Source organism: Pleurodeles waltl, chromosome 4_1, assembly GCF_031143425.1.
Source record: "Pleurodeles waltl isolate 20211129_DDA chromosome 4_1, aPleWal1.hap1.20221129, whole genome shotgun sequence".
NCBI lineage: Eukaryota > Metazoa > Chordata > Amphibia > Caudata > Salamandridae > Pleurodeles > Pleurodeles waltl.
In genome coordinates, this window is record NC_090442.1 from 849,349,156 (window position 1) to 849,421,244 (window position 72,089).

Sequence of the window (72,089 nt, forward strand, 5' to 3'; positions counted from 1 at the left end):
TGACAACTGAGTGACAAATTTGTATTGCTGAACTATTCCATAATGTCAAGGTTTTGTTGACTTATGTTGATGCTTGTTATGCTCGAGATTTTTCTTGATGAATAATTTGTTTGTGATGATTAATAAAACTTGATTAAATATAAAGTTGAATAAAGATTTATGATTAGAATTGTAACTAATAGGGAATAAAAATGATTAACCTAGTTGAGAGTGATGGTGTTTCTTATTAGATAGGGGTTTTCTTGATGTTTCTTATTGATTGTAGTGCTTATTGATGGTCCATTGGTCTACCACTTAGCTGGGATACTGCATGCGATCCAAAAGGTTAATCGACCTATACACGTCCCCTTGTAAGTTTACTTAATAAGGACCAGGCGCGCTAGCAGAGGCAAGCTCTAAATCAAGCCCTTGGAGAGTTCTTCTCAAGATGGAAGGCACACAAAGTCCAGTCTTTGCCCTCTTATTCTGGGAGAAGCAGCAACTGCAGGATATCTCCACAAAGCACAGTCACAGGCAGGGCAGCTCTTCTTCCTTAGCTCTTCAGCTCTTCTCCAGGCAGAGGTTCCTCTTATTTACAGAAGTGTTTCTACAGTCTGTGGTTTTCGGTGCCCTTCTTATACCCAATTTCTCCTTTGAAATAGGCCTACTTCAACGTAAAGTCTCTTTTGAATGTAAAATCCTGCCTAGCCTAGGCCAGGCCCCAGACACTCACCAGGGTGTTGGAGACTGCATTGTGTGCAGGCAGGCACAGCCCTTTCAGGTGTGAGTGACCACTCCTCCCCTCCCTTCTATCACAGGTGGCTCATCAGGATGTGCAGGCTACACCCCAGGTCCCTTTGTGTCACTGTCTAGTGTGAGGTGCAACCAGCCCAACTGTCAAACTGACCCAGACAGGGAATCTACAAACAGGCAGAGTCACAGAAATGGTATAAGCAAGAAAATGGTCACTTTCTAAAAGTGCCATTTTCAAACACACAATTTTGAAATCACTTTACTAAAAGATGTAGTTTTAAATTGTGAGCTCAGAGACCCCAAACTCCATATGTCCGTCCGCTCCCAAAGGGAATCTACACTTTAATTAGATTTAAAGGTAGCCCCCATGTTAACCTATGAGAGGGACAGGCCTTGAAACAGTGAAAAACAAATGTTACAATATTTCACTGTTAGGACATATAAAACACATTACTATATGTCCTACCTTAACCATACACTGCACTCTGCCCTTGGGGCTACCTAGGGCCTTCCTTCGGGGTGTCTGACATGTAAGAAAAGGGATTCTTTAGGCCTGGCAAGTGGGTACACTTGCCAAGTCGAATTTACAGTTAATACTGCACATACAGACACTGCAGTGGCAGGTCTGAGACATGATTACAGACCTACTAATGTGGGTGGCACAACCAGTGCTGCAGACCCACTAGTAGCATTTGATTTACAGGCCCTGGCACCTGTAGTACACTTTACTAGGGACTTACTAGTAAACCAGATATGCCAATCATGGATATACCAATTACATACACATTTTGTAAAGGAACACTTGCACTTCAGCACTGGTTAGCAGTGGTAAAGTGTCCAGAGTAACAAAAATGGCAAAATCAGAGTCCAGGACACATCAATAACCTGGGGAACGGAGGCAAAAAGTTAAGGGAGATCACGCCAAGGATGAAAAGTCTAACACCTCCTCTTTGATGTTAGTCATTGTCCCTGTTTCCACCATTCCCCCTCCACCTTCTCCTACGCAGTCCCCTTCCCCTCAACCCCAACCTATCCCAAGCACACAGGCAGACGTGCATGCACACAGGACAACACACAAGAGAGGCACATGCAAACACAAGCACCACACATCATCCCACAGGCACTCACACAAACACCATCTAGATGCAGACATACCAACATCCACTGCCTCCACTGTGTCCCCCTCCTCCTCTACCTCCCTCCTAGTTGCGTCTACACTCACACCTGCATGCACTACACCATCCACCTCACAACAGCATCCAGCCCATGCACCTGCACCCAAACACAGCAGACAATCACCTCCTACAATCACTCCCTCTTCCTCCACTCCCAAACCTTCTCCGCCCCAATGTCCCTAAGAATCTTTTTCTCTCTACTTCCCTACCCCTCTTCCCCCCTGTCCGTCACGTCTGGCCAGGGTGTGTAAAACCCAGGCAAGCACCTCAGCCACCCAGTCCACGGGCCAGGTAGTGTCCGCAGCCACTCCTGGTGGGAAAGGATCCCGGGCAGCAGGCAGCCACACGGAAAGGGTGCTTGCCCCAAGTGCTGCCAAGAAGGGACAGATGCCACCCCCAGCTGCTGAAAGGAAGGAAAAGATGCCACCCCCAGCTGCTGAAAGGAAGTGAAAGGTGTCATCCCCAGCTGCTGTAAGGAAGGGCAAGGAGGAATCCCCAACTGTTGCCAGGAAGGGGAAGGAGGAATCCCCATCTGCTGCCAGGAAGGGTATGGGGCCTGCACCAGCAGGCAGAAAGGGCAAGGGGCCTGGTGCTGGGACTCAGTCTGAGCCCTGTCCGAGGCTGCAGGGGATGGGCTGAAACCTCCCCCCACAACTACCACCAGCTCCACCAGCAGCACCGCCAGCAGCAACACCACCAGCAGCACCCGTGGGCAGCTGTCTGAGGCTTCAGGGGATGAGCAGGAGCTTCTCCCCATCACCAGCGGCAACCTCACCATCACTACCACTGAGTAGCCATCACGCCGGTGGACAATGTGTAGTCCTGCGTGCATGGGCTGTTGTGCGGGCTGCCCCTGCAAATCCTGTGGGTATGACACCCACCTGAGAGACTGTGACCTTGCACTCCCCAAGACCAGCATCACAGGGCACGATGCCCCCTCCAGAACCAGTGGAGATGCCATCCACTCACCCCATCCTCCTCAGGATGAAGATCACAGGGCACAATACCCCCTCCAGAACCAGTGGAGATGCCATCCGCTCACCTCTTTTTCCCCAGGATGAAGAGCACAGGGCACGATGCCCCCTCCAGAACCAGTGGGGATGCCATCCACTCACCCCATCCTCCCCAGGATGAAGATCATAGGGCACAATGCCCCCTCCAGAACCAGTGGAGATGCCATCCACTCAACCCATCCTTCCCAGGATCAAGAGCATAAAGCATGATACCCCTCCAGAGCCAGTGGGGAAGTCACCCACTTGAGAGACTCTGGCCTTGCACTCCCCAGGACCAAGAACAGGGCATGTTTCCCCCTCCAGACCCAGTGGGCAAGTCACCCACTTGAGAGACTGTGGCCTTGCACTCCCCAGGACCAAGCACAGGGCATGTTGCCCCCTCCAGAGCCAGTGGACAACTCACCCACTAGAGAGACTGTGGCCTTGCACTCCCCATGACGAAGAGCAATGGGCATGTTGCCCCCTCCAGAGCCAGTGGGCAAGTCACCCACCCAAGAGACTGTGGCCTTGCACTTCCCAGGACCAAGCACAGGGCATGTTGCCCCCTCCTGGACCAGTGGATTTGTTCCATCTTCCGGCTGAGGTGTTCCCCGTCCCCCTGAGGTGCCTGCCTATTTTCGAACTGATGCCTCTGCAGTGTTCTCTCCATGTTGTTGCAGGAGACAAGTGGGGCCTTGGACTTTGTATTGTGGCCCTGTGGCCCACGAACATTGAGGACTGGGCAATGTCCCTTTATTATTAAATATGTATATAGTTTTGGATTTGAATGCACGTATTTCTACTATATGAATCTAAGTACACTCAATTTGATCTATTGGAGTTGTCCTTGCATTATTCCTGAGGGGTATGGTGTAAATATGTTATGTTACTGCATCTGCTTGTGTGTGTGGTGGTGGGGGTGGGGATGGGGGTGTTGGGTGTTGCGTGTGTGTGTGTCACTCTCTTTTTCCTCCCTCCCTCCCCTGTGTGCTAGGCGGCTGTACTCACCGTGGTCGTCTTCGCTGCCGTTGGTGTTTGTGGTGGAGCAGGACATAGAAGATCATTGGGAAGACATGTAGCTCGGGCTCCATGGCAGCGTGGCTCTTCCCAGAGTCTCCAGAGGCGAGTCGTTTCCCTTCTGTGCAGTGTTTCCACCAAGCTTATGATGTCGTTGGTACCGCCACAGAAAAAGTGGCGGATTGATGTGTCATAATACAGTGGGCGGAACATTGACTTCTGCCTGATTGTGGGCAGCTACCTCCGTGGTGCATGTCGATAACGCCCTGGCAGTCGGTGTGTTAAGGTGGCTGTCTGTCTGAGCTGTTTCTGCCATGGTCATAATTTGGCAGTATTTACCGCCAGCCTGTTGGTGGTATTACCGCTGCTTTATCAGCGATCGCCAGGGTTGTAATGAGGGCCATAATTCCATCCGATTTAAACTATATGTTTATTAACAAAGATGACAAATCCAGCAGACGCCCTGTTGGAAAGGGGGGGCAGCATTGTCGCCGGCTCATAATAGTGCCGGCGGCAATACTGCTGCACGCAGGGGGCACCAGCACAGCAGATAGTGCACATTTCGAGTGTGCTGGGCAGGGGGACCCCTGCACTGCCAAAGCCAGGGGCATGGGAGTGCAGGGGTTCCCCTGTGGTCCTCTGCATCTGTTCTCTGCCAGCCTTTTCATGGCAGTGGTACCGCCATGAAAAGGCTGACAGATAACAAGGTTACGATCCGCAGGGTGGCACTGTCCTCAGCACCGCCCTGGCTGATAGTAACCTACACCGCCGTCAGCCCATCGGGATCTGAGATCCTGAGGGGGACGGCAGGAGCCTTGTAATGTTGAGGTCAGACCGTCACAGCTGTGGCGGTCCGACAGCTGCCACAAGACTGGCAGTCTTCGGACCACCAGCCTCGTAATCTGGCCCAAAATTCTTATTTTTCTGAAGTAATAATAGTGCTATGCGAAATTCACCTAATTTTTCGTACAGTAACTGTGCAAAATATTGGAAAGATTAGCAAACGTATTCGAAATACAAACCAACATTTAATTTTATTGTATTTTTTAGCAAGTAGTGTGCCCTTGCATCCATTGTGGAGGCCTGGAACAGGAGAGTAGCAAAGGCCCCTGCAGCCCCCTCGGTGCGGGGGGCCCAACGCCCAGGAGGCCCCCTCAGCACAGTAACCTGGCATGAGAGCTCCTGAGTGAATCTGGAGGGGGCCCCTACATGTACTTTGCAGGGGTGCCCCCCTTGACACCACTGGCTTGGATGCATTTTACACTTAAAAAAGCGCAATTAAAAAAAAAAAAAACACAATAAGTGCCACAAACAACTGCCGCATGTGCTTTATTAGTTTGTATACTTTCTGTGCTATCATGATAGGATATTCCTCACATGGGCTCCAATTACAACATGTGGCGTAATTGTGAGAATTTTGCATAGCAAGAGTGCTGCGAAATACCTAACATTAAGGCCCATATTTATACTTTTTGACGCTAAACTGCGCTAACGCAGTTTAGCGTCAATAAATTTAGCCCGTCTAACGCCATTCTGAAGCGTCATGCGGGCGCCGTATTTATGGAATGGCGTTAGCCGGCGCTAGCAGACCGGCGCTGCCTGGTGTGCATGGAAAAAAACCACGTAGACCAGGCAGCGCCGGCGTAGGGGGAAAATGGCGTTAGGGCGTCTTAAAATGGGGCAAGTCAGGTTGAGGCAAAAAAAAGCGCCTCAACCCGATTTGCGCCATTATTTTCGACGCCCAGACGCCATTTAAATGACTCCTGTCTTAGTAAAGACAGGAGTCATGCCCCCTTGCCCAATGGCCATGCCCAGGGGACTTCTGTCCCCTGGGCATGGTCATTGGGCATAGTGGCATGTAGGGGGGCACAAATAAGGCCCCCCTATGCCACCCAAAAAAAATTAAAAAATATAAAAAATTATACTTACCTGAACTTACCTGAATGTCCCTGGGGTGGGTTCCTCCATCCTTGGGTGTCCTCCTGGGGTGGGCAGGGGTGGCAGGGGGGCTCCCTGGGGGCAGGGGAGGGCACCTGTGGGCTCATTTTGAGCCCACAGGCCCCTTAACGCCTACCCTGACACAGGCGTTAAATAGTGGCGCAAATGCGGGGTTTTTTGACCCGCCACCTCCCGGGCGTGATTTTTGCCCGGGAGTATAAATATGACGCATTTGCGTCGCCGTCATTTTTTTAGATGGGAACGCCTTCCTTGCATCTCATTAACGCAAGGAAAGCGTTCACGTAAAAAAATGACGCTATTTGCCCATACTTTGGCGCTAGACGCGTCTAACGGCAAAGTATAAATATGGCGTTAGTTTTGCGCCGAATTTGCGTCGAAAAAAACGACGCTAATTCGGCGCAAACGGAGTATAAATACGGGCCTAAGTTGGGTTGCTCCAGTGTAAAATTCGCCTGGGCCTAGTACTTCAATGAGCAAAAAACATATATGAAATAGTGTGTTTGAATGTAATGTACAGATTTAAGAATACAATCTATAAAACGTTCACATCCCATTGCAAAGTATTTCGGAACCAGAGGCAAAAGGCAATAGGGACTCTTTCTGAAAGTTCACTTATGTATATGTGCACACTCCTACAGGATCCAGAAATGTTTACTTCTAAACAGCTGAGTTTTGCATTATATGGTAACTTTGCTAAAGCTTTCATATACTGATCTTTTCTCATGCTGGGAAATGAAATCGTTTCTGTGAATGAAAGTTGGAATGCAAGCCAAAAATACCAGATACTCTTTCACACACAAATAGCCTTTCAATTAGTCTGTTTGATTACATTACGAATGAAAAATCATCTCCCTGGATGCTGGCAGACTGAGAACAGAGATAGAAAGATGGTGTGTGAGAGAAATACATAACGTTCACACAACATTTTATGTTTTCCCATGGGAAGGTAAAGAAGTCTAAAATATATATTGCTGCTTTAGATTGGTTTTCCAGTGCAGCTTGTAGAATATTTCATTCAAACATGAAATAAAGTGTGGGAAAATCCTTATGTTATGGCTGTTATGAAACAAGGGATCCAGTGATTTGTGAATAGAAAAATGCTTCGTGGTGATCTTTACATAACGTTCACACAACAGTTTATGTTTTCCCATGGGAGGGTAAAGCAGTCTGAAACATATATTGCTGCTTTAGATTGGTTTTCCAGTGCAGCTTGTAGAACATTTCACTCAGTCATGAAATGAAGCGTGGGAAAATCTTTATGTTATAGGCAGTAGTAAAACAAGGAATCCAATGATTTGTGAATAGAAACATACATCGTGGTGATCTTTACATAAGGGTGGCAAAAGCCAAGGGGTGAAAGAAAGGGTAAAGCAGACATTTTTCCCAAAGGAGCGGGAATGTTTATGCTGGCAAATGGGGTGGGAGGAGGTGTCATTTTCACTCAACAGCAGAGGTATTTGTTGCCCCTCCTAATCTTTTAATCCTTAACCTACTTATCCCAGGGTCGAGAGGATAAAGTTAATTTCTGCGACTAGGTTGGGCGCATGAGTGCAAAGATCACAGCTGTGGGTAGGGCACAGCAGCAGCTCCCCTGGCATGCCAATGACCTCTCTAACCGAAGCGCCAGCTCCGTAAGTGCCAGTGGTTAGGCACTATAGTGACTGCAGAATCCTCTCTCTGCCTCTTCCCTCTCTCACGCAGCCTCTAGTCCCTGAAGTGGTGCTGAGGAAGCCGAGGCTCATATGACGTGAACGTAAGGCAATGGTTCATTTGTGCGCATTCTAGGGAAAAATGGACCCACAAGACAGTCAAATAGCTATCCTGTTTCGTGGATGCCATCTGTTTTCTAATGATTGTAAATTCATCCCAAAAACGTATTTGCTGCTCTCTTCTCAATGCATGCAAAACATTAAGATAGGTCTGTCATAGACCATTTCTCCTTTCCTTCTAAATATTGAGACCTGCAACTGAGACCTGCGGTAATCATGGCCTACATTCCTAGAAATCAAGACCCACTCCCTTCACCCATGTGAATTAGTAATTCCAACTTTAAATCAGAAAATTTGTACAGTTGGTTACTCTAGGCACTTACAAATTCCTGTGGAGAACACTTTACTTTTCTGGCAATACCGAGATTTGGAAAATAGAAAGAAAATGTAAAGACTCCGGAATTTGTAGTTTTGAAGGGTTATTCAGGGGCGTAGCTTTGGGTGGGGGGGGAGCTTTTTTTGAGGTGTTATACCCACTAATAAATGTATTTTCTGAAAAATAGTTGGGTACATGTTCTTCCAGTCTGTTATTGTGAGATTTCTGTCAGATTTCAGTAATTGTTGTATACACACAGATAAAAAGACAGATATAATTTCTCCCTCTGTGTTTTGAAAGTCCTCATAAATATTGGTCATTTTACAAAATATTGGCCCAGATTTATGAAAAGTGACCCACAATTGTGCTAGTGCAGTTGTGCATCAAAAAAAGTAATGCCACCTAACAAAATGTCCTTGCGCCATCCGTGCGTCATATTTAGAAAATGACGCACCATGGTGCAAAGGAAAGGTTAATGTAAAAAACAATGATGCTAACCTTTGCGGCACGTCTTAAGGAAAAACAACACTAATGCGGCAAACCTGGCATTATCATGATTCGGGGCACGTTTTCTGATGCTAATAGTGTTAGTGCCATATGTGCAGCATTAGCATACAAAAAGAACGTAAGCACAAAAAAAAAAAAAACAGGAAGCCAAGATGGAGAATGCAGGCCAGGAGAGGCCCCAGAGAGATCCCAATCAGCCCAGTACAAGCCAGGATGGATGAGGAAAATACCGGGAGAAGGAGAAAAGGAAGCGGAAGTGTCAATTCAGTGAGGAGGAAAATGACATCTTGGGCAGAGAGGTGACGGAGCACCAACACCAGCTCTTTATCTCCTCCAAATTGTCTATAGGCAGGAAGGAGGCCATATGGCAGGCAATAGTAGATTAAGTCAACAGTGTGGCAGAAGTGAAGAGGACTGTCACTGATTGTAAGAAGCACTGGCACGATTGCAAATGCAGAACTAAAAAGAAACTGGCCAGGAACCGAAAGGTAGCATTGCAAACTAGAGGTGGAAGTCCAGCACACCAGGAGGACCTGGATGACCTGTAGGAAAATGTGGCAGCAGTCATTCTGGAGGAACTGGTCACTGGAATCGCAGGACAGTGCAGACTTCCAAGACCTACCACAAATGAATGGTAAGTTGCAGTGGGGAGCAATCTGTAAATTAACAAATTGCAGAAGGGGGAGGCACATAGGACACACTGAATGTGTGCAAAAGGGTTGCAACAGGACACAGTGCCAGAATCAAAAGGCCCTATTGCCACCAGAGAGTTACTTTTATTGATGCTCCAGTGGCATTTTGTGGCTTAACACCACCTTGTAAATATGGCCCCTTCACACACAGCACTTTGCCTAGAAGGGGTGTGAAATTGGTCTTGCTGTGTGCATGCCACAACAACACCCATTGCACTTTGATGTTGCCCCAGATTTACAAGTTTTTAAAAAAACTGAGGCTGTGCCAAAATCTAACACTACCCCAGGAGTTGTATTAGCATTGCACAAGAAGGAGAAATGCTTTCATTCCTCCTCGTGTTTTTGCTCTTGCCATGTGTGCTGCATCCTGCAGCACGCATAGACAGTGCAAATGGTCATAGAAGATTTTTTTTTGTGCAGGAAAGTGCTCCTTCCTGCACAAAAAACAATCTCCCTTGCAGCGCAGCTATCCTTGCTCCTTAACACAAGTTTATCTGTGTTGGCATTCAGCAGCAAAAATAGCGTTGGTGCAGGGGCCAACACAGGGGAGCACCTTATAAGCTTTAAAACGGTGCATCCCTGAGCATTGAAAACGTTCATTTTCCCTGAAAATTGAGACATAATGGCCAAACACTTCAGATGCACTAACACCTTCCCCCTATATGCACCAACCATTTCTCAAACATCCCAGCAATCGTTCACTTTTGCCACTGATCCACCTGCCCATGTGTAACACTGAAGTATGCTTGTTGCACAGTGTGGCCCAACAAGAACTGCCCCACACCTGTATGCACCATTTGGGAATGGGCATAAAAGTGAACATATACAACATATGGGGCATGTCTGTGATCATCATTTTTGCTGCTGTACAAGTAACTTTCATTTCACCATGTAGGAAGGTTGCCTGTGTTGTGGGAATGGTTGGTGTTGTGCACAAAGGGACACCTTCATGCGTAACAACAACTACAAGGGATATCAATGTTGCACTAGGGACCCAATTTTACAAGCCTGTAATGCAACATTAGCATCATATGAATTGTTGCCAATGTAGATCCAAGCTGCCCATTTCCCTTGTGCTACATCAACAAAGTCACACAATGCATGCACTGATCCACTTTGTACATCCTTCCATCATTATATGCCTTTGGCAGATATGCTGTATGCTAGGAAATATTCCTACGCAGGGAGGGAAGAACTAATGGGGCTGATAAAGATTGCACTGTGCTATTTAATAACCTCATGTGTGAGGCATGCCAAAGACAGATGACAAAGTGATGCAAGCATTGTAAGCAATGGACCTCCCTGTGCTTTGCTGCACTAGTGCCGTCGTTAATGGTACCAATGCAGCAAAGCACCAATTTAGGGCCAGATGTAGCAAACTTGGAAATTGCGACTTGCAATTTGCGAGTCGGAGCGACTCGCAAATTGCAAGTCGCAATTTCCAATGCAGAACGGTGTCTCAGACACCGTCTGCGAGTCGGTATGGGGTCGCAGAGACCCACCTCATTAATATTAATGAGGTGGGTCGCAAATTGCGGCCCCATACCGACTATGGGCACTCGCAAACATGGAGGCCTGCTGTAGTCAGCAGACCTCCATGTTCGTGACTGCTTTTAAATAAAGCAGTTTTTTTTTTCTTAAGTGTAGCCCGTTTTCCTTAAAGGAAAACGAGCTGCACTTAAAAAAAAAAACGAAACCTTTAGTTTCGGTATTTTTTCACGGCAGGCAGTGGTCCCTTGGACCACTACCTGCCCTGAAAAAATTGTTTTGGGTCCATTCACAAAGTGGAAGGGGTCCCATGGGGACCCCTTCCAATTTGCGAGTGGGTTACCATCCACTTGAAGTGGATGGTAACTGCGACACCATTTGCGACCGCATATGCTGTCGCAAATGGTATTGCATACCACACCGAATCGCAAATAGGAAGGGAACACCCCTTCCTATTTGCGATTCTGAAATGCATATTGCGAGTCGGTCCCGACTCGCAATATGCATTTCTGCATGGCAAAGAGGCATTTGCGCATCGCAAACGGCGATTTACGCAGTTTGCGACGCGCAAATCCTTTGCTACATCTGGCCCTATGTGACAAAACTCATAAGACTACTGTGGGAATGTCCACCAAGGTGACTAGTAATGTCAATAACGTGCTTGCATGCTGTCAATGGTTGGGGCAAGGGGCCTGCAAAGAAAATAGTGGTGTGGGATCAAAGCACCAAATGCATTGAAAGTTTGCCAGATGTGTGATGCACAATGCAACACACAAAAAAGCACTACAATCTGTAGAATTACAAAGTTTCACACACCCACTTGTCACTCCCTCACCACCCTGAGTTCTTGGACTCGGCTTAACCAAATCCAGGTGCGCTGCCGTTTCAAATGCATCAGTAGCTGGGTGGGACACACAAGGATTGTATGGGACAATCACAAATACACACATAGAATGCAGTATCAGGTGGGAGAGGAGCACATGTAAAATACACCAGGATAAGGTATGCAAGGTGCTTCACCTTGTCATGTTAAGTATGACCTATCACTATCCACCATTGGAGTAGAAGTCAAAAAATGAATATGCTTGGGTAGAGCACTATGATGTCTGTGTCTGGATATACTGGCATATGATTACCCATTTATGAAGAAACACACAATGCAACAGCTCAGCTTGCTCCACTGTTCAGCATCAATTCAAATGTGCAGGGATGTGTACTTGTCACAGATAGCCAATGCATCCCTCTACTAACCTTGTTAATGCCTAAATATCACCAACATTGCCAAACAACTTGCATGGTGTAGGGATGTCCCTCTTGCTGTTCCTAATGCACATCTGCAGGAAGGAACACATCCTGCTAAATCTACTAATAGGAATGCTGGCTGCCACTTACAAAGTTTGACTATGATTGCAGCTCACATTGAAAGTAGTCCACAATAGTATTACTACAATATCTGTCCTTAGGACCACAACTACAATGCCACCCCTGATGTCATGTCCAAAAATGATGCATTCAGACAGCAACAAAGCCTCAAAATGTATCAGGTCCGCCTCCCACCACATATTTGTTGACAGAAAGAAGGAAGTGGGTGGGCTTTCCACATTCGTCCTCCTAGCCACTTAGGCCCAGATTTATGACAAGGTGGCACAGCATGGTGCTGCACCAAAAATAGCAGTGCTGCACTGCACTACTTTTTAAAAGGAGGGATGCACCGTATTTACAGGAATACGGCTCACCCCTGAGTTTCCCCCTGTGCCGGTTCTGAATTAAGCTGCATGCGCCAACGCAGGCATCCTAGCACCATTGTGCAAAGGTGTCTGCATTGAGGAGATAGATTGTTTGTGTGCAGGAAGGGATAAAATTATTCCTCCTCATTTTGACATGCTAACGCCTTCCCTATGGTGTCATTAGTAATTTGCAGCTGCCACAGATTTATCGTTTCCTGTATATATGGGGCTGCATCAAAAGCAATGGAGTTTGTATTGGAATGGCCACTGTGACACCCATTGCATGCCCCTCTGATGCAGAAAACTGTGTCGGAGGGGCCCATATTTACAAGAAAGCACACCACAAAAATTGAAATTACACCTCCTTGTAAATATGGAGCAGTGAATAGCGCAACCGGAGTGTTGCAAAAAGTGATGTTCCGGTGGTGAGAGGGCATTGTAAGTCTAGCCCCTAGAGTCATCCTTCACAACACAACATGACAATGAATCATGTAATGAAAATGTGTGCCAACAGGCAGGTCTACCTTCCACCACAACAACACTCAGTCCAGCAATGCAGCCATCCTTGCAGCTATGCAACAAGGAAACCTGAAATGCACGGATGAGTGTTGTCCTGCATGAAAGGAGAAAATCTTGTTTGCTCACATACACACAATGTGGTTAAATCTCACAGTGAGTGGTGCAGGATGCTGAACACACAACTCAAAGTGGCTTGGAGAATGCATGTGGACAGCTCACTCCCTACCATCACTCAACAACACATGTAGGGTGGCAGATGAGTCAGATACTAACTCAAATATCTGTAAGAACAAATTTCAAGTATTTCTGTTCATCTCCACTTGTGGTGTGAGCACACATCCGGAACAATGCCCATGCCTTGCAAAGTTAAAACAGTCAGGTCAATGAATGAGGTACATATGTCAAAGACCATGATTAAAGAATCAAGGTGGGTGTAACACATTGAGAATTGTGGACTTGCAGATTGTGCAAATGGTGGCTACACAAAATTGATGTTCAGGTGGCACAGTGCACCATTAGGAGTCCACAAATGTGCGCCTTGATGTGGGGGTCTGTACCATGTCACTGAGCCACCAGTAGCAAGTAAATGATGAGCCATGTCAACAGCCACTACAGTAAAATATTAACCTTTCACTACCCAATTGCGGAGGATGTTACCTTACATTCTGCAGACCTGACTGTCCTAGATTTAACAGATGACATGGATGACCAACCACCGACCATCAATGCTGACACTCTCTAGGATGTTCTGGGTTCCTTCCAGACACCACCTCAAGATGCAGGGAGGACACACAGCATTGAAGGGTCTCCAAATGAACATCACCGATCAGTCCTGCCACAGCCCTGGACTCATAGGACCCAGACATTACCTTTCAGAGGACGGCGGTAGGAGTCGACAGGGAGCTGGCACAGCAGGTGCGGGTGGGAATGGAGACCATGGCATGCAGCCTAGAGGGAGTACAGAGGTATGAGGACAACTCTGCTGCCATCAAAGGCACCTGCTCCCTGCTACGTGGACTCCAGCAGTCCCTGGCCGACATAGCTGCTGTCATGAGGCAGAAGCTTGATGAATTGTCCTCTCAAATTGCCAGCAGCATGATTGATAACAGGCTGGTGGCTATACAAACTGCCCTGGAGTCCATACAGCAGGATTTGGCCTCCCTCAGTGAAAACATGGCTGCCTACAACCATGATGTAGTAGCGGTGTTGCGAAACCATCAGTTCCTGCCTGCTGCAGTGATGCCTTATGCATTCCCACAAATGGCAGCTGCCGGCACCTTTGATTTCACATCTCTGTCCCCTGATCTGTTTGTGCGCCTCTCAAATTTGACAACAGCACCACCCATGACACCGGAAGTACCACACACATCAGAGGATGAAAATGTGGAAGGAACATCTTTCACACGAAAAACCACGTGGTAGCTCCAGTCTGTGCCACATGGACAATATCTCTTTGGTTCTTTGCTTTAGATCATGCCAGTGTTGTTACTGCTGGCAATGTGCCCTTTTCACTCTAATACTGTTGACTTATCATGTATGGACTCGCATTGTCTCAATACCAACCTACTGTCAATTTGGGCACTGATGCTCACCTCTCCTACACATGTCTTAACACATGTCCATCACCCTTGAGCTCTGACTGGACATTCAATGGCTTAGGATCTCTCATGAGTTCAGTGAAAAATACATTGTACATAATTAGATACAAAACTTGCACATGTAAATAAATCATCATATTCACATGTGTCCTGCTATTTTTTGAGTGTTCCATCAACATCTATAAATGTATGCATTATGTGAAGCTTTGTCAATGAGTACTGAACCGACATGTGTGGCTTACTGTCAGACACAAAGCATACACTAGGACTCAAACATGATAAAGGTGACAGATAGTATTGTGGACTACAACCACCTTTCTGAGGCTTCAAAGCATGTATTGAACAGAAGTCCATGCAAGTTGACATATGGCATGTGTGGTTCAGAACACAAGTGTCTGGAAATTTCCCTGATGATTGAACCTGTACAACAAATATGTGAGAAACAGAAGAGGCATCTGTAAGACTGTGAGGGGCAGCTGTTAGTGTGCCAGTATCCATTCTCCCAAAAAGGTAGAGTTTAACATGCTAAACTTTTCAAGAATGATTGTTACAGTCCTCAGCAATGGCATTTGATGTTGCATTATTACCTGTCAAGAAATGTGTCTCCATACACAATCGGAGTGTCAGGAACTGTGCTGAAAACTGTCTTGAGTAGCTGATGTCATACTGCATCCAATCACACATGTACATCAATACTAATGCCTAAGGAATTTCTCTAATGTGGCCAATGCAGATATGAGAACACCCAGACAGTCAATCATCATAGAAACCTTATTGTCTAAAACTAACAGGATTTATTGTGACTGAAAAACACAACCTATTAAAAACATAAACTAAACACTAACCTACACTAAGCTAACCTATATTAACTTATCTTACCTTACCCCTGCAGCTATCTATCCTAATCTAAACTTATCTTATACATGTTACTCCACTTAATAAACATTGTCCACCACTCCCATTAACAGACAATAGACAAGTAGGACAACATGAACTAAAGCTGCACATAGAATAACTAAACCTATTGCCTAAACAAATATATATTTGATTGTATTTGTAAATTGTATGTATTTTATTCACATAGAGCCCCATACATAACGCCCCGCCAAAACCACCCAAAAAAACACCCACCCCCAACTATACTATGTCCTTCACCTAACCTAATCTATGCTACCTAACCTATAACTATCCACCAAAAAACTACTAGTTAGGGGAAGGGAAGGAACTACGAAGCTTTCCATTTTGGCATTCATAGATTTTTTTTGCTTTTTCTTTATATATTTCAAAAGTTTGCAGTTGTGGGCATTGTCTTGCTCCAGTTTTGCCAACATGGCCTTTATATCAGCCATGCCCCTTTTCATGTTAGCCTCAAAGATGTAGACTGTGGCAGCTGGTGGTGGCTAATGCTGGCTGCTGTCAATGTTTGTGCTACGGATGTGGAGAGGGTGGGACCTGCTGAGGCACCCCTGACCCTTGGTGCAGAGCTTGATTTTTTTGCTGCTGTTTGCTGCCTGTTTAGGTGGTCCCCATGTGGGAGCACCAGCTGAGACCCCAATGACTTCTCCCTACGATGCCTCTTGGCCATCTTGCAGTAACCTGCTTGCTCTTCCAATATGTGGTGGAAACTCTTGGCTCTCTTCTCAAATGCACACTTCTACGCTAATGTCATTGTGGCTGCTAAAACATGAGGAGACGTGACAAGCAAAACTGCATTGGTTAGAGGAAGAACAGCCATGTGATGTATACAGCATCTTCAACTGACACATGTTGTCCACCAGACATATTATAACAATGTCAAGATCCAAATCAATACAAATCAGCCTATCAGGCATCTATGGCATCATGTTCATGTCACAGGGATAGCATCTATCTAATGTTCCACATTAGGGCCCTGATTTAAGTTGGACCAGCGCCTCCTTGTGCCACATTAGCGTCTTCATTAGTGTGAGTCTGATGTTGCCCAACAAGGTCAGAATCCCAGTGCCACAGTAACATAGTGGCACAATGCATGCATTGCACCACATTGTCACCCCTTGAGCTACATCATGTCTTGGCCAGGCATCATGTATGCAAGGTGGGGTTCATCCGGTAGGGGGGCTTGAAAAATGGCACCAGGGATTCTGAGAGATTCAACAGCCTCATTTATTTTTTCTTCTTTTAACACCTGCTCAGAGCAAGTGTTACAAGGCGGCACACCATTGGTTACAATGGGCCCCTCTGTACAGTTCAGGGTTAGTACAAATATGTTGTAATATACATCAATAGAGTATACAAATTTTACCCTATTGCCCTCTACCCTGTGCCATGGTGTGCCGAATTTCTAATGCACAAGAGTGGTGCTGTACTGAGTGCTGCTTAACTTTTCCTACATTTTAACCTATCTGTGCACATGCCTTAATACATCTCCTAAGTACCAAGTAAACACTCATCATGTACATCTCATACACACGTGATGTGACCATGCTCACTCACAATTATCATGATGGGTAGACCATGTAGATTAATCTGTACACATCTTGTTTGCTATAATCCGTAGACATGTCCCACATCCATCTGGAGAAGAGTTGAAACTCTACGTGTACTTGTTAGACTTGTCATCATTGGCATGGTCTCCCCTAACTTTTTGCCTCTACTTCCCAGGTTGCTTCTATGCGCTGGGCTCTGTTTTTGCATTTTTTGTTTGCTCTGGGCACTTTACCGCTGCTGACCAGTGGTAAAGTGTGAGTGTTCCCTGTATAAATTATATGTGTACATTAGCTTATCCATGATTGGCATATTTGGTTTACTAGTAAGTCCCTAGTGAAGTGCACTAGAGGTGCCCAGGGCCTGTAAATCAAATACTACTAGTGGGCCTGCAGCACTGGTTGTGCCACCCACATTAGTAGCCCTGTAAATATGGCTCAGACCTGCCACTGCAGTGTCTGTGAGTGCAGTTTTAAACTGCCAATTCGACTTGGCAAGTGTACCTACTTGCCAGGCCTAAAACTTCCCTTTTTATACATGTAAGGCACCCTTAAGGTAGGCCCTAGGTAGCCCCATGGGCAGGGTGCAGTGCATGTTAAAGGTGGGACATGAACTTATGTGTTTTACATGACAGTGAAATACTGCCAAATTCGTTTTTCACTGTTGCAAGGCTAATCTCTCTCGAAGGTGAACATGGGGGCTGCCTATAAATATTATTAAAACGCAGATTCCCTTTGGGAGCAGATAGGTATGTGGAGTTTGGGGCCTCTGAACTCACAATTTAAAAATACATGTTTTAGTGAAGTTGGTTTTTAGATTCTTTGAAAATGCCACTTTTAGAAAGTAGGCCTTTTCTAGCTTAAACCATTCTGTTACTCTGCTTGTTTGTGGATTCCCTGTCTGGGTCAGTTTGACAGTTGGGCTGTTTGCACCTCTCCTCAAGACAGTGACACAAAGGGATCTGGGGTGTAGCCTGCATATCCTGATGGGCCATCTGTGCTAAGGGTAGGAGAAGGGTGGTCACTTTCACCTGAAAGGGCTTTGCCTGCCCTCACAAAATTCAGTCTCCAACCCTGTGGTGTGTGTCTGTGGCCTGGCCTGGGCAAGGCTGGATCTTGAAAACAACAGAGACTTCTCTTTGATGTAGGCCTACTTAAAAGGCAGAAAGGGGTATAAGAAGAGCGCCCAAAACCCCTGAAAATCAGATTACTTCTGGAACCAAGAGGAACCTCTGCCAAGGAGAAGAGATGGAGAAGCTGGAGAAGTGGTTCTGTCCCTTTGCCTGTGACTGTGCTTTGCTGGGTTGGCATGCAGTAGCTGCTTCTACCGGAGAGAGGACAAAGACTGACTTTTGTGTGACTTCCCAATGGGGAAGAATCTCCAGAAGCTTGCCTCCTGTTGTTGAAGTCTCAGGGACATCAAAGACTTGTCTCTGCCAGCACCTGGGCTTTCTGCTGAGAGTCTTGCTTGCCAAGTAGTACCTTAACCTGTCTCTGGGCCCTTGGAAGGTGCAGCTGGTAGAAAAGGACAGAAATCCATGCAAAAACTGCTGTGCGGGGAAACTTTCAATACACCACCCACTTTGCGGCTGCTAAACGACACATCGCCGGCCTTGTGGCTAAAATCGACGTTCCACATCCATCGCGGTTGGGAGATCAACGCGGCTGGAGAAATGACACGCAACACTACAGCGGCTGCTGTTAACGACAAAAGCCCCCATGCAGCGCGGATCCTTGACACCGTGGAACCGGAGTCGCTGGGTGTGGAAAATCAACGCAAGGCCTGCACATCCCATGGTGCCCATCCGGCTCGACGCATCGCTCTCTTGTGGGAGAGAAAAAATGACACACTTTGACCCGCCTGAAGGAGACTGATGCACGTTTTCACTTGTGGGTGAGAAATCAACGCATCGCTGTTCTTTTTCGATGCACACTCGCCCGTGCGGCTTTATTTTGCGCTACCAATGTACTTTTGTGCAACATCAGCATACTCACTGTTTTCTAAGGACTACAGCCCTAATTATGACCAGCAGTGAGTGATAAAGTGGCAGTAATACCACCAACAGGCTGGCGGAAAGTACAGCCAAATTATGACTAAGGCAGTGATAACTCCATAGACAGGCAATGTACCACACCAACCGCCAGGGCGGAAACAACACTCACCACGGCGGTAGTCAACAACAGCCAGGTGGAAGACAAAGCACCGCCCACCATATTAAGACACATCACTCTGCCACCTTTTCCGGGACAGTACCAACACCATCAAAAGCCTGGCGGAAACGCATCACTGAAGAGAAAGGACTCACCATCGGAGACACAGGGAAGAACAATGCCGCCATGGAACCCGAACTGCAAGTCTTTCCGACTATCTTCTAATTTATGATCCACCTGGAACACCAACGCCTACAAAGACAACGGCGGTGAGAACAGCCGCCTAGCACACAAGGGAGGGTGGGAGGAAAATGAAAGTGACACACACACACACAACCCACACACACACACACACACATCATACATACAACCAGCTGCACACAAAAAACAATGTGTTCCAGAAAAACGGCAGAATAATGCAAGGACAACAGGAATGGACTAAAGTGATTGTAATCAGATCAAAATCAAAATAAATAATTTGATTTGTCAATGAAACAGATGTGTACACATGTACACAAAGGAACACTGCCCAGTCCAATGTTCAAAGGGCACACATGGCCAGAGGGCACAGTCTAAGGCCCAACTCTAATCCTGACCACATACAGATAGTACACTGCAGGGACATCAGTTTGCAAATAGACAGGCACCTCAGGGGGATGTGGGGGGGCACCTCAGCCGGATATGGGAACAAGCCCACTTGTTCTGGAGGGGGCTCCATGACCATTGCTCTGTCCTGGAGAGTTCAAGGCCCCAGTCTCTTGAGTGGGTGACTACCCCACTGGTTCTGGAGGGGGCTCCATGCCCATTGCTCTGTCCTGGGGAGTGCAAGGCCACAGTCTCTCAGGTGGGTGACTACCACACTGGTTCTGGAGGGGGCAATTTGCACAGCAGCCCCTGGAGTGTGGCCTACATGGCATCCACTGGCCGTGACGGCTGCAGTGTGGTGGTGGATGGAGGAGTCTCCTGGGAAGCCTCTGCACTGTGTGATGGCTGCAGTGTGGTGGTGGATGGAGGATCCTACTGGGCAGCCTCTGCACTTTCCGATAGCTGCATTTCCCCAGCTGGAGGTGGGAGCCCCGTGACAGCTGGTGGTGGTGGAGGTGTCAGCCTGACAGCCTCCGCTGGAGTAGAGGGCTTTGTCTCCTCCAGTATATGGTGTGTGGATCCCTTACCCTTCCTGGCAGGGGTGGATGGGCTATTCCCCTTCGTGCCTGGTGGTGCAGGCTCCTTCCCCTTCGTTCCTGGTGGTGCAGGCTCCTACTCCTTCTTTCCTGGTGGTGCAGGCTCCTTCCCCTTCGTTCCTGGTGGTGCGGGCTCCTTGACCTTCTTGCCTGGTGGTGCTGGCTCCTTCCCTTTCTTCGATGGAGGTGTGGTATCCTTACCACCATGAGTAGGTGGTGCTACCACTGTCCCCGTGGACTGTTGGCTGAGGTGCTGGGCTATGTTCCTGCTACCCTTCTCATACGGGCAGGACAGGGGAGGGGTAGGGTTAGAGGTCAATTTGGGAAAGGAAAAGCTTTTTAAGGACATTGGGGCGGGAGGAGGGAGGAGTAATGGGAGTGGAGGTTGAGGGAGTGGTTGTTGGAGGTGTATGTCTGCTGGACTTAGGTGAAGGTGCATGGGCAGTATGCTGAAGTGAGGTGGATGGCTGTTGGGTGTGTGAGTGCTTGTGTTTGTGTCCTTTAGGAGGAGGGGACAGACAGGGTGGGAGAGGACAAAGGGAACGCGTGCATGGCTGTTGTGGAGATGTCTGCCAGTGAGGTGTGTGTTCTGCTTGGTGTGGTGATGCTGGTAGTAGATGTTAATGTAGTGCATGCAGGTGTGAGTGTGAATGTGACAGGGAGGGAGGTGATGGAGGAGGAGGGGGAGAAAGTGGAGGCAGTGGATGTTGTCATGTATGCAACTGTATGGTGTTGCGTGAGTGCTTGTGGGATAAAGTGTGGTGCCTGTGTTTGCCTGTGCCACTCTTGGGTGTTGTCTTGTGTGCATGCTTGTCTGTATGTGTGCATGGGATGGTTTGGTGTTGAGGAGAAAAGGACTGGGAAGTGGTAGTTGGAGGGGGAACAGGGACAATGGCTTCCATCAGAGAGGAGGCCAGAGCCTGAATCGATCTCTGTTGGGCTGTCAATCCACTGTGAATGCCCTCCAGGAATGCATTGCATTGATGCATCTGGGATGCCAGACCCTGGATGGCATTCACAGTGGTTGACTGCCCTACATAGATGGATCTCAGGAGGTCAATAGCCTCCTCACTCAGGGCATCAGGGCTCACTGAGGCAGGGCCTGTGGTGCCTGGGGTGAAGGAGATGCCCACCCTCCTGGGTGAGAGGGCATGGGCAGCTCTCTGAGGGGCTGCAAGGAGGGTGGTGCTGGTATGCAGGGCAACGGCTGTAACTGCAGCTGGGGTGGTCACAGAGGTGTCCGCCACCACCAGGGAGCTCTCATCAGAGGATGTATCTGAGTTTGTGTTGTCTCCTCCAGTCTTCGCAGTTGTTCTCCCCTTGCCCTCCATCCCACTGGTTCCCTCGGCGTTGGTGGATTCTGGGTCATGTGGGATGCAGCTCCCTCTGACGCCGGTGTCCCTGCTCCTCCACCAGGTGATGCTAATGCACACAAGGACAGGATGACAAAACATGAAGGAGGGAGAGAGACAAAGGATACACTGGGTCCATGACTGAACCAACACCACAGTTTGCATACACATCACCGTCACACACACGGAACAGGCTTATGCACTATACATTGCACTACCAAGGCTATGGCTAGTCAGTAAAGCGAGATGACGAACACACCCCGCCAACTGTAGCACTCCTTGGACCCATGATGCCCTGCCTGAAATGGAATTCTACCATGCTAGGTCACCTGTATTTACCATACACCCATTACCCTGTAGATGACCCATGCTGCAATGTCTAGCCTGCCCTTATGGGCATCCACTAACACGCATCCACCACCCGGATACCACACCACCAGCCAAAATATGTATTAATATCCACTGTTCTCCCCCCTTGTGGCTTCTGGGATGCCCTCAAGTGCCCATCCAGCTCAGGGTAGGCCACCACCAGTGTGCGGGATATCAGGAGGTTCAGGGTCCGACAGGCACCCCTTCCTCATTGGGAGGCCATCCCCAGCTGGGCCTCCGTGGTCTTCCATGCCCAGCATCTCAGGTTCTCCCACAGTTTCCGACAGTGGGAGCTCCGCCTGCCATAGACCCCCAGGGTCCGCACGTCCTTGGTGATGGCACACCATATTCTCTTCTTTTGATGGGCTCTGACCTGCAGAGGCAATACAGACAGGAGAACCCCATCAAACAAACAGTCCAGCCTGTCACACAAATGGCCCACCATACCCGTTTGCATCACCATTGGCACACACATAGCCCAGCCCACAACATGTACACTGCCAAGAGGACATCCACCCACCCCCCTTACATGAGGCATTCACACACAACTCCATGCATTCATGCCACATGCATCTTGCCCACAGTGTGCTCACCTGTTGGTCTGGAGGCCCATGCAGCAGTCCATACTGAGGTCGGACCCCACCCACCAGTCGCTCCAACTCCTCCAAAGTGAAGGCTGGGGCCCTTTCCCCGGTCACACTGGCCATGGTAGGTTACAGACACAGGTCACAGCAGCACACGCAGTGCAGGTCTTCTCCTGTTGAAGGTCAGGAAACACCGTCACCGCCAGAGTAGATCCCCATTGGCCAATGTACTCCGTAAAGCCCCATATTATTCAATGAGGAATTGCACGGTGGTGCAAGACCGCCTTCCGCCACGACGGCCAACGTCGGCAGAGTTAGCTCACTTCCACCTGTCCCTACGTACAGGACAGGCGGTCGTCATTTCAGGGGGGGGAACAGGCATATCGACAATTTCCATGTCACTAATTAGATTGGCACATACTTCAACATTAACACTGTCCTAATACATAAGTGCACCATGAGAACTGCTGTTGTGGTTTTGTTGTTTAAATTGTGACAGCCTACTCACTCTTGTGGCCCTTAGATACCTACTGCTGCGGATGAATATAAGGTGGAGACATTCCCCTGTGTACAGACCACTGGTGGACTTCGCTACACTGGAGGACAGGCACATTATACTCAACTATAGACTGTTGAGAAGGGGATACTCACCTGAAAAGCAGGATGTCTGCAGGGGCGATGGGATGCCCCCGACCTCCTGGAACACCTCTCGGCACTTCCTAGTGGACACAGAAACCTCGGCAGGTGTCCCAAAAGGAAAGGGGGAGTGGAAGAGAAAGAGACAAAACACTGCCACGTCTTGCCAATCCAGCCAGGCACCCTGTATCTTCGGGGGCAGGCCGTTGTTGACAGAGTGATAGTAGAGTTAGTGCACTCAACTTCTTTGAAACTGAATCTCTCTTTCTGATATGGGCACGGGAGTGGTAGAAGAACACCGGGATGCTCCAGCACTTTTCTTGGATAATAATAACTGTTGGCACAATTACTAACACTGCATTACCAAAAACCCAAACTGAGTACCATAACAATAAGTACTGCAACACTAGGGCTGGCTTCACAGAGATTCACTGTTGCACACTACAATTAGAACTGTGGTTGCACTTATCATGCACAAGAAAGACAAACAAGGACATTAATTATATCACATATAACTTTCCTGCATGCATAGGGTTAAACTAAAAGGAACAAAAACAATCCAAGAAATACAAATGTCCACTCTAGGTTCAGTTAGGGTGGCACAGTTTGGTTTGGTTTCACTCTGTGTTTAAAAAACCCTTCAAAAAGCAAATTCCTCAAACCTTAAACACAGGCATGAATGACACAATTTAAATCAGAGAGTAATGCTATTAGAGAAAGAAAAGTCACGTAAATGCTCTTTTAAAATTGCACTGTCACTTTTTGTAGTACTTGAGCTGAAGCAGATTTCCTGAAGCACATTTAGGCAAGAAACTACAATGATAATGTAGAATGTTCAGGAATGCATTTGTCTCTTCAAGATAAGCACTCTGCCAAAATACGAGGTCTGAAATACACCAGCTGTTCTAGGAAAGCATGGCGCTCAAAGAACAAACTCCTTGGAGAATACCAGTCACTTAGCTGCAGTCTCTTCCGGTGTGCTGGAGGAATGCCTGGTGTCAGCTGGTACAGGAACGAAGAAAAGAATTGCCTCAAAAGACTTGAATACGAGGATGACAGCAGGGGCTGAACTGCCAAGTCACATGCTGAGATCAGGAAGCAAAACAAAGCCAAGCAGGGAGGCATGCTTCACTCTGCTATTTATAGCCAATCAGGAAAGCAGTTGAGATAAGTCTCCACGCCCAATTAGAAGCACATGTTTATACCTGCTCACATTAGCAAACAAGCATTAGTAAAGCAAGCATTGATAAAACCAATTGTGTAACACAGCACATTATGTTTACTTAGAAACATGAAGGTTTAACCAAGAACAGAGATATGATTTAATCATAATTCCTGGGGATACTGACGGATAACGCAGGAGGCACCTTGGGGATTCCTGACATAGACAGGACAGGGCCACAATCACAGAGCTGTGTTCCCACTTGAAGCCAGACCTGATCTCATCTATCCGTCACCCGACTGGGATCTGCCCTCTTGTGCAAGTGCTATCAGTGCTCCATTTCCTGGCAACATGTTCTTTCCAAGTGACAGTGGGCTTGGCAGCAGCAGTGTCACAGCCAATGTTCTCAATCATGCTGGCAAGAGTGTTGTCTGCCCTGGTAAAACACATGTGCAGCTACATAGCTTTCCCCCACGTGGAAGATTTGGACACTGTGAAGGGCGGATTCTATGCAATGGGACATATCCCCAATATTATTGGGGCAATTGATGGGACACATACTGCGTTTGTCCCCCCCTGCCAGAATGAACAGGTGTATAGGAATTGTAAGAGTTTCCACTCCATGAATGTGCAGATGGTGTGCCTGGTGGACCAGTGCATCTCCCACGTAAATGTTAAGCATCCTGGGTCGGTGCATGATGCCTTTGTCCTGAGGAATAGCAGCATCCCAAATGTGATGGCCCAACAACAGAGGCACATGGTGTGGCTAACAGGTGATCCATGGTCCCCACCCACTGTATGTTAGTGTATGCCTCTGGTGTTAACCTCATAGGATAGTGTGTGGCTAAATATTGTCCCTCAACACCTGCAGGTGACTCTGGCTACCCAAACTTATCATGGCTGCTGACCCCTGTGGAGAATGCCAGGACAAAGGCTGGAGAACGTTATAATGAAGCACATGGGCGAACCAGACGGATCATCAAAAGAACCTTCGGCCTCCTGAAGGCCAGGTTCAGGTGCCTCCATCTGACAGGTGGATCTCTGTGCTACTCACCCGAGAAAGTCTACCAGATAGTTGTGGCATGCTGTCTGTTGCACAACCTGGCCCTCGTGTGCTATGTACCTTTTCTGCAGGAGGAGGAGACAGGAGATACCCCTGTGGCTGCAGTAGACCCTGATGACAGTGAGGATGAAGAGGCTGAAGATGAGGATGAGGACAACAGAACATCAGATATCCGTCAGTACTTCCAATGACACACAGGTGAGACAGTGCAACTTCACATTTGTATGACTATTGGTGTATTCTGTGGCATGATGGCATTAACTATCTTTTGCATCTACTTACTGTCACCTATGGTTTATCATTTTACAGATGTTGGTGCTATGACAACTGTGTACTGATGTGCTGACTACAGCCAGCTACAGGTCATTATTTCTATGCTCTCACAATGTACAGTTCATTTGCAATGGATATAACTGTTTCCATAAATACACTTTTTCAACACATGATGTATAAGTATTTGAGTTGTATTTAAGGGTGTTTATTTTAGTGCTGACAAATTGAGGGAAACGTGCAATGGAATGGGGTGATGATGGAGGAAACTACAGGGTATTGTTCCAGTCTGTTTGTAGTACAGGTGCAGTGTCCAAGTGGCCATAGAAATGAGAGCAACAGCATTTCAAGGTGGACAAGGTGACTGAGTGGGATACAAGGGAGACAATCAGGAGAGTCTTATTTCCTGGTGGTGGTCTTGGCAAGTGTCTCTGGCTTCTGTCTGGATGGCAGGGAACGTTTGTGGGGTGGTTCACCTTCTGCAGGGGGAGGGATGCTGGTGGCCTGTGGGTCCTGTGGCGAGGCCTCCTGCCCACTAGCGGCAGCAGAAGTGGTTGGCTAGTTGATGGACTGGCTAGTGGTATGGGCCTGCGGGTGTGCTGTTGCCTCCCTCATGATGTTGGCCATGTCTGCCAGCACCCCTGCTATGGAGATCAGGGTGGTGTTAATGGCCTGCAAGTCCTCCCTGATCCACTGATACTGTCCCTCCTGCAGCCGCCTGCTCTCCTGCACTTTGTAAAGGATCTGGCCCATCATGTTCTGGGAATGTTGGTAGGCTCCTTGGATCTCATAGAGTGCCTCCTGGAGGGTCGGTTCCCTGGCCTTGTCCTCTCCCTGGTGCACAGCAGTCCTCCTAGTGTCCCTGTTGGCCTGTGCTTCTGTCCCCTGAACGGTGTGCCAATTGCCACTGCCCCCAGGTCCCTGACTGTCTTGGGGGCGAGGCGTGGCCTGGAGTCCCTGTACAGGTGGGCACACTGCTGATTTACGTGTCCTGGGGACCGAGGTGTGGGTACGCTGGGTGGGTGCTGTGGTGTTGGATCCTGATGGGGGAGGCTCTGTGGTGGTCTCTGAGTGGGCTTGGGTAACCGGCTGTCCAGTGGTCCCTGATGGGCCATGTAGATCATCCAGATCCAGAAGTCTAGAGTTACTGTCACCAGTGGGGGTCATCTACTGTTGGGGGACTGGATAGTTGGGGCACCTCCTCTCCACTGACATTGGCTGGGGTACTTGTGGGAATGTAAGTGATGTATTATGCTTCATGTCTTTGACATAATGTACATCTCTGGCTTCCCCTCTATCGTTTGTGTTGCTCTGCCACCGTTTGCTTGTGTATGGTGATGTACTGTGGGAACGTTAGTTTCCCTATGCTGTGCATGCTTTACTGATGGGTGTCCATGCACTGGTATAGCATGCAGGGCTTGGCATTGTGGTTAGTCATATGTGTAAGTGCAGTGTGTGGGGTGGAGTGGTGTGATGGGAGTGAGGGTGAGGGTGTGAGATGGCATGCAGGTATGGGGGGTGACAGTAGTAAATATTGACTTACCAGTGTCCAGTCCTCTGGCTACTCCAGCGAGTCCCTCAGGATGCAGTATTGCCAGTACTTGCTCCTCCCATGCTGTGATCTGTGGGGGAGGAGGTGGGGGTCCACAACCAGTCCTCTATGTGGCGAGCTGGTGCCTTGCTGCAATAGAATGTACCTTCCCCTGTAGGTTGTTCCACCTCTTCCTGATGTCGTCCCTTGTTCTTGGGTGCTCTCCCACAGCGTTCACCCTGTTCACGATTCTCCACCATAGCTCCATCTTCCTTGCAATGGATATCTGCTGTACCTGTGCTCTAAACAGTTGTGGCTCTACACTGACAATTTCCTTCACCATGACCCTTAACTCCTCCTCAGTGAAATGGGGGTGCCTTTGTGGTGCCATAGGTGTTGTGTGGTCTGTGTTGGTGAGAGTGTGTTGAGTAATGTGGTGGGGTGTGTAATGTGGGGTGCATGAGGGATGTATGGGTGTAAGTGGTGTGTGTCTAGTTGTTTAAGTGGTCTTATGGTCAGTCTGGTGGATATGATTTGTATTCGTAAAGGGTTGTGGGTAATGTGGGTGTGTGTTTTATAGTGGTGTGGGTGTGGTGTGTGTATGGGTGTCAGGTGTGTGCTTTTTGTATTGGCCAATCTGGTGTTGTTTTGTATGTGGGTGTCGATTCTGAGCACAGTGGTATGTACCGCCAATGGTTTACCGCTTTTGAATGTCCGCCGTGATGATTCATGGGTCATAATGTGGTGGGTGTTGTTTTGTTGGTACATCGGTATGGGTTTTGGGACCTCCTCTTTATCACTGACCTTCGGCCTGGTGGATTTGTGTATGTGGCTGTGTTCTGTCAGATTGGTGTGGGTGTGTCATAATATGGTGAATGGATATTCGCCACTGCGGCGGTATGTTGGCAGACGTCAGTGTGGCAGTAGGCAGCATTTACCGCTAATGTCATAATGAGGGCCTAAGACTCTTGTTCTTTTAAAAATTCATACCTTGCCTTGTGTATGTCAGATTTTTGTTGTTCTGTCTTGTTTTGTTTAGATAAATATTACCTATTTTTCTAAACCTGCGTTGTGTCATTTTGCAGGGTTTTCACTGAGTTACTGGTGTGTTGGTACAAATACTTTACACATTGCTTCTGAAGTTAAGCCAGCCTGCTCGTGCCAAGCTACCAAGGGGCTGAACGGTTGTTAGCTGAGGATGATTCTTCTTTACCTTGACTAGAGTGAGGGTACTTTCTTGGACAGAGGGTAACCTGACTGCCAACCAAAGACCCTAGTTCTAACAACTGACTGTTACCCAACACAAAAAAACTCCTTGCATGGCCAATGCTTCACTTCATTTATGAAGAGTAGTGAAACAACGGTGGTGCAAGTATTTTATGGACAAGCATCTTAGAGACCTCAATATATGTACATAAATTGTACCATACCCAGAGTAAATTAGTGCAACGTGTGGCACACAGTGCAGCAACATATGCTGTGAAAAATATATTGGCAACCTCCATGCAATTCTAAAAGTCAGCACTTCTGACTCATATCTTGACTGACATCACTATGTTTGTGGCATAGTTACCTTTTCCTATGACCCACAATTCCATTGCAGCACACGTTGGCACCTGTGCATCAATCAACTCATTCTACATCCTCCACATAACATCAGACATGATGTCGATAACTAATCATAGATGATGGTATCTTAATTGTCACACGTGCAATTTTAACAAAGCATTGCACACATCATACCTTCTCACACACACCCATGGATCTACACGTGACATACAAGGTGACAGTTACTGGCTGCATCAGTGTCTTCAAACTGGGAAACCTCTCCAAAAGTGTAGGGTGGAGGTTCACCTGCAAGACATGACAGGAAAACATAGCTTTGTAATTGTTGAGAAAATAAAAGCATGGACAACTATCCCATATTCAACTTGTTTAGCTGAGTGAGCTAGTCAAGGTAGTGCTAGGAATGAACAACTGCCAACTATTACATGTCTGTTAGAAAGAAAAAGGGACAGATTTAAAAGGCCCATGCGGCACCAGAGCGTACCTTTCAGGGAGCTTTTCACTGCACCATATGTACAAGGAGCTGTAATGCCACTTTTTGTGGCGTAATGCCGCCATGTAAAAATGGGCAACTATGACAATGTTAACTGCATCAGAGGGGCCTGCAATGGGTATTGCAGTGGGCGTCTCATTGCAACACCCATAGCTTTTGACGCTTCCCAAGATTTACGAGATGTGGTAAATGTTTTGGCAGCGCCAAAAACAAACACCACCCTAGGGGTGGCGTTAGCATGGCAAAACAATGAGAAATGCTTTTATTCCTTCTTGTTTGCTCCTTTCACCCCTTCCAGAAGTGGCAAGTCTGCACACCACTACATGTGTTTTAGATTAATTTATTTCCAGATCCAACTCCTTTATAAATCACACAAAAGATTTCAACAGTTTTAGACTCTGTTTACAGAAAGAACCATAGGAATGGCATTGTCAACATGAAGGAGGACTTTGACGGGGTGGGTACCAATCCGGGTATGTCCAGATCTAGTAAACATAGTTGAGAGTCCAAATTATGGATGTGTAAAGTAAATCAAAAGGAGGACAAGACACAAAAATAATACATTAATTTTTAATAAAATACAATTCCTTTATATTTAATTAATCCTATACATCACTTCAAATATTAATTGTAATTATTTATAAAACTAAAATAACATTTAATTCTAAATTTAGTAAATAATGCTGTAACATATTTTTTATTTTGTTCAGTGTTTAAAATAAATGCACAAAAATATGTACATTCATAATTAGTGTTAAACTATTTTGTTAACTTGTTTAGTTAAATAAAGTTTTTTAATGTTCCTATATATTACCAGAGGGACAGTTCACAAAGTCAAAGTGGGTATTTCCCTATTGTAAAGCATATGGGAAATTTTAAAAATGTATATTAACCTTAATAACAAATGAGTAAAAACATGTTCATGTTAAATACTCTCCTCTCCTATAAGGACCCACTCTGAGTACCTTATAAGGCCCAGGTGACTCCATCTCTCAGAGCCAATTTGTTATATAAGGGGAAGAGGCATGCCTGTCCGAGGCCCTTTGGAAGTAGTAGGTTACATAGCCTTTCTCCCTCAGCTTGCAAAGGCACTGGTATCCCCACCCCCTGGGGCTGACAGATATATCTAAAGGGGAGGGGAGCACACAGTATCCTCCCCGAGCCTGCAAAGGCCCCTTAGACCCAATTCCCCAGGGTCAATGGAGAGGGTGCTCACCCTGTCTCTCTAAGCAGCTAATGGCCTGAGGGACCCCCGTCCCCTGAGATCACCTACATTGCTATGTCCCATGGACCCCACTTCTCAAACTTATTGTGTTGTGGTTGCCCAAGGTGGGCACTGTGGCTTGCACCTAAAGCCCTAGGGGATGAGGTCCCTGGAGCCAGTATTGGCTCAGGTGGTGGGGGCTCATGCTCCCTCCCCATAAAAAAGGAAGCCCTTTAGGAATGTAGTCCCTGGCCCCTGTTAAGGGGTTGTGTGCCTTCCTTCCCTAAAAAAGGAAAATATACGCTGGTGTCTCTAGGATCTGTAAAGGCTCAAGGATGGCACACCTGCACTCTGGCAGTATACTGGCAGGGAAAAAAGGGTCTGTGGGGCTCCTCCCGGAGGTCCCCAAGAAAAAGAAAGATCTGGATGCCTCAAGTGGGCACCAGGACACTAAAAGTATAAAAAAAAACAAGTGGAAATGAGCGGCCAGAGATACTTATATATTATTAACTGCTCCTAGTAAGGAGCGCCCCATAATGCCCTAGGGCATTACAACAAAATATGTTTTCAGTGATGTCACTGGAAGATTTGGGGGCACCACCAAACATTTTTTTATGTTGCGGGTGCCTGCAACGAGTGAAGCAGCCCCCTAGCAACAATAACAAAAAAACAGCAAGTCTCCTGGGTCATTTCATCTGTAATCCGAGGACAGTTTACCATATTACCATAGGAGCTCTATGCTCTTCAGTTGGAGTATAGTGCTCCTTTGTGATTCGTTCTATGGCTGCATTTTGTAGCTTGTAAAATGTTTAAAAAGGTCACAAGACATGTTGTTTTAAATAAAGTTTTATTATTTTTTGGTACAATCACTTGTATTACACATGGAACTATGTGAATTAATAAAGTATACATTTCATTATATTTATTGGTCTTTTTTGACAAAGACCATACATGTGCTTTATATATGTTGAAATTGTACCCTTTCATAAAGCCCAATTTTAATATTTTGGTGGTCTAACCCTTTGACAAAGTCAGTAGCTCTTTTTTATGAAAAATGACACACCTTCTATTCAACCATGTGCCTCTGCAGGAGTTTGGGTGCCAGGCACTGTGTCCAACCACCACTGTCTATGGCTTGTGTACAGATGGAGGTGGGCTTAGACAGCATAGGGTGTTTAGCTCTATTCCGTAGACAACTGCATGCTCCACATGGCCGAAAGCTGTGTTGGGTGGCTGTTGAGTGTTCAATGTAGGGCCTGGCTGCAGGGCAGGCCATGTGGTGAACCCCACGCAGTGAATCCTACACCATACAATGCTGAAGGCTGTGTGCAGCATGGGGTTGGTGTTACATATGGTAGTAAAATATTACTTACATTAAAAGACCCTAGAAATCGACTGAAAAAACAAAGGGTTAGTGTTGTTATAGTTATGAATTGTAGAATCTCACTTTCAATTTAAAAAATCTTAGAAATTCAAAATCAAATGTTAAAGGGACGTTATAGTTAGTTGAAAATATCAGTTAAAATATACTGTTTTAAACTAACAAAACCACTGAAATTCATCACTTATAGTTATCTCAAGTAACTATAACTCGTGCCCTGTGGTAACCATTACTCTCATCCTTGCAATGCACTGCTAATTACACCACATATTACATCACTCATGAAATGATCTGTGATATCATTGATAACATGATGGAAACATCTGAAATGACATAATTGATGACAACACTGTGAATGGCAGTGGTATGGGTTATAGTCACTTTAGGTCACAAGTTATAGTTGTTTGGTATAACTATAACTGGTGAATTTAAATAGTTTCATTTATTTAAAATTGTATGTTTTAACTGGCTACTGCAGCTTGCACCACCGGAAACACGGCCAATAACAGTCATGACAGAACTACAAACCATCACGATCCTACAAATGAGACAATTTGGACTATTCCAGGCTACCTAAAGCTATTGCAAATGGCCTGGACAAAGATTAGCTATTGTTAAGGTATATTGAATAATGAAACAGTCTTGATGTGCTCACCTCAAAAATCAAGAAACAGTGCCTCACGTGATGGACTGTCATAAGAGCGGCTGTTGAGAATTAATCTTAGCAACAGCAAACACCGGCTCAAATTAAGCACTGCTGAGGGTTTCATTTCATCTTCAATTAGTGCCATCAGTGTGTTTTAGGACCAGAGTTCTCATGCATCCCATTGGTGCAGGCAAGCAGTAGCACCTCTCTCAGTGGGTGTGCTACTCACTGGCCTCCCTGGAAATTTGAGCTGTCCCACACACTCTCAAAGACAATGGCCCCATGAAATCAGTTGCGTCCGCATACTTCGGAAGTAAGTACGAAAAGAGGGACATCAATACACCAGCATGCAGCTCTCTTGGTATTTTTGCTCCTCTTCTGTTCAATATGTTCTATGCTGTTTTCACTAATTGGAGATTTGTGATTCATATTGGTACTTTAATATAACACAGAAAAAATAGAACAGTACTGGTTAGCTAAAAATTATACTTTCCCTTAACTTGAATTTGCAAGCGAGAGCTATGGATTAAGCGAAGCGAAGTGACTATGGAATGCTAATTTGGTCACATGTTCTCCCGCACGCAGATCTCTGTCTTTCAATAATCACTTGTTCTTTCAACGCAAATAAACTAAAATATGAATTTCTGCTAGAGGAAATTAAAAGTTAGAATAAAACAGACAGTGACTCCCATTCTTATATTCTGATTTATCAAATCCATATCAGTGTCATTGAGAACACGTCAGCGAATAGACATCCTTTTGTCTGAAACGGGTGCTCTCTGTGATCTGTTTATCACGCGTGGACCTCTGACTACACACATCAGCAGAAATGTCTCACAATCTGAGTGCACATGCTCGGTTGTCGGATAGTTATGGAGCTTATCTCTGACAACTCTTCTTGCTGCAAGCCAAGAAACATGTTTGCATGGATTTTGGGAGCTTTGAACAAAAATACTTTCATCGTAATGTAATATTTATTCATCAACTCTGTATATATATGCATTGTGTTGAGTGTCGGCCGGGCAAGTTCAGATGCTGTCGCTTTCTACAGCGATTCAGACTATTTTAATATTGTTGCCCTTGCTTATTCTAATGTAAGATTTGAGTGATAAAGGTGGACATAGTTGGAGAGCTTGAATTATTGAGGGAGCGCTTTATAATTAATACATTGTTTTACAGCGCCAGGATGAACTCTTTAGAATGGCAGTTGCGCTTTACAAGTACTTATTCATTCATTCATTCATTCATTCAACATGAGAGTAAGCTATAGCATACCAATTGAGCGTACTGTAGCTGTAGCGCACACTGTGAAACTGATTCTTTAAAAGATTCACCTCGTTGAATATCAATAGGTGCGGAATAAGTGTATTAAGATGTCAAGGAATAATGCTAAAATAACCTGCAAAGTTAAAGTTGGTTAAAGTGTGTTAAATGCAAAATGGTAGTAGGCAATCATAATTAAACATGCTAGGGCTAAAAAGACGATGCCACATTATAGTTAACTAAGTCAAAAGAATAGTAAAATCATCAGGGCCTGACCTTGACCTTGACCTTTTGAAAGACTTGCTTTCCACAACAAATAGTTGTTGTGCAAAATGTTTTTATTTTTATTTATACAGATGTATCTACTTCTAAAACACTACTGCTAGCTAATGAAAAGGATTGTTATTTAGAAATATCGCTAAGCAGATTCACACACACGTGTGCTGTCTTGAAAGGGAGAATTAATCAGGAGAAACTAGATGAAATAGTTACACAATATGACATAGTTGCGACCTTAGAAGTTGCTGTCCAAAGTTTATTGTGTTCTTGTGAGAAAACAGGGAGTGAACATGTTTCCAGGGATGCATCCAAAGCTGACTGGTCAACTGAACAAAGATGAGCAATAAGTTTTGCAACAATGATTTTGTGTGCCTATATTAGTGTGTGTTTCTAGAGTAGTTCAGTCCATTTTTTCTCTTGCCTTTTTCCTTGTCCATGCCATTTCATACATGTTGGAGACACTACTGAGTTCCTTTACCCTCTCTTCATGAGAAGTTCTGCTTTGATTGATTTTGAACTATTGAGCTGACTTTATGCTGAAGCTTTATGCTTCATGCTTGATTTCCCTCCTATCAGAATGCTGTATGGGTTTCCTGAAACTGACGCTGTTTCCTTTTCATTCTTTGAAAATAAATTATTTCCTTTATAGAAAGCGCTTTATGCATTTTATTGTGATTTATTGTTACTTATTATTTATTTCTAACAAAATTCTAATGACTGAGATTAACACATTTTATTTTGTGACTTTAATGGAGATGAATTATTAAAAGATTTGAAGAATTAAACCCTTTAACCCATACCAAACTCTCTTTATTCACTGACATTGAATTAAGAAATTGTTATGATAAACTAATGCGATGTGCTGTTCTTAATTAATCTCCATCAATGTGAAGGATCCATCAACCTGAGTTAAAGGCGGCAGGGATTTCCCTGATAAGCTGTCCAACTTTTCTGATTTTAATTGACGAATCCCCATGCCAGAAGAAAAGTTGGCAGCACAGAAACGGTTTAAGTTATGAGACAGAGGAGCTGTAACTAACTATCCTAAGTTAGAGAAATGCCCATGTCTTGTGGTCTAAGTTCTGAATTCTGAAGAATTACGAAGTGCAGTTTCGAAGGTGGTTGCAGTACTGGAGGTATAAGTATCAATAGGGTTCTGGTCCCAATTTTTTTGTTGCTGTTGAGATTTGTTTGTGTGTTGGAGCATCAGCATTGAATGAGTTGGCGATGTTTAAGTGTTCATGTTAAGAAGTTGAAGTGTTTATCATCTAAGAAGTACTCTAAGATCCCGGGATAGATAAAAGTGTTGATGAAATGGTTTTCTTATCTGCTAAAGGTTTGTGGTGCAGACCATGAGGTACGATCAACTCCACGATTGAGCTAGGGACTCTAATAAGTTGTTGTGAAAGTACTCATATTAATTGGTGTTAGTGAAACGTATCACATAAAGGGAAAGCTATATTGATTAGGGTGATTTTCCAATGGTCGAGATTTCATTCGCATGTGTCAAGGTTTGTTTTATGGAAAGTCAGAGGGTGTTAAAACCTTACTGTAGGAAGTTGGCTCTGTATGTGCTATTTCAAAGTAAGGAATAGCATGCACAGAGTCCAAGGGTTCCCCTTAGAGGTAAAATAGTGGTAAAAAGAGATAATACTAATGCTCTATTTTGTGGTAGTGTGGTCGAGCAGTAGGCTTATCCAAGGAGTAGTGTTAAGCATTTGTTGTACATACACATAGACAATAAATGAGGTACACACACTCAGAGACAAATCCAGCCAATAGGTTTTGTAATAGAAAAATATCTTTTCTTAGTTTATTTTAAGAACCACAGGTTCAAATTTCACATGTAATAGCTTGTTTGAAAAGTATTGCAGGTAAGTACTCTAGGAACTTTGTATCATTACATTAGCATGTATACTTTTGTCATAACACACAATAAGCTGTTTTAAAAGTGGACACAGTGCAATTTTCACAGTTCCTGGGGGAGGTAAGTTATTGTTAGTTTTAACAGGTAAGTAAGTCACTTACAGGTTTCAGTTTTTGGTCCAAGGTAGCCCACCGTTGGGGGTTCAGAGCAACCCCAAAGTTATCACACCAGCAGCTCAGGGCCGGTCAGGTGCAAAGGTCAAAGAGGTGCCCAAAACACATAGGCTTCAATGGAGAGAAGGGGGTGCCCCGGTTCCAGTCTGCTTGCAGGTAAGTACCCGCGTCTTCGGAGGGCAGACCAGGGGGGTTTTGTAGGGCACCGGGGGGGACACAAGTCAGCACAAAAAGTACACCCTCAGCAGCGCGGGGGCGGCTGGGTGCAGTGTGCAAACACGCGTCGGGTTTTCAATGGAAGTCAATGAGAGATCAAGGGATCTCTTCAGCGTCGCAGGCAGGCAAGGGGGGGCTCCTCGGGGTAGCCACCACCTGGACAAGGGAGAGGGCCTCCTGGGGGTCACTCCTGCACAGAAGTTCCGTTTCTTTAGGCGCTGGGGGCTGCGGGTGCAGGGTCTTTTCCAGGCGTCGGGAAATGGAGTTCAGACAGTCGCGGTCAGGGGGAGCCTGGGGATTCCCTCTGCAGGCGTCGCTGTGGGGCTCGGGGGGGACAACTTTGGTTACTCACAGTCGTAGAGTCGCCGGAGGGTCCTCCCTGAGTTGGTTGTTCTCCACCAGTCGAGTCGGGGTCGCCGGGTGCAGTGTTGCAAGTCTCACGCTTCTTGCGGGGAGTTGCAGGGGTCTTTAAATCTGCTCCTTGTAACAAAGTTGCAGTTCTTTTGGAGCAGTGCCGCTGTCCTCAGGAGTTTCTTGTCTTTTTCGAAGCAGGGCAGTCCTCAGAGGATTCAGAGGTCGCTGGTCCCTTGGAAAGCGTCGCTGGAGCAGGGTTCTTTGGAAGGCAGGAGACAGGCCGGTAAGTCTGGGGCCAAGGCAGTTGGTGTCTCCTGGTCTTCCTCTGCAGGGGTCTTTCAGCTCGGCAGTCCTTCTTCTTGTAGTTGCAGGAATCTAACTCTTTAGGTTCAGGGAAGCCCTTAAATACTAAATTTAAGGGCGTGTTTAGGTCTGGGGGGTTAGTAGCCAATGGCTACTAGCCCTGAGGGTGGGTACACCCTCTTTGTGCCTCCTCCCAAGGGGAGGGGGTCACATCCCTAATCCTATTGGGGGAATCCTCCATCTGCAAGATGGAGGATTTCTAAAAGTTAGAGTCACCTCAGCTCAGGACACCTTAGGGGCTGTCCTGACTGGCCAGTGACTCCTCCTTGTTATTCTCATTATTTTCTCCGGCCTTGCTGCCAAAAGTGGGGGCCGGGGCCGGAGGGGGCGGGCAACTCCACTAGCTGGAGTGTCCTGCGGGGCTGTGACAAAGGGGTGAGCCTTTGAGGCTCACCGCCAGGTGTTACAGCTCCTGCCTGGGGGAGGTGTTAGCATCTCCACCCAGTGCAGGCTTTGTTACTGGCCTCAGAGTGACAAAGGCACTCTCTCCATGGGGCCAGCAACATGTCTCTAGTGTGGCAGGCTGCTGGAACCAGTCAGCCTACACAGATAGTCGGTTAAGTATCAGGGGGCACCTCTAAGGTGCCCTCTGTGGTGTATTTTACAATAAAATGTACACTGGCATCAGTGTGCATTTATTGTGCTGAGAAGTTTGATACCAAACTTCCCAGTTTTCAGTGTAGCCATTATGGTGCTGTGGAGTTCGTGTAGAACAGACTCCCAGACCATATACTCTTATGGCTACCCTGCACTTACAATGTCTAAGGTTTTGCTTAGACACTGTAGGGGCACAGTGCTCATGCACTGGTACCCTCACCTATGGTATAGTGCACCCTGCCTTAGGGCTGTAAGGCCTGCTAGAGGGGTGTCTTACCTATACTGCATAGGCAGTGAGAGGCTGGCATGGCACCCTGAGGGGAGTGCCATGTCGACTTACTCATTTTGTTCTCACTAGCACACACAAGCTGGTAAGCAGTGTGTCTGTGCTGAGTGAGGGGTCTCTTAGGGTGGCATAATACATGCTGCAGCCCTTATAGACCTTCCCTGGCATCAGGGCCCTTGGTACCAGAGGTACCAGTTACAAGGGACTTATCTGGATGCCAGGGTGTGCCAATTGTGGAATCAAAAGTACAGGTTAGGGAAAGAACACTAGTGCTGGGGCCTGGTTAGCAGGCCTCAGCACACTTTCAATTCAAAACATAGCATCAGCAAAGGCAAAAAGTCAGGGGGTAACCATGCCAAGGAGGCATTTCCTTACACAACCCCCCCCCAAACGAAAGAGGATGAGACTAACCTTTCCCAAGAGAGTCTTCATTTTCTAAGTGGAAGAACCTGGAAAGGCCATCTGCATTGGCATGGGCAGTCCCAGGTCTGTGTTCCACTATAAAGTCCATTCCCTGTAGGGAGATGGACCACCTCAACAGTTTTGGATTTTCACCTTTCATTTGCATCAGCCATCTGAGAGGTCTGTGGTCAGTCTGAACTAGGAAGTGAGTACCAAAGAGGTATGGTCTCAGCTTCTTCAGGGACCAAACCACAGCAAAGGCCTCCCTCTCAATGGCACTCCAACGCTGCTCCCTGGGGAGTAACCTCCTGCTAATGAAAGCAACAGGCTGGTCAAGGCCATCATCATTTGTTTGGGACAAAACTGCCCCTATCCCATGTTCAGAGGCATCTGTTTGCACAATGAATTGCTTGGAGTAATCTGGAGCTTTTAGAACTGGTGCTGTGCACATAGCTTGCTTCAGGGTGTCAAAGGCCTGTTGGCATTCTACAGTCCAGTTTACTTTCTTGGGCATTTTCTTGGAGGTGAGTTCTGTGAGGGCTGTCACAATGGATCCATATCCCTTCACAAACCTCCTATAGTACCCAGTCAAGCCAAGGAATGCCCTGACTTGAGTCTGGGTTTTTGGAGCTGCCCAGTCCAGAATAGTCTGGATCTTAGGCTGGAGTGGCTGAACTTGGCCTCCACCTACAAGGTGTCCCAAGTAAACCACAGTTCCCTGCCCTATCTGGCATTTGGATGCCTTGATAGAGAGGCCTGCAGATTGCAGGGCCTTCAAAACCTTCTTCAGGTGGACCAGGTGATCCTGCCAGGTGGAGCTGAAGACAGCAATATCATCCAGATAAGCTGCACTAAAGGATTCCAACCCAGCAAGGACTTGATTCACCAACCTTTGGAAGGTGGCAGGGGCATTCTTTAAACCAAAGGGCATTACAGTGAATTGATAATGCCCATCCGGTGTGGAGAATGCTGTCTTTTCTTTTGCTCCAGGGGCCATTTTGATTTGCCAGTACCCTGCTGTTAAGTCAAAGGTACTTAAGAATTTGGCAGCCCCTAATTTGTCTATTAGCTCATCAGCTCTAGGAATGGGATGAGCATCTGTCTTTGTGACAGAGTTGAGACCTCTGTAGTCCACACAAAACCTCATCTCTCTCTTTCCTTCTTTGGTGTGAGGTTTGGGGACTAAGACCACTGGGCTAGCCCAGGGGCTGTCAGAGTACTCAATTACTCCCAATTCCAGCATCTTGTGGACTTCCACCTTGATGCTTTCCTTAACTTGGTCAGACTGTCTAAATATTTTGTTTTTGACAGGCATGCTGTCTCCTGTGTCCACATCATGGGTACACAGATGTGTCTGACCAGGGGTTAGGGAAAAGAGTTCAGCAAACTGCTGCAGGACCTTCCTGCAGTCAGACTGCTGTTGGCTAGAGAGGGTGTCTGAGTAGATCACTCCATCTACTGAGCCATCTTTAGGGTCTGATGAGAGGAGATCAGGGAGAGGTTCACTCTCAGCTTCCTGGTCCTCATCTGTTACCATCAACAGATTTACATCAGCCCTGTCATGGAAGAGCTTAAGGCGGTTCACATGGATCACCCTCTTGGGGCTCCTGCTTGTGCCTAGGTCCACCAGGTAGGTGACCTGACTCTTCCTCTCTAGTACTGGGTAAGGGCCACTCCATTTGTCCTGAAGTGCCCTGGGAGCCACAGGCTCCAGAACCCAGACTTTCTGCCCTGGTTGAAATTCAACCAGTGCAGCCTTTTGGTCATACCACAACTTCTGGAGTTGTTGGCTGGCCTCAAGGTTTTTACTTGCCTTTTCCATGTACTCTGCCATCCTTGAGCGAAGGCCAAGTACATAGTCCACTATGTCTTGTTTAGGCTCATGAAGAGGTCTCTCCCAGCCTTCTTTAACAAGAGCAAGTGGTCCCCTTACAGGGTGGCCAAACAGAAGTTCAAAGGGTGAGAATCCTACTCCCTTCTGAGGCACCTCTCTGTAAGCGAAAAGCAGACATGGCAGGAGGACATCCCATCTCCTTTTGAGTTTTTCTGGGAGCCCCATGATCATGCCCTTTAATGTCTTGTTGAATCTCTCAACAAGGCCATTAGTTTGTGGATGATATGGTGTAGTGAATTTGTAAGTCACTCCACACTCATTCCACATGTGTTTTAGGTATGCTGACATGAAGTTGGTACCTCTGTCAGACACCACCTCCTTAGGGAAACCCACTCTGGTAAAGATACCAATGAGGGCCTTGGCTACTGCAGGGGCAGTAGTCGACCTAAGGGGAATAGCTTCAGGATACCTAGTAGCATGATCCACTACTACTAGGATGTACATATTTCCTGAGGCTGTGGGAGGTTCTAGTGGACCAACTATGTCCACACCCACTCTTTCAAAGGGGACCCCCACCACTGGAAGTGGAATGAGGGGGGCCTTTGGATGCCCACCTGTCTTACCACTGGATTGACAGGTGGGGCAGGAGAGGCAAAACTCCTTAACCTTCTGGGACATATTGGGCCAGTAGAAGTGGTTGACTAACCTCTCCCACGTCTTGGTTTGTCCCAAATGCCCAGCAAGGGGAATATCATGGGCTAAGGTCAGAATAAACTCTCTGAAACCCTGAGGCACTACCACTCTCCTAGTGGCACCAGGTTTGGGATCTCTTGCCTCAGTGTACAGGAGTCCATCTTCCAGATAGACCCTATGTGTTCCATTTTTCTTGCCTTTGGACTCTTCAGCGGCTTGCTGCCTAAGGCATTCAAGAGAGGGACAGGTTTCTTGTCCCTTACACAACTCTTCCCTTGAGGGTCCCCCTGGGCCCAAGAGCTCAACCTGATAAGGTTCCAGCTCCATAGGCTCAGTTCCCTCAGAGGGCAGAACTTCTTCCTGAGAAGAGAGGTTCTCTTTTTGGTGTTGTGTTGCAGCTGGTTTCCCAGCTGACTTTCCTTTTCTCTTGGTAGGCTGGGCCATTTTTCCAGACTCCAGCTCTACTTTTTCATCCTGTGCCTTGCACTGTGCCCTAGTCTTGACACACACCAGTTCAGGGATACCCAGTATGGCTGCATGGGTTTTCAGTTCTACCTCAGCCCATGCTGAGGACTCCAGGTCATTTCCAAGCAAACAGTCTACTGGGATATTTGAGGAGACCACCACCTGTTTCAGGCCTTTGACCCCTCCCCACTCTAAAGTTACCATAGCCATGGGATGTACTTTAGTCTGATTGTCAGCGTTGGTGACTGGGTAAGTTTGTCCAGCCAGGTATTGGCCAGGGGAAACCAGTTTCTCTGTCACCATGGTGACACTGGCACCTGTATCCCTCAGGCCCTCTACACTTGTCCCATTAATTAAGAGCTGCTGCCTGTATTTTTGCATGTTAGTGGGCCAGGCAGCCAGTGTGGCTAAATCCACCCCACCCTCAGAGACTAATGTAGCTTCAGTGTGACACCTGATTTGCTCTGGGCACACTGTTGATCCCACTTGGAGACTGGCCATTCCAGTTTTAGCTGGATGGGAGTTAGAAGTGGTATCTTTCTTGGGACAGGCCTTGTCTCCAGTTTGGTGTCCAGACTGACTACAGTTACGACACCAGGCCTTTTTGGGATCAAAGTTTTTACCCTTGCACCCAGAATTGTTTTGTGAAGAGGCTCTGGGCCCACCCTCCTGTGCAGGTTTTTGGGGGCCTGTAGAGGACTCTTTACTATCTTTGTTTTTGGCTGTCTCGCCACCTTTCCCCTGGGGAGGTTTTGTGACCCCTTTCTTTTGGTCACCCCCTGTGGAAGTTTTGGACACCCTAGTCTTGACCCAATGGTCCGCCTTCTTTCCCAATTCTTGGGGAGAAATTGGTCCTAGGTCCACCAGATGCTGATGCAGTTTATCATTGAAACAATTACTTAATAGGTGTTCTTTCACAAATAAATTGTACAGCCCATCATAATCATTTACACCATTGCCTTGAATCCAACCATCTAGTGTTTTTACTGAGTAGTCTACAAAGTCAACCCAGGTCTGGCTCGAGGATTTTTGAGCCCCCCTGAATCTAATCCTATACTCCTCAGTGGAGAATCCAAAGCCCTCAATCAGGGTACCCTTCATGAGGTCATAAGATTCTGCATCTTTTTTAGAGAGTGTGAGGAGTCTATCCCTACACTTTCCTGTGAACATTTCCCAAAGGAGAGCACCCCAGTGAGATTTGTTCACTTTTCTGGTTTCACAAGCCCTCTCAAAAGCTGTGAACCATTTGGTGATGTCATCACCATCTTCATATTTAGTTACAATCCCTTTGGGGATTTTCAACATGTCAGGAGAATCTCTGACCCTAGTTATGTTGCTGCCACCATTGATGGGTCCTAGGCCCATCTCTTGTCTTTCCCTTTCTATGGCTAGGATCTGTTTTTCCAAAGCCAATCTTTTGGCCATCCTGGCTAACTGGATGACCTCTTCACTGGGGTTATCCTCAGTGATTTCAGAGAGGCTGGACCCTCCTGTGAGGGAGCCAGCATCTCTGACTATTATTTTTGGAGTCAGGGCTTGAGAAGCCCTGTTCTCCCTAGATAGGACTGGTGGAGGGGATTCTTCCTCCAGTTCACTATCATCCTCCTCTGTGTTATCCACAGAGGGGTTGGCTCTATCATACTCTGCCAACAGCTCCTGGAGCTGTACTTTGGTAGGTCTGGAGCCCATTGTTATTTTTCTTATGTTACAGAGTGACCTTAGCTCTTTCATCTGGAGATGGAGGTAAGGTGTGGTGTCAAGTTCCACCACATTCATCTCTGTACTAGACATTATTCTTCTAAAAGTTGGAATGCTTTTAAGAATCTAAAACTAGTTCTAGAATCTAATTCAAACTTTTACAAACTTTTAAACTCTAAAAGAAATGCTAACAGGGACTAACACAAGGCCCTAGCAGGACTTTTAAGAATTTAGAAAACTTTTCAAATTGCAAAAATCAATTTCTAATGACAATTTTGGAATTTGTCGTGTGATCAGGTATTGGCTGAGTAGTCCAGCAAATGCAAAGTCTTGTACCCCACCGCTGATCCACCAATGTAGGAAGTTGGCTCTGTATGTGCTATTTCAAAGTAAGGAATAGCATGCACAGAGTCCAAGGGTTCCCCTTAGAGGTAAAATAGTGGTAAAAAGAGATAATACTAATGCTCTATTTTGTGGTAGTGTGGTCGAGCAGTAGGCTTATCCAAGGAGTAGTGTTAAGCATTTGTTGTACATACACATAGACAATAAATGAGGTACACACACTCAGAGACAAATCCAGCCAATAGGTTTTGTAATAGAAAAATATATTTTCTTAGTTTATTTTAAGAACCACAGGTTCAAATTTCACATGTAATAGCTTGTTTGAAAGGTATTGCAGGTAAGTACTCTAGGAACTTTGTATCATTACATTAGCATGTATACTTTTGTCATAACACACAATAAGCTGTTTTAAAAGTGGACACAGTGCAATTTTCACAGTTCCTGGGGGAGGTAAGTTATTGTTAGTTTTAACAGGTAAGTAAGTCACTTACAGGTTTCAGTTTTTGGTCCAAGGTAGCCCACCGTTGGGGGTTCAGAGCAACCCCAAAGTTATCACACCAGCAGCTCAGGGCCGGTCAGGTGCAAAGGTCAAAGAGGTGCCCAAAACACATAGGCTTCAATGGAGAGAAGGGGGTGCCCCGGTTCCAGTCTGCTTGCAGGTAAGTACCCGCGTCTTCCGAGGGCAGACCAGGGGGTTTTGTAGGGCACCGGGGGGGGCACAAGTCAGCACAAAAAGTACACCCTCAGCAGCGCGGGGGCGGCCGGGTGCAGTGTGCAAACACGCGTCGGGTTTTCAATGGAAGTCAATGAGAGATCAAGGGATCTCTTCAGCGTCGCAGGCAGGCAAGGGGGGGCTCCTCGGGGTAGCCACCACCTGGACAAGGGAGAGGGCCTCCTGGGGGTCACTCCTGCACAGAAGTTCCGTTTCTTTAGGCGCTGGGGGCTGCGGGTGCAGGGTCTTTTTCAGGCGTCGGGAAATGGAGTTCAGACAGTCGCCGTCAGGGGGAGCCTGGGGATTCCCTCTGCAGGCGTCGCTGTGGGGGCTCAGGGGGGACAACTTTGGTTACTCACAGTCGTAGAGTCGCCGGAGGGTCCTCCCTGAGTTGGTTGTTCTCCACCAGTCGAGTCGGGGTCGCCGGGTGCAGTGTTGCAAGTCTCACGCTTCTTGCGGGGAGTTGCAGGGGTCTTTAAATCTGCTCCTTGTAACAAAGTTGCAGTTCTTTTGGAGCAGTGCCGCTGTCCTCGGGAGTTTCTTGTCTTTTTCGAAGCAGGGCAGTCCTCAGAGGATTCAGAGGTCGCTGGTCCCTTGGAAAGCGTCGCAGGAGCAGGGTTCTTTGGAAGGCAGGAGACAGGCCGGTAAGTCTGGGGCCAAGGCAGTTGGTGTCTCCTGGTCTTCCTCTGCAGGGGTCTTTCAGCTCGGCAGTCCTTCTTCTTGTAGTTGCAGGAATCTAACTCTTTAGGTTCAGGGAAGCCCTTAAATACTAAATTTAAGGGCGTGTTTAGGTCTGGGGGGTTAGTAGCCAATGTCTACTAGCCCTGAGGGTGGGTACACCCTCTTTGTGCCTCCTCCCAAGGGGAGGGGGTCACATCCCTAATCCTATTGGGGGAATCCTCCATCTGCAAGATGGAGGATTTCTAAAAGTTAGAGTCACCTCAGCTCAGGACACCTTAGGGGCTGTCCTGACTGGCCAGTGACTCCTCCTTGTTATTCTCATTATTTTCTCCGGCCTTGCCGCCAAAAGTGGGGGCCGGGGCCGGAGGGGGCGGGCAACTCCACTAGCTGGAGTGTCCTGCGGGGCTGTGACAAAGGGGTGAGCCTTTGAGGCTCACCGCCAGGTGTTACAGCTCCTGCCTGGGGGAGGTGTTAGCATCTCCACCCAGTGCAGGCTTTGTTACTGGCCTCAGAGTGACAAAGGCACTCTCCCCATGGGGCCAGCAACATGTCTCTAGTGTGGCAGGCTGCTGGAACCAGTCAGCCTACACAGATAGTCGGTTAAGTTTCAGGGGGCACCTCTAAGGTGCCCTCTGTGGTGTATTTTACAATAAAATGTACACTGGCATCAGTGTGCATTTATTGTGCTGAGAAGTTTGATACCAAACTTCCCAGTTTTTAGTGTAGGCATTATGGTGCTGTGGAGTTCATGTAGAACAGACTCCCAGACCATATACTCTTATGGCTACCCTGCACTTACAATGTCTAAGGTTTTGCTTAGACACTGTAGGGGCACAGTGCTCATGCACTGGTACCCTCACCTATGGTATAGTGCACCCTGCCTTAGGGCTGTAAGGCCTGCTAGAGGGGTGTCTTACCTATACTGCATAGGCAGTGAGAGGCTGGCATGGCACCCTGAGGGGAGTGCCATGTCGACTTACTCATTTTGTTCTCACTAGCACACACAAGCTGGTAAGCAGTGTGTCTGTGCTGAGTGAGGGGTCTCTTAGGGTGGCATAATACATGCTGCAGCCCTTAGAGACCTTCCCTGGCATCAGGGCCCTTGGTACCAGAGGTACCAGTTACAAGGGACTTTTCTGGATGCCAGGGTGTGCCAATTGTGGAATCAAAAGTACAGGTTAGGGAAAGAACACTGGTGCTGGGGCCTGGTTAGCAGGCCTCAGCACACTTTCAATTCAAAACATAGCATCAGCAAAGGCAAAAAGTCAGGGGGTAACCATGCCAAGGAGGCATTTCCTTACACTTACTATTCCAATTGTTAATTTACCTTTGTTTCCTTAGAGGAGCAAAGTATCTGTTATTTGCGTTTGCTCTGAGTTGTAGAATTGTGTGTACAAGAATAATGTAAAGGAGGGCGAACCGCTGTAAGGAGTGAAGAGCTGCATCAGAAGCGCCATGCTGGGATTGGACAGTTGGTGCGAAAAGCCACATTACAATAGGGTAAAGGACTAGAAGAATATTTGCTGCATGCATAAATACTCAGAGCCAAAACACCGAAGATTTGAATTAATTTGCTTGTTTATTGCTAAATATTTCAAAAGACACAAAGGGGGTCATTACGACCCTGGCGGTCGGTGCTATAATGGAGGTATTAGCGCCAACAGGCTGGCGGTACCTAACTCCACTATTATGACATTGGCGGGTTGGCCAAGCCAAACCGCCAAGTCAACACACCGACTGCCACGGTGGTAACGACCGCCAGGCTGGAGACTTCAGTCTCCAGCCTGGTGGCCGTCACTAGGCCACCCATGGCATTTTGACCCCGCCCACCGCCATGGTTTCCGTGGTTTCTGTACCATCACGGAAAGCATGGCGGTAGGCACTATCAGTGCCAGGGAATTCCTTCCCTCCCCAGAGTCCTCCCCCATCCTCCAACTCCCTACCCCCCCACATATACACACATACATGCACATACATACACACACTCATACACACATTCACCCATGCATGCATCCATTCATACACACTCACAGCAACACTCACAAACATACATCCAGGCAGACACGCAAGCACATGACACAACCTGCACGTACACACACACCCACTCATGCACACATGCATTATACACACATGCACGCATTCACACACAGTCACACACACCCCCACACACACACACAACACCCCCCACCCCCTCTCCTGTCGGAGAACCCAACTTACCTGCTTGCAGGGGGTCCTCCGGAAGGAGACAGGATGCGGCGCTGCTGCCAGCAGCAGAGTCCGCCAGCAAAACACCGCAAGGCCGTATCATGGGACATGATACAGTAGGCAGTATTCTGCTTACATGTTGCAGCGGCTGGCAGCAGCACCACTTTACCGCCGTCCACTGCCATGACCGGCGCCGGAATTCCTCCAGCCTTCTGGCAGAATTCCAGCTACGGTCATAATGGCATGAAGAGTTGGTAGTCACGGCGATGGTATGTTGGCGGCCATCACCATGGCGGTAGGCGCCATTTGCTGCCAAGGTCCTAATGAGGGCCGAAATGCTTTAAAGCTTTTAAGGGTTTTGTCAAAGCTCATGTGAGAATTCCAGCAAGGGGAAGGTGAAGAGGAGCCACCTGAGGGTACACCAGCACACTATATAGTGATGAATATGGGGTTCAATACATGTTTCTGGCTTCGTCAGTGGTGCAAGATCACTGAGAATGAAGATCTATTAAGGTTTCCGTATTATGGTACTTTTGAATTAAGAATTATTAAAAGATTGAGGGAAAATTATACAAGATGAAGCCACTATTTGTACCTACACTATATGAAGCATTACATGCTTAGGAGAAAGCAGCACATGCTAAGGAGAAGGAGAAATACCAGTTCAGGGCGAGAAGAGCAGTGCACAATTACACAGATACTCAATGGAATGAAGAACAGTAGAAGAGGAGAAAATATATAGTCAGGGGAACTCAAATGTACCCAATTATAATTAAAGAAGACTAAAAAGAACAAGACACAGGGTCATGATGATGATGGAGCTGCAAAGAAATCCAACTCTGATAGTGATTTAGGGGATGATATTCTGGATGCTTTATTGGCTTCGCTTCCACCACCATATGTGGCCCTTGTAACAAATAATGAGGGTGCTTCAACTTATGGTGCTACAGTGGCTACAGCCCCTGTTGATCCCAAAGTGAATCAAATTGAGAGACCATTGCGGGGAACACAACCTGCTGTAGAACCTGTTGTATCTAATATTGTACCTGCATGAGTTGAGAATGTCCCTGCAGTGATTCCTTCAGGTTTCACTGCTTCTATTGTGACTGTACCAGCACTGGTTACTAGAGTCATATTAGCTCAGGATTGAGATTTGAACAGCAAATACACCTATAAGGATTGTTCAAAATAATGTGGTTCATGGAGTTATTGGAGGAGTGTTAGACCTGACACGTGGGGATGGTGGTTCCCCCAATTTGTTTACTTTTTCTAATAGGCTTTGCTGATCCTGTTTGATTGGCCTTATGGCCCTTGTCATTTCCCCACTGTAAGTCCAGTGTGAAAGTGCATATGTCCCCCTCCTACATAAGTTAGGGAATTGAACTAACCATTATGTGCACACTTACACATTGGTGTTTGTAGGTATATACTGGGTCTAGCATTGTTGCTGGTATGTGTATACGTTCACATTGGTGTTTTCATATGTATACTGAGCCTGGCAGAACTTGCCAGTATGTGCACACTTGTACATTGGGGTTTTCCATATACATACTGGGCCTGGCTGGCTGCATATACTGAGCCTGGCATGACTTGCTCAAAGGTGCATATTTACACATTGGTAAATACGGGGCCTAGCATTGCTGCCATTATGTGCACACTTGCACATCAATGTTTTCATATGTCTACTGAGTCTGACACAGCATGCCTGTATGGGTGCACTTGCACCCTTGTGGTGTTCTCAAAGCTTGCATTCAGCCTGGCTCTGCAGGCTTGTGCGGGCACCAGGGCATATGTGCTCACAGAGTGAAGAAGGCCCATCACACAGCCTTCCTACATGGAGGCAGGCCTGGGCACACTGCTTGCTGCAGTGTGACACTCTGAAGTGTGCTCTCCAAGGGCTTTTTGGCTTGGCCCCTGTTCAGTATGGAGGTCTCAGGGACATCAAAGACCTCCTTCCTTGTACCGGTATGAGGGACCTACATCTTGCACCATGTGATTTGGAGAGTGGTTCCCTCTTACAGGTCTATGTTTTCTGCTGGATTCCACCAGGCAGCAGCGGTGTGAGCCTAGAACTAAGAATTCTGCCTGGATATCAGACTTGCCTGGTGTGGAGCCTGGAAAGGATAGCCTGCATTTAAGGAGTGTGGCAATTAATTGTGGAGCCACGTCATGCATAAGCATTCGGTTGGTAGTGAATGGATTACTGTTTGCAGGACTTTGCGTGACCCACAGTTGTCAATTGTGCCGCATATCTCTTGTACAATACCCTACTGCATGCTCATTGCATGCAGTGTTCGTATCATGGGTTGTGACCCTCAGAAGTAGCGGCGTACCACGGGCAGTGCTGCATTGTAGCTCGTCTAGTACCGCTGAACTGGCGTCTCTGTGTGTGTGACCGAAATGATCTGATGTGGCTCAAGTCATCGCACATCAGATTGTGTGCCTCATTCCAGGGAGATATGGAATAGGAATTGATTGTGTGTTCAGAACTGCCCACTGCACCTCAAGTCATCGCACATGAGGCAAGGCATCTCATCCCTACAGGCACCACAGTGGTACCTTTCATGTGCAAGCAGGACTGTCTGGTGGGACTCAAGTCATCACTCACAAGATGTTGTGCCTCAGTCTAGGGAGGCACAGCATTGGTAACTTGTTATGTGCAACCGGGATCGTCTGGTGCAACTAAAGCCATCACACACCGGACATTGTAGCTCATTCCAGTGAGGCACAGCATTTGTGACCCTTTAGGTGACAAGCGGAATTATCTGGTGCACCTCAAGTCTTTGTGCACCAGATGTTGGGCCTTATTCAAGGGAGGCCCTGTATTGTGCGGTTTTGCGTGTATTTGGAAGTGTCTGGTGTCTCAGGTCATCACACACCAGATCTTGTGCCCATACTTGGAGGGCACGGAATTTGGTAAACTCTCCGTGTGCATCTAGGGTGCCTAGGGTGTTCCAAGCCTTCATGCCTTCATGCCTCGGACGTGGTGTCTCCTGTCCTGGGAGTTGCCGGTTTGGCAGCTATCTGTGAAGAAGAGTGTCTGGCTTGGCTGGACACCACTCTGAACAGTGTGTCCCAAGGCAAGTGATTTTCAGATTAGGGCCCACTAAGTAAACTTCTCGAGTGTGGGCCAAACCTCCATTTGCTGACTGTTGCCTGTTCAATCATTCTCTCTTTCTTCCCCTGCACCGTTGTCCCAGGATCCTGTACCATGTGCTACCATGGCCAAGAGTAGCCTAGTATCTGGACGTCAGGCTAGGCTGGTAGCAGGGAAGACAAAGGAGGCAAAATACTGGTAGAGCTGCCCAAGATCACACAGAGAGTCAGAGGAGATGGAGGATCCAAAGAGGAAGCTTTATTCAATGGGAATAAGAGAGATAAGGCTCAGAAAGTACAGGCATTCTTCAAGAGGCAATGTTGCACTGAGACTAACACCATAGGACTAACGTGCAAGACATATTACTGGCGGTCGCCAGTAGGTAGTTATACTTAGGACGACGCTTCCATAGAAAAAGCCTTTTCTGACTTGCCTATATCTTTGGTGCCGTTTGACGAATCTTTTCCAGAAAAAGTGTTCCCAAGAATCTTGTTGTACATGGGAAGATTCGGGGTGATCCATTAAGCAGGGCTATGAAAAAGAGGGAGGGGCCACCCTGCAGGACCATCTGCTGATTTCTATGACTTGGTGGCAGCTTAGAAGCTGCCACCAAGTCATAGCAAACACTTCGGCTCCATGAAGGGAGCGTTTTCAAACAGCTTTCCCTTCATCTGAGTGAAGGTTTCCGCTGTCTCCCTGCCCCTGGAGATACAGACAGGGAGAGAGGAAACAATTTCTCTCACAGAGAAGGAGCTACTTAGCCACTAAATGCGTTTTATTCTTGGACATTGTGAAACTGCCCCACATAAACTTAAATGAAGCACAGGTGGTTTTCTTTCCTAGACCTCTGATAGTGACACACAAAACAATTTCACAGACAACAATTCAAACACAATACAACATGGTAACTTACTGAATGCAAAACACCTCACAAGTGATCCTGGACATGTGGGTTGTTAATTTTGTCAGGAACTGATGGGGGGTGCTGACTAGGCGAGTGGCAGGGAAGACAAAGGAGGCAGAATACTGGTACAGAGCTGCTTATGATCGTACAGACAATCAGATGAGGGAGGAGATCCAAAGGGGAGTGGCAATGTGGCACTCAGACTAACACCTCCGATAATAATATTTACATCCTTCCTCCTGTTTTTTCTCACCTGTTTTTTTGGCATTAGGACTGCTAACTAGTGTAAAGTGTATATGCTCTCTCTCTAAATTGGTACTGGTGATTAGGTTATCCATGATTCACATATTTTATTTACTAGTAAGTCCTTAGTAGGGTATACTAGAGGTGCCTAGGGCCTGTAAATGAAATACTGCTAGTGGGCCTGCAGCAATGATTGTGCCACCCACATGGGTAGTCCTGAAATCATGTCTCAGACCTGCCACTACAATGTCTTTGTGTGCAGTCTTGTACTGCCAATTCGAGCTGGGAAGTGTACCCGCTTGCGAGGCCCAAACCTTCCATTTTACTACATGTAGGTCACCCCTAAGGGTCTAGGAAGCATGGGCAGGGTGCAGTGTATTTAAAAGTTAGGACATATACTGGTGTGTTTTATATGTCCTGATAGCGAAATACTGCCAAATTCGCTTTTCACTATTGCAGCTTCTCTCTTCATAGGTTAACATGGGGACTGCCTTTTAAGTATCTTTTAAGTGCAATTTCCCATTGGGAGCAGATAGAGATAAAGAGTTTAAGGTGTATGAATTCACAATTTAAAAATACATATTTTGGTAGAGTTGGTTTTTAGATTGTCTTTTTGAAAATGCCACTTTTATAACGTGGGCATGTTCTTGCTTTACGATTCTGTGCCTCTTCCTGCCTGTTGAATTCACGTCTCAGTCAGACTGACAGTTGGGCTATCTGTGAATTCCCTGTAGATGGTGACACAAAAAGGGAGCTGAGGATTGTCTTGCATATCCTGATGAGTCTCCTGGGCTAGAGTGGGGAGGGAGTAGCTGACACTTACACCTGAAAGGGCTGTCCATGTCCTCACAAAATGCAATCTCCAACCCCCTGGTATGTGTCTGGGGCCAGGCCTGGGCAAGGCAGGAGCTTGTGAACAACAGAGACTTTCCTTTGAAGTTTGCCTACTTCAAAGGCAGAAAGGAGTATAAGTAGTGGACCCAAAACCCCAGCCTTTTAGATTATTTCTGGACCAAGAGGAACCTCTGCCAAGGACAATTGCTGAAGAGCTGGAAGAGGAGTACTGCCCCTTTGCCTGTGAGTGTGCTTTGCTGGGTTAGCCTGCAGTTGCTGCTTCTGCCTTTGAGAGGACAAAGACTAGATGTTGCTGTATTTTCCTGCTTGTGAAGTGTCTCTAAGGGCTTGGACTAAGCTTTAACCCTGTTCTGAAGGGCCATCAAAGACTTCCTCTGCCAGCAGCTGGACTCTCTTGCTGAGCGCCTACCCTGCCAAGTGGTGCCTAATCCAGTCCCTGGGCCCTTGAAATGAGAAGCTGGTGGAACTAAGACGAAATTCATGCAAAGGAGCCATGCAGGAGAAAAATCAATGCAACATCTACTTCGCGGCTGAAAAATGGACACGCCAATTATTCCCCAGCTGGAAAATTGATGCGACACCTGTGTGAAGCTGCCAAAATTGACTCATCACCCACGCAGTGGGGCTTTTAACCACTGTGTGCCAGAATTTTGCACGTATAGTTACTAGGCATCAAAACCACAGTAAACCTGCGTGGACCTGAGGTTGCCTGGATGGAAATCAACACATCACTCTTCTGTGGGAGAGAAATATGACGCATCGCCTACCTCACCAGAGAAGAAATGATGCATGGACTCATTTGCGAGTTAGGAATCGACTCATCTCTGACTTTTCTGATGCACGCTTTCTGTGAGGTTTTCTTTTTTTATGCAAACCAGGTGCTTTGTGTAAAAACAACACATCTATTGTTTCCCAATAGATTAAGACTCTTTTTAGTTGACTATTTTTCTAAACTGGCGTTGAGTGCTTTTGTGGTGTTTTCACTATGTTACTGTGTGTGTTGGTACACATACTTTACACATTACCTCTGAGATAAGCCTGACTGCTTGTGCCAAGCTTACAAGGGGGTAAGTAGCGGTTGTCTGTGTAGTGTAACTCCTTTATCTTGACTGGAGTGAGGGTCCCTGCTTGGACAGAGTACAAACTGACTGCCAACCAGAGGCCCAATTTCTAATAATATATATATGTAACAACATTACCAATAAAGAGACTGTGGTGTAAAGCACTCAGGAGCTCCACATGGTAGGACTGAAGCTCAGTACGTTCCTCACCCACAGTTGTTGTTACAGATTTTGACTGGTAATACCTATATATTGAATATACCTGCCAAAGCAGGGACTGTGCAGCTGACCCCTATGGTGATGTTATAATATGTAACTGAAAGACAGTACTCCCAGAGGACAAGAAATACCACCTAGGTTGTCAGCTGAGCCCATGGATCCTGGTGATGAAACAGGAGCACATATGGAGGTAACAGCAAGGGTGTAGAACTAAATACAACCACGAAAGACAAGGAACTAGCAAGGAGGAGTGCTTAACAGAAAAGAAGGAAAAACAATGGGCACACATGGCAGAAGGCAAATAACAACATACAAGGACACTAGAAGCACGGCAGCAGGAAAGCAGCAAACTTGTAACTGGAACAAATAAAGGCAGGGACTAGGAAAAAGAAATACAGAAGGAGAGGCTTCAAGGGAGCACAAGAAGTGCTGGTGCAGGAACCATGAAAACAAGGAAACACAGCAGGCAGAAATAGTTCAAGGAAAACGGAATAGCTGAGGCTCAGGAATTAAGTAGCACTGCAAGAGTACCAGTTCTAGAACAAGGATTTGCTAAGGATCAGAAGACAAGTTAGCACTTTGGGAGTACTCCAGAGAATGTTGGAAGTGCTCCTGTGCCGGTGTGACGTGATGATTGTGGCGCTTCCATGCTTGACGCTGGTTCGGCCCTTCCCACAGCGGCTTGCAGCAGCTCCACACTATCTGGCAGGAAGCGCTGCCTTTGCTGGGGTCTGCTTGGTCGAAGGGCTGTTGCTGTCTTCCGTTTTGATGTCAGGGGTTATTTTGGCTGCAGTGGCACCATTGTTGCCTCCCCTGGGGACTTTCCACTTCTCACCCCTATGCCTTGTGTATGTTCTACTGCTGTGCAGCAGATGGTGGCCCTGGTTACTGGATTCTCCGTGCCATGTCTGCCCTTAGGCCCTTGCTGTTGCTGTGCTCGGCACCTTGCATTTTTCGCCTCCGGGCAACCTTGGTCTGGCACACTGTATTTTGGCCAAAGTCTCTCCTGGAGGCTGGGTTTGTCTTTCATTTCTGATGAACTTTGCATAATTTTTGGCTCTGAGTTCCTTTCATGTCTCTGGTAGGAACGTTGCAATGCATATACTTTTCTGTTTTGTGCCTTATTTGTGAGTTATTGGACACTAGTTGCATGTGGCCTCATGGTTGGGTTAACTGTCCGTCACTTCTCTCTTAGTGGAGCTTTAGGCTTTGTTGAGGCTCCCTTCCTCCTGGTGTTTTCTTCTTCTGTTGCTTTACATCTTGAGGACTGATACTCTGTATAATCACCATCTTTCCCCTGACATGCCCCTTCAGGGATGTGTGTTGGTGGGCCTTGACGCCGTCACCCCCTGTTTTTGGTGTGTGTCTTCAGGTTCTGGTCATCGGCTGTGGTTCGCTCCTTGCAGTCTCCTGCTTCTGTTGAAGTTTCCCTTCGTGCTTTGGCTCTTGCCATTGCCTGTTCTATTTTGGCGCAGCATCATCTTCGCCTTTGGGGCTGGGAGATTTTTCCTCTCACTTACCATCTGGGGGTTCCGTGCTCTTTGGGTTTGGCCTGGGCCCTTCCATCTACCTCTGCTGGAGGCGGTCGGTGCCCGTGCAACTGCCCTGTCCGCCCCAGCGAGCCCTGGGCAGGGGCTTTCCATTACAGTCTCCTCCTTGTCCCCCAGGGTGTGAAGGTTGGTCCAAGATGGGCAGACAGCTCCACCCCCCATCCCGCAGGTGGGCATGGATGTCCTTGTACTGTTTTTCTTCTGTCAGTGATGTGTTCTCCCCTTCTGTCAGTGACCTGGTTCTGGGACGGCGGTTAGTGGTGTATGTTGCAGTTTGGGACCCGTCGGCCTGATTCCCCAGCCACTTGCTCCAGTTTTCCATTTCCAGGGCCATGGTCGGAGGGTGCCTCCCATCTCTTTGTTGAGGGAGGTCATGTACCTCCTTCCTGTCTGGTCACCTACCCCTCTTTTTTGTCATGTAGGGGAGCACCTGGGGTTGTTTTCTCCTGTTTTTGTGCCTTCAGTCTCTGCCATTTGCATTCTTCTGAAGGTGTCCCTCTGTGTTTTCTGGACATTTCTCAGAAGTTCCGGATCCTCCTTCCAAATGCCTGGCCTCGGGTTCATGTGCGGTTGTTGGCCCTGGCTGGTGGCATCACCTCCCTGGTCCTGGAACAGGCCCTGCTTGCTGTTCTGCCTTTATTGGGGGGTTGCAGTTGCTTCCTGATTGGGTACGTCACAGGGGATTTTTGGATTCTCCTCGACACATGGTTTGTGCTGGAATGCTTGACTCTGCTCTTCCGGTTAACCACTTTGCTTTGGTGATTTGCTCGTCAATCTGGGGACTTTCCTGTCCATGTTCAATCTTCAGGATACCTGTCTCCATGTTCGGGTGGCTCCTGTTTCCAGGTCCTGCTGTGGTTTGGCTTGGGTTGCCGCCACTGGCATTTTGTGTACTTCCGTTGGACTACTGTCCTCCCACCAGCCTTTCTCTGGGGTCCCTGCCCCAGGGTTGAGTCTTCTTCATTCCCAGGCTTCCTGGTCCATCAGGATCTCTGGCGGTCTAGGCCTCCATGGTGTCTCTCTTGTATGGTTTCAGTTTCCTGTTTTCTCCCTGAATGCGCCTGATCCCATCCGATCTCAGTAGCTATGCAGAGTTGGGCCTGGTTAGTCCTTGGATGGCAGGCTGCCTGGGAATACTGGGTGCTGTAGGCACAAGGTGTTGATGTCCCTCCTACCTCCGGGTGTGCTGGCTGTGTCTGTCTCTTCGGCATCTGCTGGCAGTCCGGGTCGCCTCCACAAGGGTGTGGCTGTACCTTTGCGATCTACTGGTAAGGTGGGTTATTTTTGTGTGGATAAACCCCTTTCTTGCTCTTACCTGTTTGTTTTCTAGCCCTGTGGTTCATTTCTGTGGTGCTACTTTGTTGTCTCTTTGTGCTTTGGGGGTGCTTTCACCTGGGTCCATTTGTGCATCATATCCTGCTTCCCTGGAACCCAGCACATGGTGCCTCTTTGGCCATTTTTCCTGTTTCTGCTTCCTTAGCCTGGCTCTTCGCTGATAGTTGTGTTCTCCTTCCTAGACCGCGGCTTCCCTCTTCATGTCAGGGCAGAGTCCACTCTCTTCGGGTTGCGGGCTGTTTCCCTATAGGGGGTGCTCAGTGGTTCAGTGGTTCTTCTGAGTTTGGTCTTCCCATCCTCCCTGGAGATTATTTTTTGGCTTCTTTGGTGTTCACTCGGCTGGCGTCACTGGGGTTTTCGCTCTTCCCTGATTGCCACACTTCCCCTCTTCCTCACTCAGTGTGATCTGGGGACTGTTGCCATATGTGGTCAATGGCCTCCAGGTCTTTTTACGCTTTTCATCCAATTCCCTGCTCCTACAGTTCCTGGCTCTTCTGCTGCGGGTGGTGGTTGAGGTAGTGGTGGTGCATTTTTTTTTTGGGACACAAGGGTCTTGGTTTTTGATAGTTCTTCTCTACCGGTGTCCCATCCCTTCAGTCTTCTTGGAGGGTCTTCACTGACTGGGCACTGGCCTGTCATCGGGGCTCCTTTGCTCCTTGGTTCCGGGTACGGTCTTTGTCTCCTTTCTGCCCGTTCCACTGCGATTTTTCAGTTTTCTCTGGAGGGGCTTGATATATTATTTTCCGCTGCTATTCTGGTGCTTCAGTGGTGCTCTTTTGGGGCTTTTCGGGCTCGTTGGGTTGCTGTAATTTGCTGCGTGCCTGACCTCTCAGTTGTTTAGAGGTGTCTTCCTTCTTCGTCCTCCATTTTGGTCCTTCTCTTGTGCTTTCCCATTTGAAGTTCCCTCTATATGAGCCCTTGGAGTCTGAGTCCCTTACCTTCCTGCCCTTGCAATGTTTTTCTTTATGGCTATTACCACTGCCAGATGTTTGGGGATGCTTCATCTTCTGGTTTACCGTCATCCTTACCTCTGTGTTTTTGATGACCAGGTTGTCCTTCCTTGGATTCTCAGTTCACCCCGAAGGTGATTTCCTTTCTCGGTAGACAGGGTGTTTTTCTCCTTTTTTTTTGGTCTTAGGATCCTTTGGTCTCTGTTTCTTCTTTGTTTCTTTTGGCCTATCCGGTTGAGCAAGTTGCACCTCTTTCTCTACTTGTTTCATTGGATCTGTGATTTCTTCTGCTCCACGTGCTCTGGCTATGGTGGTTCTGGGAGGGATTGGAGCCCATTCCCCACAGTACTTGAATGCCTCCTGGTCAGACTGGTCTGGTGTTGAACTCCAAGACGTTTGCGGGGCTGCCATGTGGTCCTCTCTCTCCATTTTCGTTACCACTTACTGGTTGCTTGTGGCTCAGGGTTCTGTGTTGTCCTTTGGACTGGGACTCCTGTTGGCTGCTGCTTTCTCCACTTGTCGAGGATCCTTTCGATTGGGTCTGTTCCTGTCCCTGGGGTGAGGATTGTTTCTGTTTGGCCTTTGACTTTTGCTGTTGGTTCTATACTACCTTCCATTACTTGTGGTTCCTTGGGGGCTGCTGAAAATGGTCTTGCTTGGGCATAACTCCATGACATTAAGAATGGTACAAGGAATGATGATGAGGAGGTAATGCTTGGATTACTTACCGGTAATCTTCATTACTCCGATTCTTCCTTCCTTTTCCCATTCCGTATGTCCCTCCCTCCCTCCCTGTTCTTTCATCAGCCGGTGATGTGGTGCTTGGTGATATACAGGAAGTTCGTAGTGATGGGAGGGGCTATATGCTTCTTGTCCTTCTTGCTTTTCATGGAAAGAGAAGAAGTAGCTTTCTAAAGGTGACATGTGGAGAGAATTGGCACATCCACTCCATGATGTTAGGAATGGGACGGGGAAGGAAGAATCGGAGTAATGAAGATTACTGGTAAGTACTTCAACCATTTCCCAATATCGAGGTGGGATAGGGTCCCTGGAGCCCCACAGTCCATCCAATAGTCCGCACTACAAGTCGGATTCCCCCTATTCAATCAAGCTGGCATGAAAAACCAGTATGTTGCAATTTTAGTGGTGGATTCCATGCTCGCCATGCTGTGCGCAGTATGTCGTACCCTATAGTATTTGTTCTTGTGCATCAGAGTCCACCCCAATTCAAGCTCCCACTGTCTCTTTCCTGCCTTTTTCTCCTCTGAGCGAGGTGGCAGCAAACAGCCATAAAACTTGGTAATAACATGCCGATCACTCTCCTTGGGCAAGAACCACTTTTCAAAGTGTGTAAGGGCATGTTGTGCGCCCCCTTGGATGTTCGGATGGGTGACTGAGTGAAGGACTTGTAAGTAGCGCATGAATTCTGCTTCTGGCAGGCCAAAGTCAGCCTTAAGTTGCTCAAAGAATAGGAGCACCTCCGTGTCAAATAAGTGACCAATCCATCTATAGCCGGCTACCTGCTAGGCCACAATAACAAGGTGATGGAGGCTAGAAGGAAACTCAGAGTTTCCCGTGATTGGTGTCAATGGTGAGTGGAACAAAGTCAAAGCCCTCCAAGTAGCCACCCAGTCCCACACCTGTCTCACTTTGTGACAAGGTAGGAATAAAACCCCAGGGTCTTTGACTCCTCCACAGCTAAGGGATCTTCCAGAGATGGTACCCTGCTATCCCCCTATCTAAAAACTCTAGGGCATTTTGGACTCAATACGACTCCATTCCAGGAGGAACCAAGTTGTAGTAGTGGAAAATACTAGGAACTCCCAAACCACACTCATGGGCCGGGCGATGCAGTCTGTTGCAGCTCAGTTGAGGCCTCTGTCCCTCCCAGACAAAATGGTGAATGAAATTCTGGAGCAACAGAATCATGCCCGCTGGTGTCACCAGTGGCAGGGCCTGGAACAGAAATAAAATCCTCAGTAGGAGAGTCATTTTCAGAGCCGCCACACTCCCAGGCCATGAGAGGAGGTAGTGTTTCCATTTTGTGTGATCTGTACAGACATGTCTGTGTAAGGCTCAGTAATTGATAGTCACTGTGTCAAATTACCTTGGGGGCTATCTGTATTCTGAGGTATGTTGCAAGGAATCTGCCCATGCTAGTGGATAGCGAACAACCAGCTGATCCAGAAGAGATGGCGCCTGTGAGTTAATGCGAAAGCCCAAAACCTCCCCAAGCCACTCCAGTTCAGTCAAGAAAGATGACAGGGCACCCAATGGGTCCTCCTGTGCCACACTAACATTGCCTGTACAAAGGCTGATGGTATGCTCATCTCCTCCAAACCTCACTCCAGAAATGTGCAGATCATCCCTAACCCTCTGCGCCATGGGCACCTATAAAGAGCAAATAGTAGGGGTGAAAGCGGGAGGCCTGCCTAGTGCTCCTACCAATAGGGAAGGGGTCCGATAGGATGCCATTCACTTGGACCATCTGCTTAAGCGCCCCATAGTTGTTGAGGATCCATGCTCCAACACCAAAATGGGCCGTACTGCATATAGGTACTACGGCCAATGCACTCAGACAAATGCTTTTTCAGTGTCAATCGTTAAAATCATTATTTCCTGTCACAAGCATTTGGCTTTGTCAACTAGGTGGAGGATTCACTTGGTGTTATTGCTCCACTGGTGATGAGGGATAAACTCTGACTGGTCAGGATCTATCAGGCTTGACATAAGAGGTCCCAGCTGTGCCGCTAAAGGACTAGTAAAAAGCTTGGCATCCTTATTTATAAGTGAAATGGGCTAATATGAACCTTGCCCGGTTTGGTTATGACCATGATGGATGCGTCCAGCATAGAGCGTGTAAGGGTGCCCATATCCTCCAGTGAGTTAAAGAGTCAAATAAGAATAGGAGCAAATACCTGGGAGAACGTTTTATAAAAAAAGGCTAGAAACCCAGCCGGACCAGGGGTTTTAAGAACCTTCAAACAATGTCCAAGATGACATTCTCTATATGAATGGGCTGATTGAGGAGCATGGCATGTTGGGGTGTCAGCTGGGGTATGTGTACATCTTGCAGATAGACATGTGGATCTGCATGTCTTGCACTGTATAAAGGGACCCATAAAAGTAATGGAAGGTGGCAGCTGTGGCCAAATCTTCTGTCATTTTGCTGCCATCCTGCTGAAGAATGGCATCAACCTGCTCAGCTTATAACTTTGCCCACAACCTGTTGGCCAGGAGCCTACTGCATTTGCTACCCCCCAAATAAAAGGAAGGCTGTAGGTGCTATAATGCATACTCTGCCTTCTCATGATCCAGACTACTGAGCTGTACCCTCCCCTTCTCCAGTTGCCGCCATTTCCTGGGAACCCCAGTCCTTTTTTGAATGGCCTCCAGTTCTCTCACTCTCCCTTCCAGTTCTCCTCTCTTTTTCTTAAGCAGCTTATTGTCAGCTGCAGGGATAGTAATATACTCTCACCGAATCACAACCTTCAGTGTCTCCAAGAGGGGGCCCATGGTGATGTCTCCTGTATAATTAATGGCTACAAAGTCCGTAATCATCCACATGATGTGGCATACTGTGCCAGGTCTGTATGGCAAAGTTTCTTGCAACTACCTGAGGTGGCCGGGGCTTCGCATAGGGGCTATCCAAAGCCTATGGATCACTGGGGAGTTATCAGAAAATGACCTGCGTCTAAGCCCCACCTCTCTGATCAGCGTTTGCACGCCCAGGGTGCCCAGAAAATAATCAAGATATGCATAGGTTTTATGGACATGTGAATAGAAAGTGTAGTCCCTAGTGCACATATGGGCCAGGCACCACAGATCGCATAGGATGATCTCCTGCAACTAGTCCCCTCCTTCTCATGAGAGTATTCAAGATTGGTCATAGGGTTGTCCTGACCTATCCAGGTCTTTAATAATCACAAGTTTGAGGTCTCCTTCTATCAGAACTATCTGGTCTGGGGGTGCCATAATATCCGTTATGGCCCGCATGATAAAGTGTTCCTGATTCTCATTAGAAGCATAAATGGAAGCAAGGGGGAGGGGCAGACCCCCAACCTGTCCTTGGTACACAAGCAGTCGCCCTCTCAATTCCAGAACTGATTAAAGGATCAGGGGAAAAGAATGGCCACCTCTCCCTTCTTTGTAGGGTTGGGGGACAAATATTGTTATGGGAACTGACACAACTTCATTTTTTAGCAGTCATCGGAGGTTAAGTGCGTCTCCTGTAACAGACAGATATCGCCATCCATACGTTCTAAATAAGACAAGATCACCTGGTGCTTAACCAGGCTTTTTAGCCCCTTCACATTCAGTATAATTTTCAACTCATCCTTGGGGGTGCAACAAAACACTACAGCTCTAGACCATCCCCATACTGGAGGAAAGAACTGAAGGCCATCACATGGGCAGTGTTGAGGTGGCAGTTGGGTAGCATGAGGGAGTCACCACACGTTTTGCAGTTCTCAGTAGGGAATGAGTACAAAGTCCACAGAAACACAAACCATAAACCCAAACATAGCATAGCTTAATACACCCACTGAGCAGCCAGTGGTAACCATGAAAGTCCCAGGAATCGCTCCCAGACAGGTGCCAGCCAAGTCCACAGTTGTTGGTGTGGTGCAGGAACACCCGCTACCACGCCGCTCCCAACCCACAAGCCCAGTACAGTCTCACCATCTCACAGGGAGGCTGTGAGAGCCACAGATCCGGTTCAGGTATTAGTTTGATTCATGTCTCTCGGGGTCACTAGCGAGGCTGAACAAAGACTGTTTGCCATATGTGGGTGATGGTTTCAAGGTTTGGACACAGGCCGTTAGGCAGTGATGTGAGTTTCTTCCTTCAAGTGCAGGAGCACTCCGTGTATCTGCAGGGCCCCTGCAGCGATCCCTAGTTGGTCCCTTTGAGGATATTGAGGAGTTGACAGGCAACCTACAGTGATTTCAATTGATGCAGCTATTTCTCCACCAAAACACCAGGCAGAACAGGTTCCCTCATTTATAGGAGATCCCTTATGCCTGAGGAAGGTTGTAATATGTCAGAAGGCCCTACATTTCTGAAGTGTTAGCGCAGACAAGTTGTGGTATAGCAAAAGCTTATGTCCTCAAAATTGTACGGGAAGGGGACATCCGTCACCCCATGCAAGATGGCCCTCTTCAACTGGAAATCATGGAAACAGACAAGGAAATTCGATGGTCTATCTCCATCCATTCTTGACAGACCAGCTCTACAGACCCTGTCCAGTTGTATGTCCATTATTCCCTGGTCACTCACCAGCTTGTGAAAAAATGAGCTTCACATAACCCATAATGTTGGTGCCCTCTGCTCCTGTAGGCACTCTACAGATCTGTATGGTATTCCTATGGGAGCATTTTTCGAGGTCCTCTGCGTGGGCTTGCAATGCCTCTTGTTGCTCCCTCAGGGATGGGACCTCTTGCTGTAAATGCTCGATCTCTTACTACCGTCTATGTTTGTTGTCCTTCAGGTTGGACACCCTGTCTCCCACTTCTGTCAGGTCTTGTCTGATCTTCCGAAGGTCCTGGGCAAGTTACAGTTTCACTGTCTGAATGCAATTGCGAAGGGAAGCGAATAGCGCATCCGTGAATGAGCATGTTAACATGGCCTACACCTTACCCCCTACTGCTATGGGGTCCAGCTGCAGAGGCTTCTGGTCCTCCTCAGGCAGGGTCCTCGCAGAGCGTGTTATCATGTCCTTGAGTGAGCGCTCCTTCTTTCCTCTCAATATGACATATTGTTGCCTTAGGTGAAGTCCTCAGCTCAACACCCGACCCAGTCCTCTCAGCCTGGGCCCTCTACCTGATGTCTGCCAGATGCCACGGAGCCTCTACTGTCTTTCCTAAGTCCAGTAGGCAGAGGAGATACAGCCAGCCTCAAGTACCCCACTCACTGTCCCCAGGGGAGGAATGCCTGTGCAGTCCAGGGGGGGCATGGGATACTGTGTCACTCATTTCATCCCGAATCTACAAGAGAGACCCAGTGCACCGAAAATCTGCAGAGAAGCCTCACAGGATGGTGTCAGGTCTATAGGGCCATTAATGCACATGGTTCAGTAGCTAAAACCCCTGGTGGGGTGACAGTCTTCTCAAAGAAGGCGTAGTGCTGGTCATGCTCTCCTCTACATTTGCAGCTGGTATCAGGTCTGGGGCAAGAGTCTCTCACTTCCAGACCCTTAGGGCCTCATTACAAGTTTGGCGGTGGACTGCCAGACCGCCATGGTGGCGGCCACAAAGAGACCGTCAACACAAGTCCGCCATGTTGGCGGTCTCTCACACCACCGTATTACAAGTTACAAACGCAGGCAAAAATTCTGACCCCGCCAGGACCCTGGAGGATGAGAAATAGGCAGCCCCACCACCGGCACCACTAGCCCGTCAACCAACCACTGACCATATTGCAAATCGAAAATTGTGATGGCGTTCCTGCCTCGGTGGTCTTCCAATGGCAGTGTGAACCACAGTGGTCGGCAGTCACCTCAAGAACACAATATCACATTGGCTGCATTTGAAAACGACACAGCTGACACACATTCACACAATCAACACACCTACAAACCACACAATAAAACACACCCCTTCACACACCACAATCCTTGCATCTCCACGTGGAACACAAGCCAGAGCACTGCCCAAAAACTTCACCAACCATAGATTAGGCACCCCTCTAACTTGCACTAAGCACATATCCAACACCTAACTAATATATCTCTCTTTTTTTTCCACCATGTCACCACAGAAAAATCCCGGTTTCACAGATGATGAGTTAAGAGTCATGGTGGATGAAGTTATTAGAGTAGAGCTACAATTATTTGGAGCCCAAGTCCAGCAAACTACCATCGCTCAGAAAATGGAAATGTGGCAAAGGATGGTCAATAGAGTGAACTCTATAGGCAGCTACCCATGCCAGGGGACGACATTAGAAAAAGGTGGAACGACCTCAAGGGGAAGGGCCATACCACTGAGTCCAAGCACCAGCTTGCAGTCCTGAAGACTGGCTGTGGTCCCCCACCTCGTCCCCTACAACTAACATCATGGGAGGAGAAGGTCTTGGCCATCCTGCAGCCTGAGGGCCTGACAGGAATACCTGGGGGAATGGAGTTGGGTAAGTCACAACAACAATAATGGCACCAAAGTGTATTGGCATGCATGCTCACTGATCACCTCTTTCCACCTACTACGTCACCCTAATCAACAGCCCAGTGTCCACCTGTCTATAGATCACTGTATGGCCTCCAACATATCATGTAGACTCACCACAGAGAACAACATATTTGTATAATGGGTGTAGTATAGGGATTGGCAGAACTACCAGTCCCAGCATGCACTGTTCCACTATCACTAAAACCAGAACTGTGTTGCCTGATCAAAATTACCTTGTTAGCCAAATCCCCATTGGAGTGTACTCACCTGAGGGGAACTCAACTGTATTGTGTCTGGGTAGGACAGGCAATGACAGGAATGCTAATGCCAGGAGGCACTAGGACTCTCACTACACTCAGTCACTACTCTGTGCTCTGCTACTATGACCATTCTCCTTCTAATCAGCCATTCTACTGTACTCACCTGAGAGGATATCAACTATATAGTATGTGGGTAGGACAGACAATGACAGGAATGCTAAGGCCAGGAGGCACTGGGGCTCTCACTACACTCAGCCACAACTGTGTGCCCTGCTACTATGACCATTCTCCATCTAATCAGCCTATGACATGTACTCACATGACAGAGGACAACACTACAGTGTGTGAAATACAGGGAGTGAAGTGGTTTGTAACCATAGGGGAATCTCTTACTCACACTCCAAACAACAATATAATGTACACCTGCCAAATACCTTTACCATAAAAAACACTCATGATGTGTACACACCTGGATGTAGTACAGGGAGTCACCTGATTGCTGAGGCTAGGAGTTTCTGTCTACCTAATCCAACTATCCAGTACACTCTGCATATGGTCAAATATCCCTGTTTGTATACTTGTTTTGAAAGTCCAATCACCTCAAAGGACAGAGAAAGGGAACTGTGAGTTGTGTCAAGAGTAACATCTGAATAACTTCAAAGAGGATGAGGCCATGCGACCCAAAACAGCAGATCACTGTTCATATGATATTAGGACATAGGTGGTCATTACAACCCTGGCGGACGGTGTTAAAGGTGCGGTAATACGGCAAATAGGCCGGCGGACAAAAAAAGGGAATTATGACCCTGGCGGAAACCGCCAACAAAGACAGCCACTTTAACACACCGCCCGCCACGGCGGTACAGACAAGCAGCGCGGCGGTCACCGCCAACAGACAGGCGGAAGACAATGTACCGCCCATAGTATCACAACCCGCCAATCCGCCACCTTTTCCGGGGTGGATTCTCCGTGGATAAAAACACGGCGGAAACAGTTTCTGCAATGGGAAAACTCTCACCTGAACACATCCCACGAGGAAGGAGGACTCCATGGAGCCGGAACTCCAAATCCTACCGGCACTTGTATTCCTACTCATCTACGAAGACCAACGCCTGCCCCGGCGACGACAACGGTGAGCACTGCACCTATGACATAGGGGAGGCAAAAGTTAGGGGGACACACACGCAACACCCCCACCCCCACCCCACCCTCGCATATTACAACACACAGACCAATGCATTCACAAAAATCACATCAACAACCAACAACACCCCGGAAGAAAGCAAAGACAAAACTAAATCAGTCCAAACATTGTAATGTATCAATATACATGTCTCAAAAATATACAGATATATTAGCAAACCATACAAAAGTATATACATTCCGAGAAGTAGTGCAGATATGCACATATAAATGTCCGTGCACCACTAGTCCAAAAATGCATGGGCGAGGCCCACAAAAGATACCTGTCCACACGGAGAGAACACTGCCGGGGCATCAGATAGAAATACTACAGGCACCTCAGGGGGAAGGGAAGGGGGGGCACCTCAGCCGGAGGAGTGCAAAGCCAGATCCACGACGGGGCTCCATGCCCACTGTTCCATTCTGGGGAGTGCAAAGCCACAGTCTCTCAAGTCTCTACAGTGGGTGGGTTGCCCACTGTACTATCTTGGGGAGCGCAAAGCCACAGTCTCTCAAGTCTCTACAGTGGGTGGATTGCCCACAAATCCATCCTGGGGAGTGCAAAGCCACAGTTTCCAAAGTAGATAACAGCCTCCACTGGTTCTGGAGGGGGACTGGTGCCCAGACTGGATTAGTCTCCCCGTGGAAGTTCCTGTACCGTCCCTGTCCCACCTGCACATGGGATAACGATGCTTGATGTGGCGGACATTTCATTCTTCCCCGGTGCATGCCCTGTTCAGCGGTGCTTTGCCAAGGCGGTCTCTGGACTGTTCAGTGGTGCATTGCCATGGCGGTCTCTGGACTGTTCAGCGGTGCATTGCCATGGCGGTTCTGGACTGTTCAGCGGTGCTTTGCCATGGCGGTCTCTGGACTGTTCAGCGGTGCTTTGCCATGGCAGTTCTGGACTGTTCAGCGGTGCTTTGCCATGGCGGTTCTGGACTGTTCAGCAGTGCTTTGCCATGGCGGTCTCTGGACTGTTCAGCGGTGCTTTGCCATGGCGGTCTCTGGACTGTTCAGCGGTTCTTTGCCATGGCGGTCTCTGGACTGTTCAGCGGTGCTTTGCCATGGCGGTCTCTGGAATGTTCAGCGGTTCTTTGCCATGGCGGTCTCTGGACTGTTCAGCAGTGCTTTGCCATGGCGGTTCTGGACTGTTCAGCGGTGCTTTGCCATGGCGGTCTCTGGACTGTTCAGAGGTGCTTTGCCATGGCGGTCTCTGGACTGTTCAGCGGTGCTTTGCCATGGCGGTTCTGGACTGTTCAGCGGTTCTTTGCCATGGCGGTCTCTGGACTGTTCGGCGGTGCTTTGCCATTACGGTGTCTGGACTGTTCAGCGGTGCTTTAACATGCCGGTTCTGGACTGGGCATTGGTTTGTGGCATGACGTTCTCTGGACTGGGCATTGGTGTGTGGCATGACGTTCCCTCATTGCCCAGCGGGGCTGTGGCAGCCAGGGTCCTCCTGGGCACTGACTCCGGCGGTGGTCTCCTGACCAGTGATGATACTTGGGCCCTCCTGGGCACTGACTCCGGCGGTGGTCTCCTGACCAGTGACGATACTTGGGCCCTCCTGGGCACTGACTCCGGCGGTGGTCTCCTGACCAGTGACGATACTTGGGCCCTCCTGGGCAATGACTTCGGCGGTGGTCTCCTGACCAGTGACGATACTTGGGCCCTCCTGGGCACTGACTCCGGCGGTGGTCTCCTGACCAGTGACGATACTTGGGCCCTCCTGGGCAATGACTCCGGCGGTGGTCTCCTGACCAGTGACGATACTTGGGCCCTCCTGGGCACTGACTCCGGCGGTGGTCTCCTAACCAGTGACGATACTTGGGCCCTCCTGGGCACTGACTCCGGCGGTGGCGGTGGTCTCCTGACCAGTGACGATACTTGGGCCCTCCTGGGCACTGACTCTGGCGGTGGTCTCCTGACCAGTGACGATACTTGGGCCCTCCTGGGCACTGACTCTGGCGGTGGTCTCCTAACCAGTGACGACGGTGCTGGTGGTGGCGTCCCGACCGCCGGGAAGGATGCCACCCTTCTCCGCTGTGCTGCTCACACTAGGCTGTGCAGACTTCCTCTGGCCCTTCCCCACCTTTGGGGGAGTCACAGCTGACTCTACAATCCCCCTGGCACCCCTGTGAGTTGTTTTGCCTCCAGGAGTCTTCACAGTGTCCCGTCAGCCACTTTCCAATTTCAGAGCCTTTACAGGGGGTGGGCTGCCAGTACCTTGGCTCCGGGTCACACTGCCAGTCCTGGTGGCCGGTGCACTCCACACACCTTGAACAGGCACCACTGGTATTGGAGGCTTTTTGGCTGAGGCGCTACGACAGGACTGATGAATTGGAGGGGGGGGGCAAAAAGGTCAACTTTACACAGAGACAGTTTCTGACGAACACTGGGATGGGTAGTTGGAGGGGGTCTGGGAGTGGAGGAAGAGGAGGTGATTGTAGGAGGTGTCACTTTAGGTGTTTTGGGTGCAGGTGCAGGTACTGGAGGCTGTCGTGAGGTGGATGGATGTTGGGTGTGTGGGTGCCCGCGTTTGTGTACTTTGGGAGGGGGTGTCACAGACACACTGGGAGAGGACACAGGGGACGTGTAAATGGGAGTGGAGGTGGTGAGTGCAGGTGAGCGGGGTGTGGTGCTGGGTGTTCTGGTGCGAGTCATGGTGCCTGTAGATGTAGTGCATGCAGGTGTGAGTGTAGACGAGACTGGGAGGGAGGAGGGAGACGACGAGGAGGGGGACACAGTGGAGGCAGTGGATGTTGCTGTGTCTGCACGTGGGTGATGCTTGCGTGTGTGCCTGTGGGTTGTGTGGTGCCTATGTTTGCCTGAGCTACTTTTGTGTGTAGAGGTGTGTGCATGCTGGTCTGATAGTGTGCTTGGGATAGGCTGGGGTACAGGGGATTGGGTCTGGGTGGAGGAGGTTGGAGGGGGCAGGCTAGACACAGGGACAATGGCAGCCATCAGTACTGAGGCCAGAGATTGCAGGGTTCGCTGAAGGGCAGCCTGACCAAAATGAATGCCCTCCAGGAATGCATTACCATGTTGCAACTCCCTTTCTACACCCTGGATGGCATTCACAATGGTAGACTGCCCAACAGTGAGGGACCTGAGGAGGTCAATGGCCTCCTCACTGAGGGCAGCAGGGGTGACTGGGGCAGGGCCTGAGGTGCCTGGGGCGAAGGTGATGCCCACCGTCCTGGGTGAGCGGGCACAGGGCGAACGCTGAGGGGCTGCTGGGAGGGCGGTGCTGGTAGGGCAGGTGGCGGCTGTACCTGTAGAAGTGGGGTGCACAGATGGTGCCGCCACCACAAGGGAGCTCCCATCATCGGATGAGTCTGTGTCGCTGGTTGGTGATCCGGTGGCCGACGTGAAGCTCACCTCGCCCTCCGTCCCACTGGTGCATTCAAAGTCCGTGGTGTGGCCCTTCAAGGCCATGTGGGATGCAGCTCCCTCGTGCTCCGGTGCCACTGTACCTCTGCCTGATGATGCTGATGCACAAAAGAACATGGAGAGCACAAAAAGGGGGGGGGGAGACAGAAGAAAGACAGGTTGAGTGCATGGCATACCGCGACCGTTGGCGGACACTACAGACACAGCAGCCCCCTGCACTACGCCGTGCTCCTGCCATCTACAGATGCAATTCCTGGGATCTGGCCTACATGGCTATGGTGGACCTCTGCACACAGGGATGATACAGGGGCATCTATACCTGTACTTGGCACTCTACTGCGGCGGGGTAGGGAGCCACATGGCCTGCATTACGGATGGGCCTAGTCTACCTATGTCTGCCTGGCCTAGGTACACCCACAGGACTCCTCCCCCACCCAGCCCCATCCACTGCGCGCAAAGTCCGCAGAATGATGTTGTACTCACCCCCTTGTGTCTGCTGTGATGCCCTCAAGCGCCCATCCAACTCAGGGTAGGCCACCGCCAGGATCCTGAACATCAGGGGGGTCATGGGGCGACGGGCACCCCTCTCACGTTGGGAGGCCATCCCCAGCTGAGCCTCCGCCGTCTTCTTGCTCCAGTGGCGAATGTCCTCCCATCATTTACGGCAGTGGGTGCCCCGTCTCTGGTGGACCCCCCAGGGTCCGGACGTCCTTGGCGATGGCACGTCAAATGTCCTTCTTCTGGTGGGCGCTGACCTACATGACATGCACAAGGGAAGAAGAGAAGTCATTAACAACCGCACCGTCAATGTGCGTGGCCCACCTCCCTACCCTAGCCATGTGGCACATTCATTCACATGCATTAATGTTCCCTGAACTCAGCCCCCTTCCCTCTTCCAACCAGCCCTCTGCACCCAGGCCTAGCCCATACAACGTGCTCCCAGTGTACTTACCTGTTGGTCTGGAGGACCGTAGAGTAGCGTGTACTGCGGGAGGACCCCGTCTACCAGTTTCTCCAACTCCTGAACAGTGAAGGCAGGGGCCCTTTCCCCAGACGCAGCAGCCATCGTCGCTTCCAGACCGAGGTCACAGCAGCACTTGCAGTGTAGGTCCTCTCCTGTCAAAAATCAGGTATCTAGTGATTGAACAGATAGAAAATGGCGGTGACGTCCGCGGCGGTGACGTCCGCGGCGGTGTGTATCATCACTTCCGGCGCACTTCCTCATTGGCTCCTGGGACCCATAGGGTCCAATGTTAACCAATGCAGCATTGCGCTGCGGTCTACGACCGCCTACCGCGACGGTGTGCAATGCCAACGCAGTTACCCCACAATCCCATTGTCCCAGTTTAGAGGTCAGGCAGCCGCCATTTCAGGGGCCCACATGGCTCCATTTACTTCTGCATCGCACATAGCTAGGCCTACACTCAACACACATACAGGAAGGATTTTGTGTTTGGTGTCGTGTTCTGTGTAACTGTTTGTACATACCTGGAAAAAAGTTGACTCGATCATCGCTGTTGTCCTGCCTAGGTGCTGTCAGCTGGGACAATTGAGAAGATGGCGGAATCCTCCGGTGTACGGATCGCTGGTGGACCTGTTGACAATGGAGGAGCAACATTTAATCGTCACCTACAGGTTTGACCGTGCCACTATCCAGGAACTATGTACCCAGTTGGAGCCAGACCTGATGTCACCAATCTGCCATCCCACTGGAATCCCCCCTGACGTGCAGGTGCTGTCAGTGCTCCATTTCCTTGCAAGTGGGTCTTTTCAGACAACAGTGGCCTTGGCATCAGGGATGTCCCAGCCTATGTTTTCCAACGTGCTGTCCAGAGTGTTGTCTGCCCTGCTGAAACACGTAAGGAGATACATCATTTTCCCTGAGGTGGAAGATTTGGCTACAGTGAAAGGTGACTTCTATGCCCTTGGACATATCCCCAACGTCATAGGTGCTATTGATGGGACCCATGTAGCTCTGGTCCCCCCCCACAGGAGTGAACAGGTGTACAGGAACCGGAAGAGTTATCATTCCATGAATGTACAGATGGTCTGTTTGGCAGACCAGTACATCTCGCAGGTAAATGCTATGTTCCCTGGCTCAGTGCATGACGCCTACATCCTGCGGAATAGCAGCATCCCTGATGTGATGGGTCAACTCCAGAGGCACCGTGTGTGGCTATTAGGGGACTCTGGTTACCCCAACCTTTCCTGGCTATTGACCCCAGTAAGGAATCCCAGGACCAGGGCAGAGGAACGCTACAATGAGGCCCATGGGCGGGCTAGGAGGGTGATCGAACGCTCCTTCGGCCTCCTGAAGGCCAGGTTCAGGTGCCTCCACATGACAGGTGGTTCCCTATTCTACTCACTGAAGAAGGTGTGCCAGATCATCATCGCCTGCTCAATGCTTCACAATCTTGCTTTGCGACGCCAGGTGCCTTTTCTGCAGGAGGATGGTCCAGATGACGGTGTTGTGGCAGCTGTGGAGCCTGTGGACAGTGATGAGGAGGAAGATGAGGAAGAAGACAACGACAACAGGGAGTCAGTCATACAGCAATATTTCCAGTGACACACAGGTGAGAACATTTTCATTTTTAACATTACATTCACTGTCACACGTCTTACTCTATCCAGTGTGTAATTTAATGGGATTATTTGGTAACTGAGTTGTTCCTTTCCATTACGGTTTCACAGGTGTGGTTACCAACATGTGTCATCTGCATGCATCCTTCAAGGACTTGTGATGTGTGACATTGGTATGTTGCCTTAACAACTAAAAAAGCATTTTGACACTGTCATTGATCATACATTTGACAAAATCATAGACTGACTCCAGAATGTTTTGTGGTTCAAGGGTGTTTATTTAAGTGCTCAAAAATGGAGGGGGGTTGTAAAATGGTGATGGGTGATGGTG